At 36.0% G+C, this 67407-nt stretch overlaps 1 protein-coding gene across 1 annotated transcript; it reads left to right on the top strand.

Moving 5' to 3' along the window:
* The first annotated feature begins 24483 nt into the window (after positions 1–24483).
* On the top strand, positions 24484–26552 carry LOC131074802 (uncharacterized). Its single transcript, XM_058011486.2, has 2 exons — positions 24484–26263; positions 26441–26552. Exon 1 carries the CDS (start codon positions 24676–24678, stop codon positions 26092–26094), a length of 1419 nt encoding a protein of 472 aa, XP_057867469.2. The 5' UTR covers positions 24484–24675; the 3' UTR covers positions 26095–26263; positions 26441–26552.
* The last annotated feature ends 40855 nt before the right edge of the window (positions 26553–67407 follow it).

Below are 67407 nucleotides of genomic sequence, written 5' to 3'. Positions count from 1 at the left end.
TCCCCTCCCACCCTCCCCATCTCAATAATCACCATCACATACCCTACATCGTGTCCCAATCAACCTAATCAAGCCACGTTCATCACCATCCATCTCTAAATAGGAGGGATTGTGTTTCCTATCCTAAGTCATCCAATAAGTCAAGAAAGTTACTCTATCTGCATAGGTACATCAACTCACGCACACCTAGACTATCAACAGATACTCTGATCAAGTATCTTCGGGTCTCAACAGGTAATCGATTATGGCAAACCTAGACTACAACAGGCATTTATCATAATGACCTAGTCTCAATGGGGCTGCTATGATTCACCACAATCATCCATCCCACGCACACACTATCAATTGATCAACCAATCAAACACAATCCAATGGACAATTACATCAATTGTCTAAGTCTCAACGAGTATTTTGCTTCATATACCTTGACTTCATCGGGCAATTACATCAATTGTCTAAGTCACATCAGGTCACTTTGATTCACTTACTCAGACTTTATCATGTCCAAGTGACCAACTGACATCAACTGTCACGCTTTGACTTGACCGGGGCAATTAAACCGATTGCACCAGATTGTCTAACCAATTTTGATCAATTGTATAGCATCAATCTAAACCCCACACTACATCTGCTATGTATCTCTTGCATGACCTCAGGGTACTCGCTGGCTTATTGTTTCTTTGTATTCACTCCATTTTCTCCCATTCGTTCATCATTAGTTCTAATTTCTTCTATTCTACCTCCCCTCCACTTTTCATTCTTTTTCGAGAGATCACTCGATTTTTCAAAAAAAATTGGCCCATCTCTCGAGGGGGCATACCACCCATTAAATTTACATTTTATGGGGCATTTCTTCACACCTATTTTTCTTTCTTTGAAACGACGCGATAAACTGCACCGTCTCAAAGAGGGGCAAATGTAGTCACATAAATCTGTCCACTTAATTAAATGAATACTTAGTATTTATTTGCTTATTTAACCATCAATTATGAATTAATTAAATTAATATTTAATTAATTCATCTTAACCCTCTTCTCCTATTAATTAAATAAATTATTCAATTTATTTGATTTAATTCACTTAACCAAATTCAGACCATTAATTAAATAAATAAATCATATTTATTTAATTAAATATTCTTTCACATTTAAATAAATTAATATTTATTTAAATCCCCCAAAATCCCATCTCTCACATTTAAATAAATTAACATTTATTTAAATCACCTTTATCCTCCACCCACTTGTATTTTCCTACAAAAGCAAGTCGCACAATTATTTTAAATAAATAATTTATTTAAATCACCTTTATCCTCCACCCACTTGTATTTTCCTACAAAAGCAAGTTGCACAACTATTTTAAATAAATTATTTATTTAAAATCCTATTTATCCTCACCCACTTGAAACCTTTAATGGTTTCCCTTAAAGTATTCAAACTTGATGGCTTTAAAGTCTTCAAACTTGATGGCTTCCTTCTATAGTCTTCTTAAGACTTTAATGGTTTTCCTTAAAGTCTTCAAGCCTTTAATGGTTTCCTTCAAAGTCTTCAAGCATTTTAATGCTTTATCTTCATTTTTCTCATTTAAATAAATTAATATTTATTTGAATATTTATCCAAATGCAAATTACACCATTTAATTGAAATAAATGATTTTATTTTAATTGAAAATACCAAAATTTCTCCCACTTGCATTTTCCTACAAAATCCACTTGCATGCCTAAACCCCTTCTAGAATTTTCTAATCACTTCTAAATAACCTAACCCCTTCTCTAAACTTTGTCACATTCCTAAGCAAAAGGGAAGTCACTTCTCAAACCCTCAAAGTCTTTGATAACCATTAAAGGCTTTCAACCTTCAACCACTAAATGGCTCAAAGTCTTTGATAACCATTGAAGGCTTTCAACCTTCAACCACTTAATCTCCAAAGTCTCCAATAACCATTAATGGTTACCTCAAACCCTCCCACATGGTTAAAACATTTGTTTTGACTCAACCTCTACCCAACCCAAAGGTCTCATCAGGCCATTAATGCTTTGACCATGATTATCTCTTAAACATTTGCACAAAGGTTTATCCTTGGATTAACTCTTAATCCAGTGGGTAATCTTAATTTGGACTTGACCCTTAGCCTCTAGATAACCATGAGGTCTTCTCAGGCCTTTAATGTCTCCAACCTCTTCTCTCAACCCAATCCTATGTTGACACTTGTCACCATTTTATTGGTGCAAATTGTGCACATGGATCCCCAACTTTCAAACTTGGCCCTTGATTAAACCATTCAATCTTAACCCTTCATTTCCCCATTTCTTCTATAAATAGAACCCTTCTCCTCAAGCAAAAAAGGAAGCATTTTAGAGTATTGTTGTTATACTGGCATTAGCATAGAGCTTTCTCATAGCATCACTATCTACATTTGCATATCATTTGTTTATCATATTCAACTATCTTGAATCTCCATATTGCATCCATGGCTAGTGCTAAAAGCTGAGAGCTACACTCATTTGGGACTTGGAGAGGAGAGGAACAAGGGAGGAGCAACTATGAGGATCTTGATTAGCTATTTTATTCTATGTTTATATGCTTTCTATTTCATGCTTAATATCTCTCTTGATATGCCTGTTTAGGATAATCTTTTGTTGCTAACACTAACGTTTGTTTCTTGTGCTCTTGTGTGTGTTGCCATCAAACAGATTTTCTAATCCTTTTTGCAGAGCATCAGTACCTTTTTAGTAATTACACCAAATTTTTGTTGACTAATTCATTTGTCCATCTATTTAGGGATGAAATGTCATAAATCGCTTGTTTATGTTTATCCTACTCTACAATGTGCATAAAATATTTTTCAAGAGCATTTTGTCAATGATCAATAATAATTCTCTTTAGAAAACCAAAGTGACTCCAATATTATTGAAAAATAAATCAACTTCATCTCTTTCAATTAGTATCTTCTTACAAGCAAGTGGTGTGCACATCTTTGAAAATGATCTAATTTAAAAAAAACATAGTCATTATCATGCCTCGCCTTTAGAAATTCACCTATAAAGTCCATGACTTTTCTTTCTAAAGGACTTTAAGGCACCATAAATGGTTATTACAACCCCATTTTTCTAACGTTAGTTTTACAAACATAACATAAGTGGAGAATGTATTATCCTCGAGACATCCACTTGCAAGTAGTTATAATAATAATAACACTGAATTTTTTCCACTATCTTTTTCATCCAAAAATGACCAACCACCCATGAGGTATAAACACCTCTCTCTCTCTCTCTCTCTCTCTCTCTCTCTCAGTATACCAATTTACTAGTTATGTACAAAAGACCATCTAAGAGGTAAAATTAAAATCTATTGGAAACTTGAGTTGTTCTTTGTTGTCATTGATTTCAACCTATCTTGTGTTGTCATTGGTGTCAACATGTCTTGTGTTGTCATTGATGTCACTATGTGAGTGTTTTTGTATTGATGAATTATCTGGTGAAGGTGTTTTTGGAAGGATGGTATAGTGGAAGTCTCAATATGCAGGAAATAATTTTTAATGTCTTAGTGGAAGAATGCATTGCATTACGTTGGTATGTAAATATTATGTGTCATGGTTCTGAAAATAATGTCTATGCTTTGTGTAATTGCACTATCAGATTTTTAGGTCCTTTGCTACTCATATGGTAGAGTTGGTTGTTGTTTTTTACGGTAACATTTTTTGTCAAAACATGTATGGAGAATGCTTGGTGGATTCTAGATATGTGGATTCAAGTGTTGTGGTTTGGAGGACATATTCATGTGGATTGTGCAGTATTCTAGTTCAGTTTTCAGATGATGATCTGATTGGTAAGTGAAGTCATGTTGTTCTAACTTTTGCGTTGCCAACTAATCTAGTTTTTGATTGATTGTGGTTTTGTATCCTACTTGGATCATATCCTTTTGGTCAAGGTTTTCTTTAGAGGATGATTTTGGTTAGTGTTTTGGGTCTCACCATGGTGTGTGTAGATCTGCATTATGAAATTTGCATTGGAGATTTGTTTTTGAGTCGACTAGTTAATCTGCTTTAATGCTTATCTATACATTTCATTTGATGTTGACCTTGGAAGATGTATTAGCATGTGTGGATTATTGGAATCACTTGAAAGGGATATGCTATGATGTTTTTGGGTCCTCTTTATCTCATGGGGTGGACAACAATGGTTGTTATTGGTTCAAGTGACCAAATTTATGTAATATTGTTCATTCTATCTATGATCAACCTAGTTAAGGGTTTTAATGATTAATCTTGTAGATAAAGGAGTGTGTATGTAATGAGTAAAGGTGTGGAAGGAGTGTGAATTGGAAAGCAACAAATAGTGGTGGTTTGCAAGCATATTTGATATTAAGGTTGTGTGAAAGTCAGTTATGAAGAGCTTTGATGTTAATATCTTTTGTTTGACAGTGTTTTTAGATGAAGTTTGAAGTCAAATATGTTTGTTATGATCTTGGTTGCTTGACATAGTGATTCAAGGATAATTTCATGATCATGAGATCTTGTTTCTTTCAATTTAGCTATTCCTTTCTCCACCGAAAGATAGTGATTCTCTTGGCATCTTTTTGTATCTTGCCCTTAGATGGTGTGTTTTAGTTCTGTAAGTCATTTGTATCTTGCCCTAAGGTTGTGCGGCTTAGTTATGCAAGTCCTCTCAGGAGTAGTGTGTTGCAAAGGCAACATTGTAATTATTCATATTGTGCATTTGATTGCCACCATGGTTTTTCCTTTCTTGAGGTTTCCATGTACATCTGATGTTCATGTGTTTGTTGTGTTTCATGCTTTCATGATTTATTAATGTTGTGACTATAAGAATATGGTTTAAAGTTTGAAGATCAGAAATTCAGGACTTTTAAGGTCTAAATTGATTCACCTCCCTCATAGTCTTGTGGTGTGTTCAACAATTGGTATATTAGAGCAAGGTTCCTCTTAAGAAACTTTATTGTTTGAGGAAGATCTAGGATGGCATAAGACTACACCTTAAAGGCTCCAAACTTTGATGGCACAAATTATGATTATTGAAGAGAAAGGATGGAATATCATTTGACAACTAGGTCGACTAAAATATAGGAAAGCGTTAAGAAGGGTTATGCTACTCCACATAATGGTCCTACTACTCCAGATGAAATCAAATCATATGAGATTAATGCAAGTGCTACAATTGTAATTGTCACCTGCTTGAATGATGTACTATTTAGCAAAGTTGCATGGGAGAAGCTAGATAAAGAAATCCTAGAGAAATTGAAGAGTGTATTTGAAGGTGGTGAAAGGACAAAGCAATCCGAGATCTTAAATCTAAAGAACAAGTTTGAGAATGTGAGAATGTCTGATAATGAAAATATTGAAGGCTATATTTATCAAGTGAATGAAATTGTAAATGCTCTTAGAGGTTTTGGTGGTACAATAGAAGAAAGTGAAGTTGTAAGGAAATTGATTACAACATTGCCCAAAACCTATAAACTAAGGAAGTATGCCATTGAGGAAAGCCATGTCATGAATAAGTACACTATGGATCAAATCCTTCGTTCGCTTGTTGCCTTTGAAATTGTTGAATTGGATGACATCAAAAAGGAAAGATAGGAATCTATATTCAAAGCAAAAAAAGAATTAAGAAGAACCAAAAGAAAATGTAGACTTGATGAAATTGAAGCAAACTTTGTGAGAAAATTTCAGAGAGGAAATGGGAAGCACAAAGGTAAGTTACCCCTAAAATGTTTCAATTGGGGAAGAATTGGTCATTATGCTTCTAGATGTATGTATAAATAAGATTATGGTGGAAGACCTAATGACGATAACAAAGGAAAGGAGAACTATAGAGGTAAAAACAAAGATATCAGAAGAGATAATAGAGATAAGCAGAAGAAAATTGTTTGTTCAACAAAGGCCTATTCATTAGAATAAGAAGATGAAAATGACTCTCAAAAGATGAGAAACTTGTAAGTATGAAGACTACACTACATGAGAAAGTGGAACCAAAGACACGGATCATTGACTCCGGATGTTTAAACCATATGATCTATCATAGAGACAAGTTTATTAACCTTGAGAAATATGATTGTGGATCAATCAAGTTTAGAGGAGAAGAAGTTGCACCTATTTGTAGAAAATGAAACATCTCTATTAACGATGAGCATAAAACTTGTGATGCTTGTTATGTTAAAGGTCAAAGACATAATATTTTAAGTGTGATTCATATGTGTAACACAAGTTATAAAGTCATATTTCAGGGGTTTGGATGTAAAATTAAAAAAATAAAGCTTTGAAAGATTGGTTGCAGATGGTACAAGGGCTAATGGCAATGTTTAGTATGTAAGAGATAATAATGTCGATAGTTGTTTGCTAACATAAAGTACTGAATGTTGGTTGTGGCACAAAAGAATGGGTAATATGATGAAGATTAGCTCTAATCATGTTGTGAGAGATTTACCAAGGATTGTCAAACCTACTGATACTATGTGTAGGGAATATCAGTTGAGAAATCAAGCAAAGAAAAAATTCATAAACAAGGAGTATCCCACCTCATAGTCTTTAGAGTTGATTCATACAAATCTATGTGGACCGACAAGGACAAGAGGTCTAAGAGTAAAAATTTATTTTATGTTACTTACTAATGATTACTCTAGAATCACTTGGGTTACTTTCTTAAGAGAAAAGTCTTAAGCATTAACTAGGTTCAAAGTATTCAAGTCAATGGTTAAGAATCAAATAAATGGTAGAATCAAATGTTTAAGGTTTGATGGAGGAGGAGAGTTTAAATCAAATAAATTTATTAATTTTTTAAAAGAAAATGGTATTAGGAGACATTTTTCTGCTTTGAGGACTCCTTAGCAGAATGGTGTAGTTGAAAGGAAAAATAGGACTATTGTTGAGATGGCTAGAACTATGTTGAAGGATGCTAACCTGTCTAATTTATACTGGAAAGAAGTTGAGCATATTATTGTTTATCCTCTTAATTGGGTATATATTAGAGTAAATCACACAAAGACACCTAATGAACTTTGGAATAGAAGACCTCCTACAATTAAATACTACATAATATATGTAAGCAAGTGCCACATAAAATAGAGATGAAGATGATCTAGGCAAATTTGATGCAAGAGCAGATGAAGGAATCTTTCGGGGTTAATCTACAAATAGAAAGGCTTGTTGGTTGTTGGGTGAATATTTTTTAACCAGCGTACCGATGACAAAATATTTATTTCACACACAGCTATGTTGAGACAAAGTCTCTCCTCTCATCAAGGGGAGGTTCCTGGTAGAATTTGGAGCAAATAGTTGTAGAGCAGCAGTCAGTGGCCCTACCTTCTATAACTATCATGGCTGAATCTCCACCTATTATAAGTACCATTGTCACTCCTGAAACACAACCACAGTTGTTTTAGGGAAGGAACCAATAATGACTACTGTTGCTCCATCAATAGAGCCACCATTTGTTACCACAACCATAGTGCAAGCAATTTCGTCTTCTGTTGTTGCATCATCAAGTCAAAATGTGTCTCGGATTTAGGTGACTACTCAAAAGGAGACCACAACTCCAACCACCAAAGTAGATCTTCCACCATGGATGGATATTATGACACCTAAAAGGAAGAAACAAGTGATTCCACCAGATAACTTTGATTTCGAGCAGTTAGTTCCATCCAAGGCAAAAGGGACTAAAAAGCCAAAAAATGTTTCTCGAGTGTTGGTGGAATCCGCTACAAAGAGAAAGTATGCTGAAGTTTTGGTACCTACAACAGACAAAAACAAAGATAATGTCCAACCTACCGATTACACAAAGCAAACAGTGGAACTCGGGGTCAAAACACATGAGAGTGTCAAACAAGACTCTCAAGCTGCATTAAATGCAATTATGCGTAGGTTGGATGAAGAAAGAGCCAAAAATATTGAGTGGAAACAAAAGTGTGATCAACTGATCAGTGTGCTTCTCAAAGTCACACAATCTTCCCAGGAGGTTGAGCCGATTGTTTCTTGAATTGATATTGAGGCTCTTAAAAAGGTGGAATAGGTGGGCGTCAAGGGTCGAGTAGTGGATGAATGGATTAATCGTTTGAAATCAAAGGGCTCTCTTCTTCTGGATTCAACGGTTAAGTTATTGATGGACTTTGAAATTGTTCAGACTCAGATGCAAGGTATCAAAACTGCTTTGACCAAAGAAATGGAAGACATTGAAAAGAGTATATGACTCTTTGGGACAAAATGGAAGATTTCAGAATTGATGTTCTTGTAGAAAACAAGGTAATAACGACACAAGAGAAATACATCCAAACTCTGTTATTATTATCTCATAAAGGTAAAATAATAAGGTCAGTAATCGCAGAAATAGATCAAGAAAAGAAAGAATGCGATAATGAGATTGATCAGATTTCGGCAAGGATAGCTGAGATTCCTTGTTGCTTGTATGATGATGGTCAAAAATTGATATCTAGTGAGAACATCATATAATAATATCTTTCCCTAATTACTCACTGGTCAGAACAAGACTTCTCATTAAATTCATTTGATAAACTACTTGAGATACAACTTAGTTTTGAAGTTCTTGCCTCAATGCTGACGGATGGAAGAAAGAAGTACGTGAAAGCTGGAGATGCAGTAAGAAATATCATCAAGTGAAGGGAGATACATTAATTCTGAAAAAAGAGAATTACATGCCCTAAGCTTACCCCTGAATTTAATTTCAAATTTGTTGAAATACCCAAATTCTACCAGGGATCCTCCCCTTGATGAGAGGAGAGACTTTGTCTCAACATAGCTGTGTGTGAATACATATTTTTTCATTGGTACACTGGTAACAAAATATTCACCCAATAGTTTTTTGGTGACTCTGCTAGGGAGTGACGTGCAACCGGTATCATTTCTTTGGGTTGCAGATTTTGTTTTCTATCATAAGTCTGTATTGCTAATTTTCTCAAGGTGTTAACATGGTTGATCAGAGTTGCACTCGTGGATAACGAGAAATAAACATATTTGATCCTACATTTGAGTTTTTGCAGCAACATAATTTTCCTTTTGTGACTCCTCCACGAACGCGATCTCCTTTGCAATGGACACAAAGTTTTCCTCCTACTGCACAGTGGTCTCCACTTCCAAGTGAGGTATCAAGTTTGTAAGTTGCAGTTGTTTCAATTGCAAACCATTTTGTAATACCACCATATAATCCATGAAGGATGGTTGCAGTAGGTCCTTGGGGCACGTCGTTTGGCCCATTGAGCCTAACACCACCTTTGCATGAACTTCCACGAGGTTCCACGAAGAATTTGCCCAAGTTTTTTAGTCATGGTTCTCAACACCCAGATGAACACATTGTTGCTTTCTACATAGCATGTGGTGTTCTTGGTGTTGAACATGAAGATGTATCCATGAGGTTATTAATTGAAACCTTGCAAGGCACGACTTCGGATTGGTTTTATCATTTGCCTAATAATTGCATAACAAATTGGGCTACTCTTAAGATGGTGTTTGAAGCTAGATTCAAGCCCGCTAAAGATGAGCATGCACTCTTAGCACAATTGACTCAAATGAAAAAAAGGACCGCAAGAGCCTATGTAGGAATTTATTGCTAAGTTTAATAAGTTGGCCAATCGTATTCCAGTCGCTTCTCAACCTACATTTGCTAATTCAAAATATTTCTTTCTCAACACGCAGTTGCCAAAAGTCGGTTTTCTTTTGCGTAGGAACAATCCTGCAAATTTGGCTGCTATACAACATATGGCTTACATCAGTTGAAGATGATCTTATCCTTGCAGGTAAGATAAAGAAAGATCTTAACAAGATTAGGATAAATTCACTTACTTATGTTCCTACATCTTCAATGGATTCAGCTGTCGACCCTATGATTCAAAAACTTGCTAACGAGTTGTTAGCACTTAAGAGGCAAATTTCCTCTCAAGGGAATAATTCTTACCGTGATGTTCCAAGAAGGACTTACCCAAACAATGCTTCCAACTATGTTGCACGCAATCAAAACAAGCTACCTCCTGCTCCAGAGAGACTTGCATTGGAAGCATCGCCTCAGTATTCAACTACAAGCTACTATGAGGCCGAACAAAATGATCTTCCTCCATTTGGTGATGAAAATGCCAATTTCTTCAAGGAGATGATGTAGAATTGGCTAGCGACTCTAACATCAGATATAAGCAATTTGAAGAAGATAATGTGCAAGATGTGCATGATGAAGATGTCTTTGCAGTTTTCACCCGTTCGGAAGAGCAAGAAGCACAACCGCCTGCCAATGAAAAGAGTGATGACTCCACGCAAGTTAAGGATTCTCAACACTTGCCAGTTGTTATTGCTAAGTGTGGAAATCCTTTACCAAATCCTCCAAAGGATAATTTCATTCTTAAAGACAATGCGATGGATAAAAATGCAAGTGCTCCTTTGACTGCTGCAAATATTTTTGCACCTGTTAGTTCTTTTGCACCTGCATCAAAGATCAGTGTACCTAGTGTTTCAAGTTATCAAAATGAGAACCTTAACCAATCTTTGATCAATTGTTTTCAATAATTTGACATGATCATGCTAGAAAAACTAAAGTACAAATGTCGGAAGTAGAATATTTGAGATCGAATCTGGATCAATTTGATCGTTTGGACAAATTTGTAAAAGAGAAAGATACTTTCTCAAGCAATCCTCCCAAATCTAACATATCTCAAAACAACTCAGTGAGATCTCCTTCTCCTATGGAGAAGATAGAACCATTTTATATCTCCTCGTTGATTAATGGTCATAAGTTGAGTAATTGTGTAATTGATTCTAGAGCATCCGACAATGTTATGCGATAAAAAGTTGCCAATGCACTTGGTTTAACCTTGACTAAGACGTTTGGTAGATTCTTTTCCATGGATATCAAGCAAGTACCACTAATAGGTCAGATTAAGGATGCATAATTTTTTTTTGTCGCATTCCCAGATAAGAAGATCAAAATGATAGTATTGGTGGTTGATGTGTCGTCTTCCTATGGCATACTATTGGGAAGGAATTTTTGTAGAAATATTGGAGGGGAATTGAACATGGATATGACTGAAGCACATATTCCTGTCAAGGGAGATTTAAAAAAAGTTGTATCCAGAAAAAGAATCACAATACACAGTTGTGAAGTCAGATAATCAATGGGCTCAAATTCTTTTTGAGTCATCCGATATAGGAAATTATTACTTGTATGTAGATGATGAGTTTGTGATTGATGATGAGTTTGTAGTTGTATCTAAGTCAGATGATGTGGTTTTTCTTGAGGAGAATTTAAGTGATAAAGAAAGTGTTGTTGCTGAGTCCATAGATTCTTCAACTCCGCAAGAAGAATCTCTCAGTTTTGACACTATCAATGTAGGTGGTCCAAATGATGTTTGGATGTTGGAATTTGACGGTAGTTGCTCTTCTACCAGATCAAGGGCAGGTATTGTTTTGGTGTCTCCTGATGGTAAAATGTTCTCATTTTATTTCAAGTTATAGTTTGGCAATACTAATAATACTGTTGAGTATGTGTCACTTCTTCTAGGAATGAATGTTGCTAAAAAAAAAGGAATTAAGAATCTGCATGCTGAAGGAGACACTAAATTGCTTGTTTGTCAAGTTAGAAATATCTATCATACAAGAAGCAATAGTTTAAGGCATTGTCGTAATCTTATGTGGGGCTCAATTGAGGCATTTGATGCCTTTGATCTATCTGTTGTTTCTTGAGAATTCAATGACATAGCAGATTCCTTAGCAGTATCCGCAACCTTGTTGATTCTGCACAAGGATTTTTTAGGACCAACATATACTATTGAAATGATTTTTTGACCAAGTGTTCTTGATAATTCTGACAATTTCTTGCAAACTGCTACTAACTTTGATGATTTGTATTTTGATGGTAGTCAGTATCCTTCAAGAGACGCCATTAAAAGTGTCAATGCAGAAACTGGTGAAAAATTCCTACAATAGAAAGGTAATAAGATTCCTAAGGGTCTTGTTTCTCTTGAAAAATTATTTGACAAGCATGATCGCTATGTCAAAAAGCAACATAAATCAACTGCTAGTACAATGGAGTATGAGCAAGTGAATATTGGAATAGATGAGAATCCAAAGATGATCAATATTGGAAAATGTTGTTCACATGAAGAAATGTGTAAATTTGTTGCATTATTGCAACAATATATTGATAGCTTGGCCTACTCTTATGATGACTTGAAGTATTTTCGTCCTAAAGAGATTCGTCGTGACATTCCATTGAAGCTGAGTTTTGCTCCTTTTTGTCAAAAGCAAAGGTAGTACATTCCAAAGATTTCTGATACCATCTTGGTCGTAATTCAGAAAATGTTAAAGGCAAGGATAATCTTCCCTATTCATCACTCCACGTGGATAGCTAACATTATGCTAGTGCACAAGAAAAATGGAGAGATCTAGATTTGTGTTGATTTATAGAATTTAAATCAAGCTTCTTTGAATGCCAATTATCCATTGCCTATCATGGATCAAGTCTTGCAAACTATTACAGGGTCTAAGATGTTGTCTATGTTGGATGGCTTCTCTGGATATAACCAAGTGGAGGTTGCTGAAATAGATTAGCACAAAACTGCTTTTACAACCCCATGGGGCACTTTTGCATACCACAGAATGCCTTTCGGGTTTATAAATGCATGAGCAAATTTTTAGCGTGCAAAGGATTTGGCTTTCCGAGACTTTCTTGGTAAGTTCATTGTGGTTTATCTTGATGATTTGACTATTTTATCTAAATAGTGTCAGGATCATTTTTATCATCTGCAACAAGTGCTAGAGAAGTGTCGGTGTAATGGGATATCTCTTAATCCCAAGAAATCAGTTTTTGGGGTTACATAGGGAAAATTGCTTGGACACATTGTGTCTAAGGAAGGTATCAAGATTGATGCTAAAAGAGTTAAAGCTATTCGTGGTCTTTCTTTGCCTGCAAGTAAAACTGTTGTGCATTCCTTCTTCGGTTAAGTAAACTTCTTGTGAAGGTTCATTCCAGATTTTGTTGAACAGACTCGTCACATAGTCGACATGATGAAAGGGAAATCTCTTTTCAAATGGAGTTTTGAAGGTAAGAATTCTTTTAATGAAATTAAGGAAGCTATTGCTCATGATCCGGTCTTGGTATGTATAAATTATACAAAGGAGTTCATAATGTACAGTTATACATAGGATCATACTTGTTCAGCTATATTGATGCAGAAGAATGATGAAGGTGTTGAGTCACCTATCGCTTTTATGAGTTATCCTTTGAAAACTCATGAGTTGAATTTTTATGTAATGGAGAAACATGCCTTTGTCATGGATAAAGCAATGAAACATTTTAGGTTTTATATTCTCAATTCTCGTGTCATTGCTCTTGTTCCTGATACTGTTGTCAAATCTATTTTAACACAACAGGAATTTGGAACTAAAAGCAGCAATTGGGTTGCCAAAATTCAATATTATGACATGGAGATAAAACCTACTAAGTTGGTTCGTGGTAAAGGTTTATATTAGTTGATTGCTGATAATAAATCTGATGAAGAAGTAGTGCTTGAAAATGAAGGCATGACGAATGATCTCCCCAAGGTTCTGTTTGTCAGTACTACTAATGAGTGGTATTATGACTCGGCATATCTTTTAGCATATGGTGAGTGTCCCGCACACCTGTCACGCAATGAAAGGCAAAATTTGAAACTCAAAGCGGTAAACTTTGTCTTGTGGGACAATGGTTTATATAAGAAGGGTTTGGATGGGAATTTATTGCGTTGCATTGATAAGAAACAACAAGTAAGGTTACTTCAAGCTTTTCATGATCTTGCTTGTGGAGGACACTTTTTCGCTCCTGTCATTGCACAGAAAATTTTGCATGCAAGGTACTATTGGCATACCTTGTTTAAGGATGCATACAGTTGGGTTCACAAATGTGAACAATGTCAGCAGTTTTGTGGTAAGCCTAAGCTGGCCGCACTTCCTCTCAAGCCAGTGGTAATTGAAGAGGCATTTCAATAGTGGGGATTGGATTTTGTAGGACCTGTCAATCCATCATCTAGTGCGGGTCACATGCACATTCTCACTGTGACAAATTACTTCACTAAGTGGGTGGAGGCAATTCCGGCAAGGCAAGCTACTTCTGCAGTGGTTTGCCAATTTTTGAAAGACAACATCGTTTCAAGGTTTGGTGTTCCTCATAAGATAGTAACTAATAATGTTGCTTGTTTTTCATCTTATGATATTATTGAATTCTGTTATGATTATGGTATTAACCTTTCACACTCGTCTGACTATTATTTGCAAGGAAATGGTCAGGTTGAATCAATCAACAAGAACCTGGTTACAATTATTAGGAAGCTTGTTGAGGAGAGACAACAGAATTGGCACAAGGCTCTCTATGATGCACTATGGGCGGATCGTATAACTCCCAAGAGAGCAATCGATGTGTCACCATTCCAAATTATGTATGGAATAAATGCCGATATTCCCATCACTTTGGAACTTCCAACATTAAAGCTTGCCAAGGCCATTGAAGATGAGTCCTACCCAAATTCACTTGATAAGTGGATAATGTTTCTTTTACGGTTGGAGGAAACAAGGGCAAAGGTGGTAGATAGAATTGCTGCACACCAAAGCCAAGTGAAGGTGTTGTTTGACAAGAAGGAAACTTCTCGTGAGTTCTCAGTTGGTGATCAAGCCTTGTTATGGGACAAAAGGAGGGAACCAAAGGGAATGCATGAGAAATTTAATTCCCTATGGAGAGGCCCCTTCACTATTCATGAAGTATGTGGCAAGCATAGTCACTTGCTCGTGTATGCTGATGGTACCCCATTTTCATTGCGTCATAGTGGAGAACATTTGAAGCTCTTTACCCAATAAGGAGCAATGCAAAAACAATGTTGGACATATTGTTAATATTTGTTTATGTTTCTTTTATGTCATTTTGTCGCCTGACTCTATTGCCCAATGGATACAGGCACTCATAGTTTTGGATTCTACAATCTTCAAGTGGTGAAGCGTGTTACCCAGTCAGAGCCAGCTGTTGTCATCGATTTCAGCATGGCTGAAATTGTGAGGCAGCCCTATGAAACTGGTCTGGTTTGTACCTCACGTCCTCCGGGAGAGGCTAACCTACTCCGTTGGCTAGTCAAAATTCTGCTTTTGTCATTTATTTTTGTCGTTTTTAAGTTAGTAGTTTTTTGCAGTTTTACCTGCAAGTTGGACTTGGTGGAGTTTGAAGTCAAATTAACTAAGTGAAGAGCATTACCTTATAAAAGAGCATAAAGGGTGTCTATAGTTTAAACTTGGCGGAGTTTGAAGTGTTTTGGAAAAAGTTAGAGCATTTTAACAAAATTAGAGGTTCAGGGACTCCTTAATCCACCAAAATCCAATTGCTTCAAAAGTCAAGTTTGTTGAAAGGAAAATTCATAAAATACACTTAGTTTCAACAAAATTCTCAGTTCATGAACTCTTTGGTTTGATAATAGATGATATGGTCAAAAAGGAAATTGATAACGTGAAATAACGGTTTATTAAGTGTTTTTGGTGAAATACTTGGTTAATGAACCATATGAATTTCCAAAAGGCTTTGTTTCAACAATTTTTTTAGTTTGCAAACTTCCCTTTATGTTGAAAGTGCTCATAAAATGTTTTTGGTAATTTCTTAAGTTTTCAATCTTCGTGTGTCATTGAAGACAAACCGATTCGGTGAACTTTTAAGTTTGCAAACCAAATGTTTGGAAAAACCTTCAAATCATAAAAAAAGTCTATGTAAAAAGAAAACTTTGTAAATTCAAATATGTTCTAGATATTTTATAGATGTTATCTTGACCACTCTTGTGTTCTTGGTACCAATAATGTTTTAGTGTCCTCAACCCCCAACAATGACTAAACTTCCACCAATGCCAAAAATGATTCAACTTCCATTATGGGAGATATATAAGGAATTTGATCTATGGGAGAGATTTTGAGGAGAGTTTTTGGAGATTTGGTGATTGGGGGCTTGATTGTGAGGAGAAGAGTGACATCTTGGAAATTGTTTTGAGAATTTAAACTGATTGTTCTCTTGAAATAATGGGTTTTGCATACCAGAATAAAGCATTTTGAAATGTTGTTGGTGTTGTGAATAGAACGTTGAATTGTTGATTGAATTCTTGTGTTAATTTAATCTCTTGTTGTGATTGTGGATATTGTTATCCCATAAATTTGTGTTGTGGCTATCGAGCTTAGGCAATTTGATATAATTTCTCGACTTAGTCTACATTAGTATCTCATTATTTTTTTGTCGAAATTGTTTAAAAACTAATGTGACGTGTTAGTATCCTGCAATAGTTTCTTGTTCGGTGGTTGTTTATGAGTGTTTTCCCACTTTTCACATTCCTAAATCAATAGAATATGATCACTATGAATTCAAACAACTTGGTAGCCTCTTCCTGCACTGACTCTCATTTTTGAATTAATCTTTCAGTTGGGAACACTCTCTTGACTCTCTTGGACTTTGTTCTTGCAATTTTGGTACACTGAAGCATACTCATAGCTTTGGTTGCTCTTTGTGAGCATAATAAAATTCTTCCTTCTTCTCCTTAGCTTCTCCAAGCTTTTTCAAGTGATATTATTCTTGTTTTATTCTTATTATCCTCTTTCTATTTGTTATTGCAGCTCTCAAGTGTTATTGTGCCCTTGAGCATCTTGAGATTTTTAAATCCTCTTTTCTTCATTGTAGTTTACATTAAATCTATATTATCATTATTTTTATTTCTAGATGAACTTAGATTAAGAAAACAAATTATTGCTCAATTTCTTTATTTATTGGCTATTGTGGAGGTAAACATACTAAAGTAGGGGTTTGACTTGAAAGTAAACTACCAAAACCCAACAATTTTTTTGGTTCCTTGCAACTACAAGTTTCTCTTGGTTGATGATATATAATTTCTTAGGAGTTTAGTGATATCTTCATTTTCTTCTTCTTGATCATTTCTTTATTCCACTTGAGTAACTGAATTAAATCTTTATTATTTTAAAAATTGTCATTATTTGTAGGTATGTTCATAATCTGTATACTTCCACACAATACATTAATGCCATAAACAATGAGGTTTAATATTTGACACCAAATTATTTCCTTCCTCCTTTTTCAAATTCTATAATAGAACTATATATTTTATTTATTTTCTAGTAAACATGTGGCACCAACCCGAGTGTAATGTAGTAGACCTTTGTACCGGTCAACATAAGGATAGTGTGGTTTGCGATCCTGCACCCCCAATGGCCATGTCATGGCGATGTGCTCTCATGCCCAGATATGAAGCAATGTAACGCCGATCTCGAGGTTCTTATAACCTTAGTATACACACATATGCATGTTGTGATATAACTGTTTGAGCATCGCTTCTCCCCACACATACTCAACCCCATCCTCAAGCATATAGTAAAGACACCTTCTCCAACCGATAGAGAATCCATGAGCACTCAAATTTGGCATCAACCATCCACTGATCAACTTGCAAATGAATAATATCAAATGGGGAATCCTAGGTCGCTGCATCACCTCCCGTAACCTCATCCTGGTTCGGTCCATGGGTAGATCATCACACTCACATATTTGCCTCAAGTAGTGATCCCTATGATCCAACCGATACTCAGGTATTGCACCTCTGATAGGGACCTTTAGGATCTGCCAAACATCTAGAAGGGTAATGCTGGCCTCACCTATAGGTAGGTGGAAGGAATATGCCTCCCTATTCCACCTCTCGACCAATGTTGTCATCATCGTTGTATGCACTCGAATTCGCGGCCATCATCCGATGAATCCAAGACCTAGCGAGTTCAATACAACTCGCTCATCTCCGCTCAGCTGCCTATATAGTGCCATGGTTGACGACCAATGCTTCTGAGAGGTGATAATGTCAGGATCCTCCTGCATCTAGCAGAATCACCTCATTAACTCTCTTTTTCTAGCCAATTTATAGCCCATTCTATCCCTGGGGCATCTAGGTGATCCCCCAAACCCATTCTTCTTTTTCTTCTATCCCCTTTTTTCCTCATTTGCCTTCTAGACGGAGACGACGTTTCTCCTCAAGCGGAGACTCCAAAACCACACCTTGTGCGTCGAACTATAGATCAGAGACGTTGTTCTGCAGTCTGTCTCTCTTTCCCCTTGCAGACTGTTCAACATCTGCACATATGATGTTTCGTCTATGCAGATGGGGAATGCCTACACAGGCCTTGATCCCCCGTGCAGGCGTCAAAATGATGATCATCATCTGCGCCCTGATGGGTCTACCCCCCTAATAAATGTTAAAATTCATGCTAATCTATGAAATGACAAAGGTGGGTTGGGCTACATACCGGTGGGTCGTACTTGGCCGGTCACTAGTACTGTTTGACCCTCTCTACACAATGTTCATGATGAGGAATGTGATCCATGGCTCCTAAGTGCTCCGATCTCTCTCAAATCTTTGAAAGGTGTGTGTGACAATGCCCTCTCCTAGGGCCCCGTATGGCTTATATAGGATCTCCCTCCACACCTTTTTCTCTCCTTTCTCTCGTCTCCTTCCTTTTCCCGTTTCTTCCACATTTCTTTTTCTTCCTTCTCCTGCCATTTTCTTCATTTGCAAGAACTTTCCCGATTATTTTTTCAAAATTTCTCGATCAAATTCTCAAGGGGGCATATGCTACCCGTGTCTTCACGCTGGGGCATCATTCTTCTGTCTTTTACCCACCGCCAATTTTGCCATTGCGTAATGAAGGGGCAAAATGTAGATGCTTAAATTAATTAAATTAAATATTTAGTTAATTATCCTTTCTACATAATTAATTAATTAAATTATGTTATTCCTATTCCTCTCAGAATTAATTAAATCTAATTGATCCTGTCACTATAGTCCAATAATGGATTTATCAAATCAATTAATTATTCCTCTATTCTTCTAAAGTCATCCAAATAATTAATTCTTTTAAGTCCCGTTTAGTTAATTAATTTTAATTAATTAACCTAACTAGAGTGATTCCTACAAATCACTTATTCTAGTCCTCATTTAAACTAATTAATTCTTCTAGAAGTTTGATTATCATTATTCTTCAATTTTTAATTCTCACACTCATTCTCTCTCCTCTTGTCAAATTCTCCTAACTCATCCACTTGCATCCTAACCCTCAATTATTCCACCTAATCTCCCCACTTAATCATTTGCACAATCCTAATCACCATGATTAGGAGCAAGTAAACTCTTTGCCATAAATGACTTGTCTCCTCTCACCTTCCAAACCTTAAATGCACCAACTTTGGTCATTTCAAGGATTTCAAATTCTTCCATTTCCCCATGCTCCTTCACTTCCCAAGGAATTTTTAATTCTCTTGTCCTCTTCCAAGGAATTTTAAATTTCTTTTTATTCTCCCAATGTATTTGGGGATCTTTTCCCCATGTACTTTGAGGTGTGCGGAGATAAGAAATGCCTTTATGACAAATCTCTTGAATCTCACACCTTGTCCTCTCAATCCCCTCCATCATTTTCCTTCAATCTCCACCCTCCATTCTAAATCAATTTTGACCCTCCATTTCTCCCTTCTCAAATCTATAAATTGTGGTTTCCTCCCCTTCATTTCATATCTATCATTTGTGCAATCTCATGCTACTAGTATAAGCTTAGAATCATCTCCAAAGCACTACTACTATAGTCAAATTAGTTTCCCATACTTAACCATTTCAATCATCCATCCACTCAATCTATCAAGCTATTGTTGTTGTGTTGTGGAGAGCATCACACATATCCACGTAGGACCAATCCAATTAAGTTGAGGAGGGGCGCATCCTTGACTTCACCAAAGGTCCAATCGAAGGAACAAGTGGCTACATTGTGAAGGTATAAAGGTTATTTGGTATTTATTTGAGTTTTTATGCATATTTTGGTTTAAAATAACCTTTTTATAATTGCATTGTTTCCCCTTGGTTCACAAGGGTCAAAAAGTACACATTCAAAGTGTCACCCAATACCTACTTAAAAATGTTTCAATAACCGTCCACTCAAAATTGCTTATACTTGTGGACAAATGTCCTAGTAGTTGTGCACAAATGTACGAGTAATGGTGCACAAATGGGCCAATTATGGACCAAAAAAGCTAAAAAGTGATAAGCTATTAGTAAATGTGAAACTTATTAATGAACTTTTCATTATCATTTTTCTGGCTCTTTTAAAATTAGTATTTGGAGAATTCGGTGCATAAGGAGTGCACCGCTATTGGAAATCAAATAAATGAAGTGTATGAGATAGAGTAGTCTCATATGTTATAAGTCATTTGTAGACATGAGAGACTGTTGTTATGTTCAGGTCAGATTTCTTTGTGACTTCTTTCTTGTTTAAGACAATCTTTATTATGTATTCTTTGACAACCTTTTAAATGTTTTATTAGTTCCTGCAGGAATACTTATGCATCCACCATGTTCTTAAATAGCTATTAGTCATTGTACTTGATAGCCAATCAGTGTTTAAAATTTTTCAAACTAAAATAATTTTTTGTTTTTTCAAAAATTAACATACACAATTTTTAATCAAAATTATTTAAAAACATGATTTATTTCTCATCTGATTGGTGTAAAAACTCTAAAAATACAAGAATTTATTTCTTAATGATAATAAATAGTATGCAGTAACAACTGTCTTGAAAAGACAAAAGTAAATAAACTAAACTAATTGAATCACTGACTATCGTGTACTCCACGCTACGCTGTTGAATGCTATTAATATTGGGGCTGGCTAATAAATGTAAGGTGTCAGTGAATTTCAGTACCAACGATAATGGCGCAGCGGACAGTCCGCCACAGCCATCACATCCGCGAGTTACATCCGTCCTGCCCACATCCGTGAGTTACATCCATCCTGCCCACTGCTACTTTACCTTTTTTTTTTTTTTCATTTATTAAGTTTTTATTTTTTAAAAGTTATAATGAGTAAAATAATTAATATTATAAATAATAAATTATATATTTAATTTTTTATAATAATTTATATGTTTAAATTTTTAATTTATTTTAATAGAAAGTATATTACAATATATAATTAATTGTAAGATATATATTATATGTAAATTTTAATAATATTATTTTAAATTTTTTTAAATAGTGATATAAGTAAATAATAGTTTATTTTTTCTAAATATATTTACTTTTTAAATTAAAATAATTAATAGATTTTAATATAAAAAATAAATAAATAAATTTAAAATAAAAAATAATTAAATTAAGTTAACATAAAAAATAACTATATGATTTTAACCTAACAAATAACTAAGTGATTTTAACCTAACAAATAATTAAGTGAATTTAACATAAAAATAAAAATTACTTATATATAAATTTTAATAATATTATTTTGATTTTTTTTAAATACTTATATAAGTAAATAATAGTTTACTTTTTCTAAATATATTTACATTTTAAATTAAAATAATTAATTGATTTTAATATAAGAAATAAATAAGCAATTTTAAAATAAAAAATATTTAAATGATTTTAACATAAGAAATAACTATATGATTTTAACCTAACAAATAACTAAGTGATTTTAACATAGAAAATTAAAATTACTTATATATAAATTTTAATAATATTATTAGAAAAAAGGCTAGTACTTGCCTTAGTTTTAATAATAATTAAGGTAAAATAAAGTTAAATTAAATTTAAAAATTAAGGTAAAAGAGATTTTAATTCATGGTGAAAAGACATTTTGCATTCAATTATTATTTTATTAGTATTGATATTTGTATATTCAGTATTGTAAAGAACATAAAAGTTTTAGAATCTATAATATTATTTTAAATGTTTTAGAATTTGATTATATTTTTTAAATTTTTTTAGAGTTTGTGATATATTTTTATATTTAATTTTTTCTAAAATAGTAATATAATAATAATAATTTTATAATAATAATAAAAATATGTGATATATTAAAAATAATTTAATATTAATAGAAAAATAATATAAGATGGTATAATAATTTTGTAATTTTAATTATTATAATATTTTTTTTATTATTATATTATCTTACATAATGTATTTTTGTTATTATTTTGAAATAATTTATAATTTAAATTTAAAAAAAAGTATTATAATTCTATTTAATATTTTTTTAAGGAATGCTTCAATTTTAATTTTTGGGACGGGAAGCATAATAAATAAATTAAAATAAAAGATTATATATGATAAAATATTTTAGATCCATGTGATAAAATTAAAAAATATTTTATTCCTATATAAACAACCTTTTTATTTATTGAATATTTATCTTATTTTAGTTTTGAATTTTTAAAATTATTTAACACTTTTATTATAGATGTTTCATTTGCTAAAAGTTAGTTTAAGTAAATGATTTTTTTTTAAGAAAATAAAATAAAATAATTTTTAAGTGAGTAAAATAACTATAAATAATAGTAATTTTTGAGTAAACAATGTAAATAAATTAAAATTATTTTTCAAAAATTGTAAAGTAAAAAAATTAAATCGAAGTAAAGTAAAATTTGGATTACATTTACAATTAGGGCTAGGTTTACAATTAGAGTTATCATAAACTTTAAGTTAGGGTTAGAATTAGGATTAGTGTTAGATTTAGCATTATAATTTTAATTAGGGTTAAAGTTTTAATTGGGTACAATTAGAACTAGGGCTAAGATGAAAAGAGAGTTGAAACCAATCAATTAGTTCTATTTATATTTTTAATAATCAATATTTACTTTTTAAATTTTCATATGTCAAATTAATATTATTTTGATTAAGTTATTGTAAAATATTAAATAGAATCATTTATAAGGTCATATTAGAATTATTTTATTTAGGTATTATAAAATATTAAATAGAATTATATAGAGTGTCAAATTAGTATTTTTTTGTTTAAGGTATTATAAAATACTAAATAGAGTTATATATGATGTCAAATTAGTATTCTTTTGTTTTTTAGAATAAAATATTAAATAGAAGTTGGTTGAATAGTTATCTATTAAGTTAAATGTCCATCATTTCACTATTTTAACCGTTTATTAATAAAGGGTTTTAAAAAATATTCCTTAAACCATGTAAGGAAATCATAATCTTTTTAATTAATTTAATTCTGCTTTTTATTTACTATTGAATATCTGAAGAAAACCTAGGAACTAGACTCATATTATAATTAAGGTTTAATTTTTACATTTTTATTTTATATTTTATTTTTTATATAATTACAATTAATTAATTAATTATTAATAAAAAATAAAATGAAATAAATTAGAATTACATTATTTATTATAATTATTTTTAATTGAATTATGTCATTGAGTTTGTATGCTTATATATTTAATATTTTTTAAAAATTTAAAATGATTTTATTTTATTTTAAGTGTTTTTCCTATTGATGAAATTATAATTTATAATTTGTAATTTTAACTCTTATATTGAAAGATACAAATAAAATCAAATTAAAAAAAAAAGAAAAAATGAAATCTATTGAAAAGTAATTTGTAATTCATTGACTTAGTAATAATTAGATTTATAAAAAAACATTATTATTTATAATTCAAATGATTTTTTATAGCATTTATTGTAATGGTGATAATTTTGTTTGTAAAGTGATTGGTTCATTTAAAACACATCAGCTTAAGAAAAAATGGTAAATTTTTTATTTTCATTGAATTGTGTATTATATAAATTTTGTAATGAATTTTTAATTTTAATTGAATTATGGATAAAAATTTAAGACATTCAAAATTAATTGTAATAAATTTATTGTAATTGCTAATCTTAAACTAATATTCATTAACAACAATATTAATTAAAATTTTCTAATATTCATTTTTTAATATTAAAAAAGAATTTTAATATATTAAATTAAAATTTGATAACACTAACTTCTCTTCTCTCCCTTTCTCTGTGTGCTTCTATCCCTTTCTCTCTATCCTTTTATCATATTGCCACATATACCTCTATTTCCCCCTCTCCCTCTCCCTCTATACCTATCTATCTCTTCCACTCCCTATATACTCATCTATCTCTCTACTTTATCTCTCCCTCTACCTCTTCCTCTCTATCTATCTATCTCCTCACCTATCTCTCTTTTTATTTTTATCTTTTCCTCCACCTTTCTCTATCTCTCTATGCATTTCTCTCCCTCTCTCTCTCCCTCTCCCTCTATCTTTATTTCTATTTTTATTTACTCTAAACTTGTGTGCTTCTATCCCTTTCTCTCTATCCTTTTATCATATTGCCACATATACCTCTATTTCCCCCTCTCCCTCTCCCACTCCCACTCCCACTCCCTATATACTCATCTCTCTCTTCCACTCCCTATATACTCATCTCTCTCTCTACTTTATCTCTCCCTCTCTATCTATCTCTCTTTATTTTTATCTTTTCCTCCACCTTTCTCTATCTCTCTATGTATTTCTCTCCCTCTCCCTCTATCTTTATTTCTATTTTTATTTACTCTAAACTAATTAGTAAAAAGAAGAGAAAATAAAAAAATATTAGACTACCATTCCAATTTATATTTTCCCCTCATAAAACCTCTCCACTGCCTACTCCAGGTTTAAAGTAAATCGGGAAGCCCAATGCATGGGACCGGTTCCTTGGCCATGAGTAAACCTAAGGTTGCAGTACGGGATTGTTTGGCCCGGCAAGCACCGGAAGAGAGTGAAGCACCGTTGGCAATTTGATTTCATTTAGATGCTTTAGATCGTGTCAATTTAGCTCCATCTCCATGGCTATTGAGCAGGGGATGTTTGAAACCCTGCAAGGGCGTAGATATGTTTGCTTTGATTATCCAAATCCTTGTAATGAAGATGTGGATGTGAGGGTTGCAGTACTTGATTCTCCTTCTACCATTAGCGCTGAAAGTGAGAGTGTTGTAACGGCGGCAATGCTCGTTCCCAGAGGACGGGAAAATGATTGGATCTTTTCTACGGAGTCTGGACATAACCAACTTTTATCTAGTGTCCGCGCATCTCGTTTAATTGTCATAGCCAGGACCCCTTCTGCTTCTTCTTCTCCATTGGTGAGGAAAGGGAAAGATGAAGACGAAGAATTGAAAAAAGGTATGATTCCTTTGCTTTTAGCATTATCACCCAGGGCTGCTTTTCGAGGCGGTCTTCCTGCAGTGCCTTTTCTTTGTTATACGGACAATATAGTTGAGCATAAGATACTGGAGACATTATCTAGTCCTATAACAGGGATGATGGTTGTTGAGGATGTGCGACTCCAAGTGGGGGAGACAGCAAGGGAGTGGAGGCGCAGGCTACGCTTTCAGCGGATGCCGAATTTGGTTCAAACAGAGGTTGCTCTGATCCATTGCCACGGGAAGAATTTAAATGTGGATGCGGGGCGCTTGGTTCATCCCTACCTGCCTCCCATTGTCGCAGGTCTGGCCTTGCTCCCAGAGTGTTGCACTGTAAGAATGAGAGTGCTGTGTATTGGGGTGGGAGGAGGCGCTCTGCTTATGTTTCTACGTTCACATTTCAGTTTCCATATGGATATTGTGGGTGTGGAGATGGATCAAGTTGTTTTGATAGCTGCTAAAAAATACTTTGGCCTTGCGGAGACCGAGGCTGAGGGCCTACGTTTACGCCTTGGTGATGGCCTGCAAGTTGTCCAGACCATTGCCCGCCAAGTTGTTTCCAATCATCCTCATTTCGTGCCGCCTGAGATAGCTCAAGCCTGGCACCACTTCTTCCCTAGCCCTAACCCCAACCCTGAAACTAAAGTCTATGGCGTTTTTCATGATTCAATTGGCGATGATTTAACCGACCCACGCCAGCATGTAATTATAGTTGATGTGGATGCAGGTGATGCTGCTGCTGGAGGGCTGAGTGCTCCCCCATTGGAATTTATTGAAAAGCGTTTCCTGTTGGCAGCACGAATTGCGTTGCATCCAAATGGAATTTTAGCCATGAATATCATTGACCAACACCAAAGTTTCTACAATCATTTGCTGACTGCCTTACGAGAAGTCTTCCACGACATATATTGCATTCAAGTGAGCAATAGCAATGCTCACAATTACGTGTTATTTGCCAGTCCATCATGTTTACAAGGCAAAAACAAAGACAATGCCTTTGCTAATAAACTAAAAAAAGTTATCCCTGTAGAGTACATGGAAGGGATTAAACATGTGCGGCAGTGAAACATGAAAAATGTAGATAGAATATCCTCAAGTTCAAGTTGTAATATATTTGATGGATTTCCAACAAGGGCTGTTGAGGCCTCATTTTGTGTTCATTAATTTTGTATGTAGGGCGCATCATAGATTTCAAGTTGATCTAAACGGCTTGCTGGCTCTTCTACACAGTCAAGTAAGCTACACGCATCATTTCTGATTAGTGTGTTACTAGTTACAAGATGTAAAAACGGCATGTAGCCAAAACCTATATAATAGAAGACGTGTGCAATTGCAATACGGATTGTCAAAATTTCCTAACCATTCTTAGTATGTTTACTAAAGGTGGTCTCTCATCTCAATGTCTGCTTAGGGATGCTCAAGGTATATTGATAAACGCCGCAGAAGATTGTACCAGCTAATAATGGAAATATTATTGTATTGTACAATATCAATCGTGAATAATGGAATAACTTTTTAATGTCTATGAGGCCTAAAATAGTCTATGGGACAATCAGTGTTATCATTCTCGTCTTCTGCATATCAATCTGTTTTCTATTCAAGGAGATGATGAGCACCCCCAACTTTTCAATAGTCTCCTTGCTGAATAAACTGTACGAAGAAACAGCTGAAATGATATTGGCATGTTTGTTTTGCAGGTTCTTGAAAGCATCACACTCTTATAATAAAGTATTTTTCTGATTTCACTGCCCTGTTATTTCAAAAAATGCACTCTTTCTTCTCATATTTCTTTAGTTCTCTTCCACCTTGTGTTTCACATCAGAGTTGATGAGAGCTAGTTGTTAGATGAGCAATCAGAATCTTGGCTCTCTATTGAGTGCTTGCCCCACTATGTATGCACTTTGCTGATAATCATACATGAGGTTGAACTTGTCAAAATAATATTTTTTCTTTCTTCCTAGTTCTTTACTCTATATTTGTTTGTGGAACTTATCCATAACATAAGCTTTTATCTCTTTGTTATTTATGAGACATGTAGTTAAGTAAATATTTCATTTGCTGTTTTGCTTCATCTGAGTCTTCTTTCTTTTGTTCATAATGTCGTTGAAAACAACCTTCAACTAAATACTCCATTAAATACTTATGCAGACGTTGCTTTTAATTTTTTTGAATTTCACTTGGTTTTAAAAATATCAATTCCTTTTCAAAGGTTACCGATAAGGCAGACAAAATTTTGGTCTATGAGATCCCCCTTATCTAAGCATTCTTGATGCAGGAGCATCCTACCTATCGTGCCAAAATGAGAGCATCCAAAATAGGGTATAGATATCCATTGAATATTAATGTGAAGAGTCATTCTCTGGCAGCTGAAAATGCAGAGCTAGTAACCGATACAAAGAAAGAGTAACAGCAGAATTCAAAGAATGATAAATGAAGTTTAATATGCTGATTTGAGAAGGTATTAATTTACAAAGTCAGAAAGTGGGAAAGTGGGGAATAAAGCAAAGGCAGCAAAATGCCAGTCAAAGAACATGCAAGGGTTAAAAATACATTGTCAAGACTGTTAGTATTCTTTATGCCACCGTCCAGTTTTCCCATTAAGCAATGAATAGGTGGTGGAATGTAACGGCTAAGTAGTGGAGGCGGCATCAATCCAAGTATGGAAAACAAAACATCAGCCCATTAAATATAGAAGAGCTGTGTAATAAATGGGAGGAATATGAATGGGGCTGAAAATATTAGAGGAAAGATACAGCTGCAACGGGGGAGGAGAGAGTAGGCAGCAACCCTAAGTAAAAGGGGAAATTTATGTGGCTGCAGAGAGAGGGAGTGGATGGAATGTGTGAAGGAAGTGAATGAGAAGGGCTGCGTGGAAAATAAGGAGAGGGGGTAGTGACCCAGGTGAAGATTGGCAGAGAGGAAAAATATTAGGGTGTTTTGCAGAGTAGGGAAGAAAGAGGGCTTACACATTGAGTGGAAAAGCCAACGCTCAATGAAGGAAGAGAGCATGAATGGTCATGAATTTTGTTTGTAAAACATTTTGTATGAATTGAATGAAATAAAGAAAATTGATTTGACTCTTGTTTGTGGCTATTTTGTTTAAACTGTGAACTTTTGCTATGAGTCTGTGTGTGTTGAGAGAATAGAGTGTTTGTTACCCTGCATCAGTGGTATTAGAGCGGGAGTTCTTGAGTGTGCAGGCAGAAGCGTCGATTGGAGGCAGTTTGCATCAGAACTTGAGGGTTGGATTGTGTGAGAGATTTGTTGCATGTGTACATGCAACTTGCAAGAAGAACTTTTTAGAGGGTTTAATGAGTTGAGGCTCCTGTTGGTGTAAATAGATGGTCAAATGTGAGACAGTTTACATGTGCAAGACTGAGGGTTTGAAGATTTGAGTTAAAAAAAGAGAGGATTGAGGTAAAGTAAGTATTTCCTGTTACACAATGAAGGGAATAGATGTGAGACCAAGAGTCCGGATTTTAGACTTCAAAGAAAGAATCAATTTCTGTAGACTTCAGAAACAGATAATAGAGATAAGAAAAATAGCATGTATGATTGATGAGATAGAAGAAATAATGGAAGGGAATTTTGGAAGTTTGATTAAAAGACATAGTGATGTTGGAAAAGAGGAGGAGGAGATCAATGAAAAGAATAAGATTGCATATATGAAAGAGATGGTGCAAAATGGGATGAAGGATCTCATGAACAGAGTGTCCATATTGACTGAGCTAATAAAAAATAAGAATAGAATTTCAGAGTTCAGTTTAGAAGAAACTAGAGAGGGAAGTGAGTTATCTTGAAGAGGTGACAACATCTAGTGTTGAGGATTTGAGTAGTGCAGTGGGGAGCGATAATGACATCATACTTAGTCATAGGTTTGAAGATGAAGGTGTGATTGAAGAAGTGCCTAAAGAAGGTAAAGGTATAGAAGACGCAATAGTTTTTGTGACAAGCCAAGAAGATACTCAAGATGTGGAAGCTAAGATGATGCACTTCGAGGTTCCCTTGTTTGATGAGCAGCTTAATGAAGATGAGAATGTCACCTTGAAAGAGGAGATTAAAAGAATCAATAGCTTCTTGGAATGTGAACTTGAGAAAAATGAAGATATTGTAGTAAAAGAGGAACATGTTGGTTTTGTTAAAGCTAACCAAAAAGAAGTTGAAAAAGATGACTTATTGATGTATATTGAAGCAATCGACAAAGAAAGCGATGAATTGACTCTAGGTGGGACAAAGGTTGCCACAAAATGTGAAGCTGAATAAAATCTTACTGATTTCTTTTTTACGAATGAGAGTAAAAAGGTAGATGATATAATTGCAGTAGTTGATGACTTTGTTGAAGTCAAATTTGAGCAGCTTGATGAGGAGGTAAATTTTTATAAATTTTGTAATATAAGGGATTTGAGATGGATTTTTGTGTTGAAATGAGTAAAAAGGAGGATAGTGAAATGACATGGTGGAAAACAAACATTGCATATTTGTATTTGGAAGTTGTGAAAGGTTGTGTAGGTGAAACCTGGTGGAGGTGGTCGGTTCGTGGATCGAAATCCACAAAAGAGGGGAAGAGTAGAAGGGATATTTGGTGGAGAAGGCTAGTTGATGGTGGGTTGGATCCCATGAAGGAAATGAAGAGAGAAAAGAACCATCGACAGAGGAGGAAGGTACATGGTGGATGCCAATCCACGAGAGGAGCAAAAAATTGTAAGCAGAATAGTGGGATGAGGATGACAGTTGTTCCAATGAAATGTTGGAAGAAGAGGAAAAAGAAATAGTTTCATGTGCATTTTTCACAGTGACGGAGTTCGCTGTAGATTGATAACAATCGCAAAGGGTGATACTATCACTCAACTCCACTTTTGTGAGCCTATGCTCACATACTTTCTACCAGGTGCGTCTGATGCAGGAGCATCCTACCTATCGTGCCAAAATGAGAGCATCCAAAATAGGGTATAAATATCTATTGAATATTAATGTGAAGAGTCATTCTTGGCAGCTGTAAATGCAGAGCTAGTAATCAATACAAAGAAAGAGTAACGGCAGAATTCAAAGAATGATAAATGAAATTTAATATGCTGATCTGAGAAGGTATTAATTAACAAAGTCAGAAAGTGGGAAAGTGGGGAATCAAGTGAAGGCAGCAAAATGCCAGTCAAAGAACATGCAAGGGTTAAAAATACATTGTGAAGATCGTTAGTATTCTTTATGCCACCGTCCAGTTTTCCCATTAAGCAATGAATAGGTGATGCAATGTAACGGCTAAGTAGTGGAGGTGGCATCATGAGCGAATCAATCCAAGTATGGAAAACAAAACATTAGCCCATTAAATATAGAAGAGCTGTGTAATAAATGGGGAGGAATATGAATGGGGCTGAAAATAGTAAAGGAGGAAAGATAGAGCTGCAACGGGGGAGGATAGAGTAGGCAGCAACCCTAAGTAAAAGGGGAAATTTGTGTGGCTGCAGAGAGAGGGAGTGGATGGAATGTTTGAAGAAGTGAAGGAAACGGCTACGTGGAAAATAAGGAGAGGGGGGCAGTGACCGAAGTGAAGAGTGGCAGAGAGGAAAAATATTAGGTTGTGTTGCAGAGCAGGGAAGAAACAGGGCTGCCACATTGAGTGGAAAAGCCAGCGCTCAATGAAGGAAGAGAGCATGAGTGGTCATGAATTTTGTTTGTAAAACATTTTGTATGAATTGAATGAAATAAAGAAAATTGATTTGAGTCTTGTTTGTGGCTATTTTATTTCAACTGTGTGATATTTGAACTTTTGCTATGAGTTTGTGTGTGTTGAGAGAATAGAGTGTTTGTTACCCTGCATCAATTCTATAAAGGGATTGCTTTTTCACACACCTTATCTTGTTTTGAGTTGTACAATCGTACCTCATCTTGATTCAAACTATTGAACTCTATTATGGAGTACACATGCCTTCACTGTTAGGCCAACCCAGGTATATGTGCTATGAAGCTTGCTTCTAGCATTAGCAGCCAAACGATACTCTACGTCAACTTATTCTAGTGTTGAACATGAAGTGTTTTTTTACTTACAAAGTAAAGACCAGGGCTATACTGTCTTGAGGCTATGCCAGATTTAAAATGCCAAGCAGTGTTGTTCTGTTATAACCCAGGTTCCTAGTAGAACTCTTCTCGTCAGTTTTCTCTGGGTAATATAGAGCATTTGTTGCATGTTTAAACATTTCTTGAGTTGAGGAGATATTTTTTTGAAAGACTCCTCTCAAATTATGATGATTCAATATTTATATTATGGATTTGCTCATTTGCAGAGGAAAAGAGAGTAAAGCTGATTGGGTTCTCAGTGTATGTAAGGTAGCTTATTCAGATTAGCAGAGTGTAGAACTCATGCTTGCTATCTTTTGCATAGGAAAAGAGAGTAAGTTAATTGCATTCTGAAATTAATTATCAGCGTATGTGAGATAGCTCATTCGGAATAAACATTGAGTATAAGAGCAATGCTTGTCTTTTCAGTTTCAGCTTCCGATAGAAGTGCTTTGTCTAACTAATATTCCTTTCGCTTAACCATGAGAATGCTGTGCTTAACACGGCAAAAACCAAAACATAATGGTTAATTTCCGTATGGTGTTATGTTTATCAGTACAGATATCATGATGCATGTGATAATATGTGATTTGCAAAGGCAATAGTTTTCTAGAATTTCTTCTTGCTTCACCATATACCGTGTTTTTAATAATTAGATTGTACTGAGCGTATTTTGTCAGCGTAAAAGGACTTGATCTAGTGAAAAACATTAGATAAATTCATAATTTCTATGAGTATAATTATAATTAATCATGAAAATTATGCATAGATTTGATACTATTATAATGTGCTTGATGGCATGCGTAAAGGACAAGGTTCCTTCCATTGATGTCCACTTTTTTGCAGTTGTCCATCATTATGTGGATGATTAACTGTTTAATGAACTTGAAGTTTGCGACTGGTGGAGCAGGTTAGATAATTGCCAATGCCACGGTGAGACTTGATTAGTTTCATTGGACCTAGTGAGGTAAACTTTGGTTTATCAGAAACTAGTTAGCTGCTTGAAACAGGATGAAAGATCTAATTAATTTGGGAAATATGGTTCGAGAATATCATCTCTTAATCGTCAACTATTTGTTTCTCTATTACATTCACAATGGGACTAGTGTGGTTGTGTCGAGAAATTACTAGTACGTCTAGACAGCTAAGTTATTGACTGAATTTTCAAGGAATATAGCAATTTGAATTTGTGGCTTAAAGACATACCACAATGTCTTCAGTTTGCCTTGACGATGTTTTTGAAGTACATATTAGCACAGGGCGTTTCTTTTTCTACGTTGTTTGATTATTTATGTATGTACACATGAAATGACTCCTGTAGAAGGAATAGTCATGACTTAAATATTAATTATGATCGATTATTGATTCTCTGGCTTGCCGAATTGTAATTTTATCAAATGAATAAGGAAATCTCTTATTCGGATGGAAAGTATCGTGTTTTTAACTGTTTTAGAAATGTTTGCTGTTCACAAACTCTGAGCGATACGAATTCAAAGCCTTGGTGGCTAAGACATTATATTTGAGTTTCTAAGAGAGTCATTGATACTCTATTTTAACAGCGTCAAGCATATGATGGTTTTGAAGTTAGGAACATTATCAAAGATCAGTTTAGACAATTTCTCAATCTGCCAAATGAAAACAGAAAAACAATCAAACATACATAATTTTTTAAGAACAATTCCATATATTGTAATTAAAAAAATACTTACTTTTCTGGAGTATGGGTTAAAATTTGACCTGCCGAGTGTGCACCGAGGCTGTCTTTTTACTATGCTCGAATCATTGAGTGACATCGGCAGAGACTAGTAGCTCGTGCCACTCTTGACAACTACAATTCAATTTTCTTTTTACTGAGATTAACTTTGCTGAGGTTTATTTCTGTACTAATCCAGGAAATATAGAAATGCTCCACTTTCAAGTTTATGTGCTATTTAGAGACTTTCTAAGTAGTTACCTGTTGAATGGTTTTTTCACTGTTGAAGTGCAAGATTTTGCCTTGACTTAAAGAGTCTTAAACAGAGCAGAGTGCAGAATGTAGGTTAAATGATTAGCGCCAGGGAACCATGGGCTCATTGGAAGACTGTAGCTCCCCTTCTATCAGCTGCAGTTTGTTGTCATCCGTTTTGAACTCAACTATTCTAAGAAGTTTAAAGATATCTAGGTTTTAACTTTTAAGAGTTCTGTACAAAAATGTTGTGAGAACAGGTGGTCTCTATATATTTTTCTCATCAAACTTTTGTAATTTTTGGCTCAAAATTTAAACATAACCCACCTAGATATCTTACTTTTGATGCAGCTGTTAGATCAGCTAGGTTGGTGTAATAACCACTCTAGATTTTTTTAAAATTTACATCAACTGAAAGTGACATTACAATGCAACTTCCTTTCTACTTTTTTGATCATCTAGTTCCCACTTCCAATCATGTAGCTATCTAATGGATGCAATTACAAAAGATTGGCAACAAGCTGACCAAAGCATGTAGGTGATGCAGAGCATCCTCCACGTGGAGAGGAATCTCTGCCACATCTGAATTTCCCCTCTGCTGGGCTGGGTAGTGGTGTCCTCCCGTGAGGACCTAATTTTGGCCTAGAGTAATGGGTCTGCAGGTAACACATGAGACTTGATTATTATTTTTTGCTTAATTTGGAAGTTTTATGGGGGGATGCTTCTGCAGGGGACGGTTTGTAGCTTTTGGGAGAGCTGGTTTTGAGTGGGAAGGTTTTTATTTTTGGGTGGTGAAAAAGGTTTAGTTTTGGTTGGCAGCAAGGTAGTTTTGAGTTTGGGAGTTTGAAAGAAGGCTTTTGAGAAGCCACTTCATGTTAGTACAAGACACTTTTGTTGCAGGTCTGTGAGAGACCAAAAACAGATGGAAATATTGTAAAGTGAAGCCAATAGGCTCACTGTTTCGTATTGCAAATTTGTTTTTCAATAAGAGTTCCGGAAATTTGTAAAACAGTTAGCTGTTCATTTCACCCATTTTGCTGTTATACATTTCAGATTTATTTGTATGTTTGAGTGCTGATTGTGGCAGGTCTGTGGGAGGTTTCGATCCTATGGCATTAGTGGTATCAGAGCCAGAAGATCTTGAGTGTGGAGGCAGATTCGCCGGAGGGAGGCAGCTTGCACCAGGGTCGACTTTGTGGGTGTTGGGAAAATGAATGCAAGAGGATTCCCATGTGGTTGGGGTAGATTTGGAGTTAGAGGCAGGGGAAGAGGTGATAATTTTGTTCGTGATGATGATTTCAGAGCCTTGAGAAGGTAGGTTGAAACCTTACAAGATGAGATAAGAAGAGGGTTTGCAAGGATAAGAGACACGGGTAGCGATGAAGATGAAAGCACTGAAAATGCAAGTCAAGCTAGGAGTCAAGGAAGTGTTGGAGCAGCAGCAATAGCTTGTGATCCTTTGGTAATTGCATTATCAAAGATTGGGAAAAGGCCAAAAATGGATGTACCTACCTTCAATGGAAGCTTAAACCCAGAAGAATTGATTGATTGGTTGAATGAAATGGATGAGTATTTTGAATTTGAGGAGATAGAAGACCCAGACAAAGTGAAGTTTGCTAAGACAAGATTGAAAGGTCATGCTTCAATATGGTGGAGAGAAGTGCAATTGGAAAGAGGAAGAAGAGGAAAAGATAAAATCACTAATTAAAAAGACAATTTATTCTTGTAGATTATGAACTAGACTTGCTCAAAAAGATGCAAGGATTGAAACAAGGGAGTAGGAGTGTGAAAGAGTACACTGAAGAATTCCACAAAATTCTTATAAGGACTGGACATTCAAAGGTGACAAAAGAGAAGATTGCAAAGTACATTAATGGATTAAGGTCAAGTATTCAAGAGGAAATGGTAATGGTTAGAGTTGTGACAATGGAGGATGCCTATGAAACAACATTTAAGGTTGAAGAAAGATTAAACAAGAGGTTTGAAAATAAGCAAAAAGGAAGAGGACATGGAGGTAAGGTAGGAGGAAGAACCTACAAGAATGAAGAGAATCAGCAAAAAGGATTAAAAAGTGAAGAGGGCAGCAATAGGACAAGAAGGAATGATGAGGGACAAAGTTCAAGAGACCAAAATTTCAAAGGTAGAGGTAGAGGTCGTGGTTATGGAGGAGGTCCATTCAAAGGCACATGTTTCAAATGTGGAGAAGAAGGGCACCGATCCTACGAGTGTCCATAAGTAGAGGAGAAGCCAAGGAGGAAACAAGAGTATCAAGGAAGGGCATTGAATGCCAGTGAAGAGGAGAAGGCACCTTCCTCACAATCGAAAGATGCAGAAGAAGGGGAAACCTTGATGACAAGAAGAACATTTCTTAATAATAACAATGAGCCTATGCAAAGGAAAAAGTTGTTCAAAACAAGGTGCAAGTGTGAAGGGAAGGTATGTAACATCATTGTGGACAGCAAAAGCATGGACAATCTTGTGTTTGAGGAGATGGTAAAGTTAAAACTTGAAAGGATAAAACATCCTAACCCATATCGGATAGCTTGGGTTTAAGACACTCAGAAGTTGCTTGTGAATGAGCAGTGTAATGTGAAGTTCAAGATTGGAAACTATAGTGATGAAATCCTATGTGATATCATCCCCATGGATGCTTGTCACATTTTGCTTGGAAGACCATGGCAATATGATAGAAAAACCATACATGATGGGTGTGCCAACACCTATACAATTGTGAAAGATGGAGTGAAGCATAAGCTGAAACCTTTGAAGGAGGAAAATGTTCAAGTTTGTGGTAATGCTAGAGTTTGTTTAGTTGATGCTAGAAAATTTCTTGATGGTATGAAGCATGAGAAGTGTTGTTTTGCTATTATTCCTAAAACTAACAAAGATGTGGGTGAAAAAATTCCTATAGAAGTTGCAAATTTGTTGCAGGAGTTCTAGGACATAGTGTTTGATAATGCACCAGAGGGACTCCCACCGTTGAGAAAAATTAGCCATCAAATAGATTTGGTTCCAAGAGCTAGTTTGTCAAACAAGGCAACTCATAGAATGACTCCTATTGAGACAAAAGAGGTCAATAGGCAAGTGGCAGAGTTATTGGAGCAGGGCTTGATTCGAGAGAGCTTGAGTCTGTGTGCAGTACCTGCAGTGTTATCACCGAAGAAGAATGGAGAATGAAGGATGTGCATTGATTCCAGAGCCATCAATAAGATTACAATCAAGTACAGATTTCCAATCCCAAGGATGGATGATATCATGGATTGTTTGAGTGGAGCTCAGTACTTGACTTGAAAAGTGGGTACCATCAGATTCGGATCAAAGAAGGAGATGAGTGGAAGACTGCATTCAAGACGAAAGAAAGGTTTGTTTGAATGGTTGGTCATGCCTTTTGGACTAACTAATGCACCCAGTACTTTTATGAGGTTAATGAATGAGGTATTGAAATAATTCTTAGGCAAGTTTGTTATAGTTTACCTTGATGATATTTTGATGTATTCGATTAGTATTTGAAAGGCTTAGAGAAGAAAGATTGTTGATTAATTTCAATAAATGTAGCTTTGCAAAGAGAGAGTTGGTGTACTTGGGTTTTGTTGTATTAGGTGATGGTATCATAATGGGTCCTGAGAAGGTGAAGGCTATCCTAAAATGGCCAACACCGAAAAGTGCAACAGAGGTGAGAGATCATTTCATGGTCTAGCTAGTTTTTATAGAAAGTTTATTAGAGGTTTCAGTAGTATATGTTTACCACTAATTGAAACAAAGAGGGGAGATAAGGAGTTCAGGTGGACAACAGGGGCAGCAAAGAGTTTTGAGTTGTTGAAGGCAAAGGTGACAGAGCAACCAGTGTTAGCACTCCCAGATTTCAACATGGTGTTTTAGGTAGATTGTGATGTAAGCAAAAATGCTATTGGGGTTGTTTTAAGCCAAGAAGGTAAACCCATTGCCTATTTCAGTGATAAATTGAATGATGCAAAGAAAAAGTATTCTGTTTATGATCAGGTATTTTATGCCTTAGTTCAAGCACTTAAGAAATGGAGGCATTATCTTTTACCCAAGGAGTTTGTTTCGTACACTGATCATCAAGCACTACAATATTTAATTAGTCAAGTTAAATTGAATCAGAGGCACATGAAATGGGTAGAGTTTTTACAGAGCTATACATTTGTTTTAAAGCATAGAAGTGGGAAATCTAACACAGTTGTAGATGCTTTAAGTAGGAGGCAGAATTTGTTGATTGAAATGCAAGTTGAAGTTGTTGGTTTTGATGAGCTCAAGGAGTTGTATGAAGAAGATCCTGATTTTGGAGAGGCATGGAAGACTTGTAAGGAGCCTATTGCAACAAATAGAACAAGGTGGTTGGATTGTTTGATCCAAGATGGTATGTTGTTCCGAGGTAATCAGTTATACATTCCTAGGAGTTCTATGAGATTGAATTTGATTAAGGAAAAACATCGTGGAGGTCTTGCAAGACATTTTGGTTTTGATAAGATCATAAAACTTGTTGGAGAAAAGTATTATTGGCCTCAAATTTAGCAAGATGTAAAGAAATATGTTCAAAGTTGCAGGTTTTGTCATTTACCAAAGAGTGTTAGTCAAAACACTGGATTGTATCACCCACTACCTGTACTTGAGTGGCCATGGGAGGAGCTTAGCATGGATTTTGTTCTTGGATTACTAAGAACACAAAGAGGTTATCATTCCATCTTTGTGGTTGTTGATAGGTTTTCCAAAATGGCACTGTTGTCACGGAGGATTGCACCTGTGATGCTAAGTGCTAAACCGAGCAATCCTGTGAAACATGGAAACATCTTCAACTTGAGGATTGCATCCGTGATGCTAAGTGCTAAACCAAGCAATCCTGTGAAACATGCCCATTTTATACCATGTAAAAAGACTAATGATGCTGTCCATATTGCAGAATTGTTCTTCAAAGAAATTGTGAGGCTTCATGGTCTACCATGGGTGTTTGATGCAGAGCATCCTCCACGTGAAGAGAAATCTCTGCCACATCTGAATTTCCCCTCTGTTGGGTTGGGTAGTGGTGTCCTCCCATGAGGACCTAATTTTAGCCTAGAGTAATGGGTCTGCAGGTAACGCATGAGACTTGATTATTATTTTTTGCTTTATTTGGAAGTTTTATAGGGGTGGATGCTTCTGCAAGGGACGGTTCGTAGCTTTTGGGAGAGCTGGTTTTGAGTGGGAAGGTTTTTATTTTTGGGTGGTGAAGAAGGTTTAGTTTTGGTTGGTAGCAGGGTAGTTTTGAGTTTGGGAGTTTGAAAGAAGGCTTTTGAGAAGCCATTTCCTGTTAGTACAAGACACTTTTGTTGCAGGTCTGTGAGAGACTAAAAACAGATGGAAATGTTGTAAAGTGAAGCCAATAGGCTCATTGTTTCGTATTGCAAATTTGTTTTTCAATAAGAGTTCCGGGAATTTGTAAAACAGTTAGCTGTTCATTTCACCCATTTTGCTGTTATACATTTCAGATTTATTTGTATGTTTGAGTGCTGATTGTGGCAGGTCTGTGGGAGGTTTCGATCCTGTGGCATCAGTAGGTGACATAGCGACCTTATCTATACCTCTTCATTAGATTGCGTGAATACAGTTAAAGCCATTGGCAGAATGTCTAAGATTGAGTCATTAACATCGAAATAATGGATCATGAAATGCAATTAGAACTAGTTATAAACCATCCGGTATTACAATATGATAAGCATGAAATTACAACCTTTTGGTGGTATAACTATCCAACGTATTACAAATTAGCTCATATGCATTACAAACACCAAAGGAGAGGATTGATTGATGTTACAAAGTGCTGATAACAGAAATGAATGCTGCAACAATCCAAGATTGAGCCAAATGATAAACATATAGCAGTTATTCAGAAACCCATCATCATATATACCTTGATAGATGAAATAAGGTAGGTTGCAGGTCTGAAATCATATGCGTTACAAATACTAAATAAGAGGATTGATTAATGTTACAAAGTGCTGATAACAGAAATGAATGCTGCAACAATCCAAGATGGAACCAAATGACAAACATATAGCAGTCATTCAGAAACTCATATCATATATACCTTGATAGATGAAATAAGGCAAGTTGCAGGTCTGAAATTAACTGTAGCTTACTGGTAACAGGTCCGATCAGCAATGAAAACACCCAGGAACACCATCAACTCACATCCAACATACTCAGAGTGAATATAGGTTGTAATACCACTTCCAAAACTCACCCAAACTACACCCCTAGAAGAGGACTTATATTCAGAGTGATATCTGAAAACTTATTTACAGGTCTAAAAATGAATATATTTGCAGCTGGAGCATTCATGGCAGCAGACATCTACAACTCCAAACCTAATGCCAAACCCATTGTCCACTCCCAAATGGGCTAAAATGCACACACAAAGCCAAGATGTCACCAACCAATGAGGAAAGACCCCCAAAGTAGCAATAATTTTTTCTCAAATCGTCACACCCAACAGACAATATACGACCTCAAGAAAAAATCATAAATTTGCCCATAAACTCTACGGCCAGCATGAAATCATGTCTTTGAGACTGAACAACAGTTATAAACACTTCCCAAACCCTCTGAGATCACATTACAAGAGATACGGCTAACAAGGAGGTCTATAACAAGTACGGCTTGCTAATGTGGAAAGGTATGACCAACAAGTAGTAAGAATTTTCTCCATTGCCCTTTAAAACACTCATCAAATATTAATGATAACTAGCTTCATCAAATTAACAAAATCACATCTCAAAGCACATAAAAAACACTCATATCTGCAAGCCAATCTTAAAACTCTGATTTGAAGCATAACAAAATCACATCTCAAAGCACATAAAAAATTCTAATATCTACAAGCCAATCTAAAAACTCTGATTTGAAGCATAACAAAATCACACCTCAAAGCACATAAAAAACTGTCATATCTGCAAGACAATTTCAAAACTCTGTTTTGAAGCACAATTCTCATCCTTGGATGGAATCACCAAAACCAGTTAGAGGGGTTTTGTCCTCTAAACCAGTTACTTTAAAAGAGATTTCATCTTCAAATTAAAAGAGCTTTCATCTTCAAATTTTTGTTTTTAGAACTTGGATTCATTCCAACAAAATAATCAGATTTTCTAGTCTATCTACAAAATGAGCCCCGACAACACCACCTTATATAGCTTCTTTTTGGAGGATTTATACAATTCAAAAATATTTTAACTCACTTCATTTCCCTCACAAAAACCTTTTCAAAAATATAAAAACATTTCATTTGCAAAGGCTCCCTTATCTAAGCGTCAAATTTTAAAAACAGAGTCACCTTTCTAATGAGTTATTACACCAAACTATCTTTTTATTATTTCTAAAAATTAGACAACATACGTGAAACATTAATAATTCAATAACTCACTCAAATTGCAGAAAGCGCCAAAACTGCATTAGAAACAACTGATCATATCAATGTGATTCTAAAGACTTGGGATGATGATTGGAGTCCACTGAGTGATTTATCAAAAATAATCTGTTTCATTTAGAAGTTTGGGGAGTATACAAAAAGTTGGAAATTGATTTTGCAAGCATCACTATCATTAGGTTTACCAAGACCGAGTTCATTGTCATAAACCAAAGTCACTAAAGACCAACTTTGAATACTCCAAATAGTTTGGAGTTCTTTGCAACACGTCAAAAAAACCTTTGAAAAAACTCAAAAACTGACTAAAAATTCACAATTCAATATTACCAAAATTTGGGACATTATAGTTGGCTGGTCTAAATTGTTAGATAAATATTTGGCTATTCATTCCAACGAGTTGCAGCCTTGTAGCGTCCGTTGTAGAGTCTGCAGACATTGTTTTGGAGCTTGTATCTTCAATATTTTAAAGTAGGCTATTATGGTCAAAGCCATTAAGTTGTATACCTTTACTATTGTATCTATATGGGATAATAAATGTCCCAAAACCACTTTATTATATAATGCGATTAATATCCTAAAACCACTATTGTATCATAACATTCCAACTGATATTAATCGCATTATATAATAAAGTGGTTTTAAAATTTGATGGATATTTGTCTTTAGCAGTCTGCATCTTAGCTAGCTTAACTCTTCATTCATAGATGTTTTTCAATCTTAGACTGCTCAAATTGTTGGAATAGGTTCTATTACTTTTGATGAAAAACATAACATCGATGATGTATACTATCTTAAAGGATTACATTATAATCTCGTAAGTGTTGGACAGATGTGCGAAAATGGTTACAATGTTGTTTTTCAGGATGGAGGCTATGAGATACATAAGAGATCCAAAATTGTTATTGCTGTTGGAAAAATGACAAATAGAAACATTTATCAATTAGAGTCTGCTATAGGACATTGCTTGTTATCTCAAATCAATGAAAGTTGGCTATGACATCGAAGGATGTGTCACATCAATTTTTGACAATTTGGTGAAGACGAGTTTGACAAGAGTTGTGAGAGACTTAACGAGACTGACTAAACCAGATAACAGTGTTTGCAAAGAATGTCAAGTGATAAAACAGACAAAGGGAACGTTCAAAGGAAATGAACAATCTTCTATTGGACTGTTAGATTTGGTGCACACAAACTTATGTGGTCCAACCAGAACAAGAAGTTTACAAGGTGGGAGGTATTTTATGCTCTTAATTGATGATCATTCTAGAATGACTTGGGTTGCATTTTTAAGAGAAAAGTTTAAGATATTCAAAGCTACAGTTGAAAATGAATTTGATAGAAGAATCAAATGCTTAAGATCTAATAGCGGAGGGGGGTTTGTTTCTGATGATTTTGACACGTTTTGTGAGAAATTTGGGATTAGGAGACATTTGTCTACCCTAGGACACCCCAACAAAATGGTGTAGTGGAAAGAATGAATAGGATTATACAAGAAGCAGTAAGAACAATGATCAAAGAAGTAAACCTACTTGAATTTTACTGGAGAGAAGCAATACATACTACAATATACACCCTCAATAGAGTTCTATTTCAAAAGCAATATGTGAAGACATCATATGAGTTATGACATGGAAGGATTCCATCTGTGAGGTATTTTAAAGTATTTGGAAGTAAATGCTACTTTCAAAGAGATGAAGGAAATCTTGGAAAGTTTGACACTAGATCAGATGAAGGTATATTCCTAGGATATTCTACAAAGATCAAGGCTTACTGTTGTTACAACAAGAGATTGAATAAAAATGTTGAAAGTGCAAATGTGAAAGTTGATGAAAACATTTGTAAAGACTTAGGTATACAAGCAGGATATGAATCTGATGAGTCTGCAGGCAAAAAATAAGAGGATAAGAGCAAAGAAGAAGATAAGCAAAAAGAAACTCAGGTTGCTCTGGCAACTATATCTAAAACCCCGAGGTATGTTCAGAAGAATCACTCTGAGAATCAAATTATAGGAGATAAGAACAGAGGCGTTATTACAAGAAGCAAAACTACGGAAGAACAAGTTCTATTGTGTTTACTTTATGAAGTTGAACTGTTGACCATTTTTGTGTCAACCTTAGCCAAGCAGATAACCGATTTGAGAAAATCATCTACTGGCTAAAAACCCTGTATTTTTCTCCAAGGCCTAAAACCCTAAACCCTAAGGCTTTTGCCTTAAAACCTTTCTTGGCCTTTTTCTTTTCAGTCGTTGACCGGATATGGTGGTCATTCCACTTAAAATCCACTAGCAGAAGGGTCTCCTTTTCATCTTGGGTTTGACCCCTTATTACCTGCTACCGTCTAGTGGGGTTTGTATTGTCATCTCCATTTTGTGGCTATTGTGACTACCTTTTGGTCCCTGTTGCAATATGGCGATAATCGCTTATGGTTATCACTAATTCGCGGCGGTTTGAGATCGTGGTGAGACCCTCTTCGTGAAATGGTGATATGGCCGTTGAGTTAAAGAAAATGTTTCCTTGTTTTGCAGAGAGGGAAAGCCGTTGGTGGGGTCCCCTCCACGAAAATAAATAGCGATGGTCGTTGGCGGTGATGTTAAGTAATTGTCATCGTTGTCTCACAACGGTTAAAGCTGTTGGTGGGGTTCACCTCACGAAACAACGATGTGGACAAAGATGCAAAGTGTTTTTCACAGTTTCGCCGGTCAAGGTTGAACATTCGATCAAGGTGGTGAAACTACGATGGCCAGCGGTATAAAGAGCAAATAAGGATATTGTGGGGTCATAGAGGTTATTGCTAATTGTCGCTTGACCCTTGCAATATAGTGATAAATGTTGGCCGAATAGAAGATTTTTGCTGTTTCACGATAGTTAATGTAAAAGGTTACCTTTTGGTTGCAAAACAACAATGCAACAAAGTTAAGAGGAAGGTTTTCATTGTTATGCAATAGTTAGAAGCAAAGAGCTATCTTTGGCTATGAAATAGTGATAGGGCTCATAAGACTAGTTGATTTAATTGCCAATCTTGATTGTCTGACTTTACTTAATGGGGGAGATTGGCGACCCTGTTTTAAACTCTTTTTTGTTCCCTCTTGAAGGCTTCGTGGTGCGATCTTAGCCACCCATATACGCACGATGATGAGGATCCAGTAGCTCAAATTAAAACCTGGAGTGAGCATTAGCATTCAACAACTGTGCATGGTGGTTGCCGACTTAATGGGTCAAAAATCAGTTTCTGACTAGTCGGTTGCCCAAATCAGATCAGATTCTACTCCAACCACTTTCAGGGGGCCGAGGCACGAGTGCCATTACTTCGTTCGACTCTGCAGACGTTTCCTTCGGCCGCCCACACTCATTTATTGTAGAATGAAGACTTATGGGTTTGACAAAAGCTGTTCAGACGCCATCCCAATGCAAAAGCTCCCTTATTTTCAGGGATTGCTACTCTTTCTTAGTTTAGCGAGGATCTTCAAGTACGCAAACATCAAATCATCTGTCTGATCTAATTCTCTTCTCTTTTTTTAACCTAACCCTAGTTGGTTAGGGTTTCTAAATTAATGTTATATCTGTGTTATGCATGACCTATAAAGGCAATTTTGTAACCTTTTTTGAAGGATCTTCTCCTCTTTTCTCTTACAGAATCTTACTTTCTTTGTGACTGTAAATCACCTTACCTTTATATCAATAAAATTGTCTGTTTAGTCTCTCTTTCAGTTCAAATATTCTGTGTAATGCATATTACCTCTTATTTGAATGCATCCTTTTTCTAATTCTTAGCTTATGTACTCGTGTTAACACCCTTGTAGACGTTGTCTGTGAATTACTTTAATTCTTCTCTTCATCTTGCAGGATTCTAACCTTTGCATATTCTTAGGAAGTTGATTAGGAAAGAAATTGTGCATATCCCTGGGTAGTTTTCATTGATATCTTGTGTAGTTATGGCTAGGGAAGATCAATTTTCAATTTAGGTGCATCACCTCATTTCCCCTTTCAACATTCTTTCTCCCCTTTTATCTTTTGGATCATAAAAGTAAGTTTTACAAGTGTTGGGTTAGCCCAACACTGCACTTTGATTGGAAAGGAAGCCGACCTTCTTTGGAGATTCAACTTCAAATCGCACAAGGTCCCACACTTGGAGGTTGTTTCCACATTTCACAAGTTGTTGAGCACAAGTGTTCAACCAAGGTGCAAACTTTTGTGACAACATGAACCTAAGATAGTTGAAGAAGCATGTAATGATGAAAAATGGATGAAGGCTATGAAGGAAGAGTTAGATCAGATTGAGAAGAATCAGACTTGGGAATTAGTCCCCAGATCGACAGATAAGAATGTCATTGAAACAAAGTGGGTGTTCCAGAATAAGTTGGATGAAGATGGACGTGTTGTAAGAAACAAGACAAGATTGGTATGCAAAGGTTACACTTAGGTTGAAGACATATTTTGAAGAGACTTATGCTTTTGTTGCCCGAGTGGAAGCTATTAGGATGTTTTTAGCTTTCGTAGCATGTAAAGATTTCAAAGTTTATCAGATGGATGTGAAGTCAACATTTTTGAATGGGGAACTAAAAGAAGAAGTCTACACTAAGTAACTAGAAGGTTTTAAGTTGTCAGATGATTTGGATATTGTTTGCAGATTGAAGAAGACATTGTATGGGTTGAAGCAAGCACTTAGAGTTTGGTATGGAAGGCTAGACAAGTATTTGTTGAATCAAAGATTTCAAAAAGGGTCCGCTGACAACAATATTTATTTTAAAGTTGAATCAAATAAGATACTAATTGTTGTTGTATATGTGGATGACATAATTTTTGGAGGAAATGATGACATGCGCAAGAAGTTTGTTGGTGAAATGCAAAAAAAAATTGAAATGTCTATGATTGGTGAGTTGAATTTCTTTCTTGGATTGCAAGTGAATCAAAACAATAAAGGTATATTTATTTCTCAGTCAAAATATGTTAAGAGAGTTGTTGAAAAAGTTTGGATTGGAGAATTTTAAGCCGGTATGTACTCTTATGACAACTGGATGCAAGTTGACTAATGATGATTAATCTCTTAAGACTGATGCAAGCAAGTACAAATCAATGATTGAAGGACTGTTATACCGACTTCTACCAGACCAGACATCATGTATGTTGTTTGTCTTGCAACTAGATTTCAACAAGATCCAAAAGAGTCACGTGTTGTTACAGAAAAGAGAATTTTCAAATATTTGAAAGGTACATAAGATTTTGATTTTTGGTATTCCAAAAGATCAAATTTTACTCTAAAATCTTATACTGATGCAGATTGGGCAGGAAGTGTTGACGACGGGAAGAGTACTAGTGGTGTATCATTTTTCTTTGGCTCCTAGTTAGTTGCTTGGTTAAGTAAAAAGCAAGAATATGTCTTTATCAACCACAAAAGATGAGTGCTTTGCAGCCGCATCATGTTGCACTCAGATATTTTGGATGAAACAAACATTGAAGGATATTGGTGTGATTTTTGATGTACCGATCACAATCATGTGTGATAATACAAGTGCGATAAATATATGTAAGAATTCGGTACTGCATTCCAAAACAAAACATATCTCTATTCGGTATCACTTCTTAAGGGAAAAGGTGTTGGACAATGAAGTAAAAATTGAGTACGTTCCTACAAAAGAGCAGGTTGTAGATATATTTATGAAGGCTTTGTGCAAAGATACTTTTGAGTATCTCCGACAAAAGTTGGGGGTATTACTCCTTCCTAATTTGAACCAGTGCATTTAGCAGTCCATTAGTCTAGGGAACGTCATGCATATTTTAGTATGGACTAATGATTGGGGCTTCCTCTTAGGGGGAGCTGTGTGGAATCTGAAGATGGTTACATATGTTGAGTTGTTGCTCACCTTTGTCTTCGATGTCAAAGGGGGAGAGATTGGAGAGTTTGACTAGAGAGTTTGGAGATGTTTGTGGGAAATATGAGTTATGAATCTGAATTTGTGTTTGTCATTGATGAATGTTGCCATCAATGACAAAGGGGGGGATTGTTTCAAATGTGAAGTTGATAATGTGTCAGTATGGTTGTCATTGATGTTAAGGTACCGATTCTGTGTTTCAGTGATTGATTTATGCTTCACAGTTTTGATATGGTGCAGTTGTAATCATAAGGTTTTGGTATGTTGTTGGAAGTTGCTTTGGGATGTCATGCTTATGATTTGGTGCTCCGAAAGTGTGTTCAATGATGGCTATATTTGACAAAATTTGTAGTGCTCCACATTTCTTTGCATTTCTATTTCTGATAATAATATTTTGGATTTATGTTGTTCATATCTTTATCTTTAATATTTTGATTTGGGATGTGATGATGTGCTCCGAAGTCGTGGTTGTGGATATGTTCATTCTGGGTCTGGTCGACCTTGAATGTTTTTGTTTTTGCTCTGGTGATTGTAGCGTATAGATAACGTGTTATTTTGATCGATGCAGTGTATTGTGGTGTGGTCCACTTCTCATTCCTTTCCACCGTGGGAATGTTTAGTGTAGACCTATTCCAAATTGTGTTCCAGTGAGTTGTTTTTGGCCAACTTGGGAAGTTTCTTATTTTAGAGATTAGTATAAATAAAGGATTATTGTAATGAAGAAGATATAGAAGCAAGTGGATTTAAAAAGATCTAATTTGCTGTTGGTGCAAATTTGTGCGAGGTTATGTGAAGTTGTGATTGAGCAGTGTGGTTGTGTGCTATTGCTGTTTGGTATTGGAGGCAGTGAGCCAAAGGTTTCTTTCAACATTGCAACGTTGTGACTGTTGTGCTTCAGTGGTGGATTCTTTCTTTTTCTTTTTCCTTCTTCTAGGCAGTGAGCCCTTCTTTCAGACAATTTTAGCTAAGCAATGAGCCCACTTGCAGTGATTATTCTGGTAGTGAGCCACCCTTTGTAAAAATCACCTTAACCGATGTTACCCTAACAAGTGTTTCATAATTGAAAATTAGCATTCTTCGTGGTTTTTCCCTTCTTGGGTTTTTTCACATAAATTCTAGTGTTTCTTGTGTATGTTTCATGTGTGTGCTTTTTCATGCTTATATCTTCTTATGATTAAGTAATTAAAAGTTTGTTTACCGAATTTATTTTTGTGGAATAAGTAAAAGATTTTAGTTGAAAACTGATTAACCCCCCCCTCTCAGTTGTATGAGATATTCTGTTAAAGTTGTGAAATACAATCTCACAGAACCTAGTGAACACCTGTATGCAAATAACTTGTCACAACAATGGACGATTCACAAAATACAAAGATTTCTTTGAAAACCTAGAGCAAAAGAACACAATAATGATAATTAGATAATGAATTACAAAACGGATCAATCCTAATAAAAGGAGATCAAACCTAAAAAGGGAAAACCCTAAAAGCAATTAATAATTAATAATAAATTATTATTAATAGTCCTAAGTTTAGCTTCCTAAATTTAGCTTAAGTGAAATAGAGAAAAGGTGACTTAATTATTAAATCAATATGATTTAATTAATTAAGTTACTCCAACACCCCCGCTTAAAATGAAGTTAGGGAGAAGCTAAAAAAAAACTAAGAACTAGATGCTAGAAAGCTAAAAATGGGTCCCAACAATAAGGCTTGATGAGGTACCCAAGTACAATGAAATCTCTGTAAAATGGAGAAAAAGGAGAAGACCCAGTGGGAAAAAAACTCCTCTCCAAGAAGAGATGAAAGCTCAAGTGAAGGACTAAGAAGTCTCCAAACAAGAATGTTCCAAAAGATAGGAATAAAAGACGAGCATGGAGAATCATTGAAGCACAAAGAAGCTGCAAACACTGTCGTAGAAAGACTGCTAAGATGCTGAAATAAAAACCTCCTCTGAAACAAGAGATGATCAGGATCAAGAAGACATGAATTTGCATGAGTGCCTCAATGACGCTACTCGAATTCGAATTAGATGGCAAACACAGACAAAACATTTGGAACCCGAAGATATAGATGGCACAAGTACCAATAGTCTGAAGAGCTGATCAAATAAAAAATGGAAGGTCACCTCCAGAAATAGGAATGCAAGAGTGTCCATATGGTAAGTATTCCATCTCATCGAAATGCATGGGTAACTAGCCGCTGCATCCGCCTAGTACATAGGAACAAATAGTGAATACATAGCTCACTCCAACGCGAAACCAAGGAAGCATTAGCACCAAGAGTAGAAACCCCCCATAATGCTAACAAGGGAGATGTATGACATGTACATTGAATCTGAAAGCCATAATGTAGTGCATGAAGAAGAACCAAGAACATCTAACCGTGTAGACATGAAAGTACAAGCAAATACAAAGGGTGTGCAAACCAAGGCACACACGCATGAGAAAGGTATGAAGGCAAACAAAGAAAAACATCAAACACCCATGACACTTTATATCATAGTGCGAGTACAATAAGGCACAAAACTGATGTGCAAGATCCCATAATACATGTGCTATACAGAGGCACTTTATCTCAGTGCGTTTACAAAATCATAAGTGCTTACAATGAAAGTTCAGAATGTCAAAAAAAGACACAAGACCGGAAATACATGAAGAGCAACCATAAACGAGTCATCCCACGCAAACTAGAAGTTTCCATGAGCTCATATGTCCAAGTAATTCACCAGTGTGAAAACACAAAAAAACTGAATAAAATGTATCTGGAGTACAATCTAGAAAAAGTGCATGGATGGCTATGAAGAAATTTGAAACACTATCCTAATGCCGTTGGAATCGCGAAAAACAGAGAAACTGGTGAAAAGTTATGAGCTCGGGACTGAAAACAACACCTCTGACTTCAAATTGCTGTAGAATCTAACAACAACAAAACTAGGTGATGAAACCCACAAATCTAGAAAGTAGATTAAACCAACTTTCCGACGATATCTCGTTTTCCAAAAAACAATATCGTATGCCCAAGTTATGGCTAAAAGAAAAAAACCCCTCTTTTAGGGCACAAAGAGGGCCATTCCCTGATGTTCGTACTTGCTGACGTCATCAAAATATTCTGAGAACATTCCCTTGTGGCCTGAAAAAATCCTTTGCCTGAAAAAAAGTTCCCAGAAAAAGAATTCTGTCGGACAAAAAATCGCCTGAAAAATATGTCTCCCTACCGGAAACCCGTCATAAAACATTGGCTACTGCTGGAAATTGGCGACGTCGCCAAAAAACGGTGGTCGGGGCTGGAAAAACCGCTAGTGCTGGAAAAGTTGTCGGCGCTAGAAAAAGTCGCCGGCATGGAGGGGGCTGCTGGTGCCGTGAAATGGCCGCTAGAAAGGGAGGTGGCGAGGGCCTGCAGTCCGTATGGGTATTTTTAAAAACTTTTTTTTTACATTGTTTTTGTTTATCAATTTTAATTTTTTTTTTTTTTGAAAAACAAAAAACCCCAACTAAAAAAAATGATAAATACCTAATTTTTTTTCGAAATGCGGGCACAATCGGTGGTACGACCGTACAGGTAATTGTTTTTTGCCTCAGAAGTCAACGATGTTCAAATATATCGAATTATATATCAAAATTCATGGAATCAGCCACCTGAAGCCAACTGTGAGGTCATTTTGGGACCAAACTACTCCAAAAAATAGGTGCCCCCTAGATCACAAAAAAAGTTGAATTTTCAAACCCTCACAGATCTGGCCTTGTGAATAAGAAATTGACAAATAGAAGGCCAATCTTGACTATTTGACACGTGCCATATTCAATGGTGAGGTCCAAATCAATCCAAATTACACAGAAGACCTGTTACAGGTAGAATCTCCCAATTTGAAGAACAAGAAAGCCTCAGGTCTAAAGCTCTGATACTATGTTAAAGTTGTAGAATACAACCTCATAGAACCCAATGAACACCTGTATGCAAATAACTTGTCACAACAATGAAAGATCCACAAAATACAAAGGTTTCTTTGAAAACCTAGAGCAAAAGAATGCAATAATGATAATCAGATAATGAATTACAAAAGGGATCAATCCTTATAAAAGGAGATCAAACCTAAAAAGGGAAAACCTTAAAAGCAATTAATAATTAATAATAAATTAATTATTAATATTCTTAAGTTTAGCTTCCTAAATTTAGCTTAAGTGAAATAGAGAAAAGGTGACTTAATTATTAAATCAATATGATTTAATTAATTAAGTAAACTAATACCTTTTACTCTAACATATTCAACAAGAGATAGAAATGAGAATTAAGTTTTAGTGCTTCCGACTATTGTTGCTGGATCAAGTATTTATTAGATGTTGCAAATTATCTGTTGCATATTTTTCAGTTTTGTTTCATGGTTGCTTAATTTGTGAAAATTGATCTCTAGGACTAAATTAGTAGGAAAGAAAAATTGCAGACAAATATTTGTTTCAGCAATGGTGTGAAAAGAAATTATCAAGAACTTCCTTTCTCATATGTATTATGAAATACTAAATAAAGGCTTGGATGTATATGTTTTGTATGCCATCTTGTTAGTTATTGTAGTCACACAAATCTGTCCAGCCTAATTAAATAAATAAACGCTATTTATTTGATTAAAAATCCACTAGCCACCATTTAATTAAATTAATATTTAATTAATTCATTCCCAAACATTCTTCTATTAATTAAATAAATTATTCAATTTATTTTAATTAATTCATTATTCAATGCCAATCAATTAAATAAATAAAACCTATTTATTTAATTAAATCCCCTTTTTCCTCTTTTAAATAAATTAAATAAAACATTTATTTAAATCATTATCCCCCCCCACTTGCATTTTCCTACAAATGCAACTTGCACACATTTATTGAAATAAATGAATTTTTATTTTAATAAAATTCTATTTTCCCTCACCCACCAAATCCACTTGCAAAATCTAATCCCCTTCTAGATTCTTCTAACCCCTTCCTAATTAGCCTAATCCATCCCCTAATTATTGTCACACTCCTAAGCAAAATGGAGTCACTTCTCAAAGACTCCAAAGTCTTTGAAAAACATTTAATGCTTTGTGTGTTCAACAAATTAACCCCCAAAGTCTTCCAAGACCACTAATGGCTCTTACATGACCATTTATGGCTCTTACATAACCATTTATAGTTATTTCAAACTTGTTTCCCCAAACATTTATTGTTTTGACCATATTCATCCATTTCACATTTGCACAAGAGTTTATCCATTGGATAAAAGCTTTATTCTTTGAATAAAGAGTTTATTCATTCAACCAACCTTGACTTTAACTCCCAAAGTCATGTCAAGCATTTAATGCTTATTCCCTCCCCTCTCAACCTATCTCACATTGACACTTGTCATCCTGAGATTGGGTTGAAAGCCCTCACATGGATTTGAAATCATTCAATCCTGACCCTTGTTGAGATTGCTCAATCTCAACCATCCATTGCTCCATTTTTCCTATAAATAGAGCCCATTTCTTCATAATCCAGATCCTGAAAACTTGTATGCATTTAACCTATAGGCATTTTTAGAGAGCATTTAGCATAGCAAACTCATGTATTGTCATTTTGGTGAAAATAAATCATTTTTAGTATCAATAGCATAGTATTAGCTTTTCATTTCACATTTGGAGCACAATACTACAATCTCAATCCTCCATAAGCATCCATAGTGCAAAAAGCTGCTGAGAGCTACACTATTTTGGAACTTGGAGAGGAGAGGAACAAGGGAGAAAGAGCTAAGAGCATGTTAAGAGGTATTTGGAGATGCCTCATCATATTTGCTTCTTTGGTTAAATATGCTTTAATGTTTTTAGTGTCTCTCTTGATATGCCTGTTTAGATTAGTTTTTGATTGACTAACACTAATGATTTTCTTGTGTCTTTTGTGTTATTTATCTTAGACTAACCTTGTCAATTTTTGGACATCATTTGGTGAACCCGACATGAAGAAAACACAAAAAAATTCAAAAAAGTCAAGAAAAATCATGCATCCAAACGGTGAACAACCACTCTGGTGGCACCTTGGGTAAGTACGATGGTGAAAACCTGGCAAACAGGCGCCACTCGTAAAGGCTATGGCTCCATTGTCTTTCAGACTTGTTGCGATGACATCTACTTCATATATACATCCATCCATCCAAAACCATGGCTTGTTATTCATCTGCAATTATGATAGTACTCCATACATCTTGCATCCCGCTTTTTTATAGTCATGTCTAAAAATGGGGGCAATGCCTTTAACCTATTGATGGAAGTGGATTCTACATTGTCTTATGATTCATTAAGTTCTTCATTCAAGCAATCATCAAAATACCAAAAACATTCAAAACTGTCTCACAAAATCCAAAAACATTCAAAACTGTCTCACAAAATCCAAAAACATTCAAAAACTGTCTTTCAAAATCCAAAAACATCAGAAAACATCGAAAATCACACAAAAACATGACAACACCTTGTACATACTCATCCATGCAGATACTAAAACAAACATTGACATAATACTCACACGATGACCATTTACCAATCAAACCACACAATCAACATCAACACTCAAAACTGTCTTCAACAAGGATGCATCCTTCCTTACCAAAACAAAGACAAAAAGTGACGTTTTCTTTGACAAGAAAATTATGTTAAGCTATCAAATACTTGGTTGCTTTGTGAGTACAATCATTCATTTATCTGTATCGGGATCTTTCAGTATTGTTTTGTATCGTTTGTGCATTATTTCCGATGAAGTTCTGGGGCATGTACTAATGGTGTCTACGTGGGAAGTTCACCAAGCTACGTGATCTTATGCCAAATACAGTCATAGATCACTACGGCTTGCTGACTACAGCGTATACCTCGACCATATGGGCATGAACCATTACCAAGGATCCATATTCTTTATTCTTTATGTATATACTGTTTGTTTGCAGGTACAATGCTCTTCCTTTGGTTCCTCCTACCTCATCCAAATTGGATAAAGGTTTTTATCTCTTAGTACGGTATGCACTTGTCTCAGGATATGATCAACCTAAGATCAAGGAGGACGATCCAAGTCATGCATGAACGGAGATAATCCTTGTCTGTTCCGCAAGCAATACTCAAGTCGACTTGACCCTTATATCAAGTTGTTTGTATTAACTTGCTATATTAAAATCCATGTAAGAAATACTCCGGTCATCTTGAATCATTATGTCAAGATGCTTGTATTCTCTTCCAACATTTTAAAGCTCAATGATGAAAATAGAGCACTATGGATCGTCATTTCATCTCATCTGTTTATATATTGCATTCCGTTGCATATCACCCATCCATTCACTCATTCATATATAGGATTTATATGCAAAAGTGAAAACAATCACGACCGAGTACTCTGATACATCATCAATGCATCATGCAAAGTCTTACAAACCTTGCATTCCTCATGGTCATATCATCATCGCATTTAGTTGCATCTTGCATTAAGTACATTCATGTCATTTTTAACTTAACATTGCATATAGTTCATTTTTGACATTAATTTTTTCATTAAATCATTTTGCATCATTGCATCAATCATAAATAATTAGATTCATTCATGGGATCAAATTGTCTTTGATTATATTAAGCCATTTACTATGCATTCCTTTAAGTGTCAGTTATCCACTATCATTTTATTATCCGTTATCATTTATTATTGTATACATTCATTTATCCATTTAGTGAAAAAAAGCATTCATTCATTCATTACTAAGTATCTTATTATGCTCATTTTAGGATTCATTCACATTGCATTCATTATCCTCTTTTTAATTGCATTAAGGTGGAGTTATTAAAACATAAGTTATAGTATCATCACATTATCATTTGTACTTACATCATATTTAAGCATTTAGAATCATAAATCCATTTGTTTCCAAAACACATTGGTTCATACCATTTTCTATATATCCATTATACATATGCATTCATTTAAAACATTATCATATAAACATTTGTACTTTACATTTTGTTTATCCATCTTACATTCATCTAAAAACATCTAGATGCATATCCATACATAACATCATTCATTCAACCATTGCATTAACATCATCACATAAATCATCTCATCATTATATCAAAATAGGAAACACCAAAATCCTATTCATAAATCATCATAAGCATACATCATCATCATGGCATTACATACATAAAAGCATTACATCAAAAATCAAAACAAATCATACATATACAAACCTGCATTCATATGTCTGTATTCAACATCATAAATCATCATAAAACCATGCATATAAGAAACATCTCATCAAATGCATACATATACACATATCCATCTAAGCCATAACTCATCATCCTGCATAAACATCCATACATAATCAACTGCATATCATCAAAATATGGGATCTCCTCATATATATCTCATCTCATATATCAGAGTACAATGAAGTCTACAAAATTGGCTACCAAGAGCCATCCAAGATACAGTCCAAAGAATAAAAACAATGATACAATACATATATGCATGCAAAAATGCTCTCTCAAATGCCACTCTGGCTAGATGCTGTCCCAACACCTCCACCTGCTCCACCACTGGTACCCCAACCACCTGATCCATCTCTCCGTGGAGGCCTCATCGAACCACCACTCCCTCCTGCATCCCCTGATCTCTCCCTCCGCAGCGGACCCATCACACCCCCACTGCTCTGCACCCTCTGCGATCACTCTGATCTGGCCTGCCGCATCTGCGAATAGCTAAGAGCTCGCTGACTAACTGGCACCACCTGCTCATATAAACCCCACCAGTACTCTATCTCCGCCTGCGCTCGTTGCACCTCCCTCATCACCTCCCCCGTAGGCCCCTGTGCTTCTACTCCAATCCGCACTCTCTCCTGCAGCTCCGCCAATCTCTCCACTGCACTATCTCTCTCCCGCAGCACCACCGTCAGTTCTGACTCCCGTGCAAATAGCTGCACATCCCTAGCTGCCACCTCCGCCTCCAAATCCTCTATCCGCGTCTGCAAGCGTACTATCATGTGATCCCGCAGATCTCCAGTGGCTCCCTCCTCGGTATCCATAGCTGCCTCCCCTGCACCACCCTCTCCAGTAGTCCCCTCCCCTCTGTCCATCGGGATCTCTCTCTCCATCCCCCTCCCACTCAGCTGAACTCCTCCCGGTATCAATGGTCCCTGTGATATCTGTAGAGGCAGTCCACCTCTCCCTCTCCGCTGACTCTGCATCTCCCCCTGTGCCAAATGAAAGGTGCACGTCTCGCTGTGCCACCGCTCTGCTAGTGCTGTGATCAATCCGTGATTCATATGAATCACGGGCATGTGTATCACCTCATATAAACTAGTCGCGACAATGCAGTCTATCTCCGCCTGTGTCAATCGATCTCGCAACCCCTGTGTCGCAAGATGTCGCTCACGTAACTTCAACACGCGCAGTTCCTCCTGCACATGGACGTTCATCAATCACCATCAGTTATTTTGTTTTCAAACTTTCTTAAGTTTAAACCCAGACTATCAACAGATACTTTGATCAAGTATCTTCAGGTCTCAACAGGTAAGCAATCATGGCCACCTAGACTTCAACGAACATTTATCCTAACAAATGACCTAAGTCTCATCAGGCTGCTATGGTTCAAAACAACTCCCACTTCACCTCGCCATCCATCCATCATTGACATCGGGAGATTAATCTTCATCCACATTGGGGCATCTCTTTATCCTAAGGCAAAAGCGTTATTTTACCAACAAAAGCGCTAGTTTCTCAACAATAGCGCTACAACCTTGACAAAAGCGCTCAATCAGCTATTCAAAAGCGCTCAAACTGCAACAACGCTAAAACAACTACACAGTAGCGCTACTTGAACTCAATAGTGCTCAATTAAGCCATCAATAGCACTTATTTAGCAAAAGCGCTAAAACTTGCATACAATAGCACTATATCAAACCAAAAGCGCTCAAACAATGGGTCAATAGCGCCATTGCGACGCAATAGCGCTAGTTTATGGAGCAAAAGCGCCAAAACCGTAGTTCCAACGCCCTTGCTCCGACTTGACTTGGACTCAGCTAAAAACCTATCCAAAATGCCTAAAAATTAAAATTTTGAATTTGCGTACCGCTGGTCCATAGTCGTCTGGGTGCTGGAACCGTCGAACTCGTTCAAATATGTGCTCGGTGATTGAAATCGGCATCCTGACTGCTGCTCGCTTCTCCAAAATGTCCCTATCAAAGCTCTGATTTCCAAATGGTCGTGGTCACAAATGATCTTGTTTTCACCCCTTTCACCCCATTTATACCCTTCGCTGTCACCGTAACTTCCCCCCGCTCATCGCCGTGGTCCCCGTGAACTTCTCGAGCCCCCCATTTCTGCATTTTTCCTCCGTGAACTTCCCGAGCCCCCCATTTCTGCATTTTTCCTTCGTGAACTTCTATTTTTTACCTGTATGCCTAACTTCTTCTCTTCTACCACCGTGCCAATTTTCATTCTTTTTCGAGAGATTGCCCGATTTTTCAAAATTTTTTCGGCCCATCTCTCGAGGGGGCATACCACCCATTAAAATTACATTTTATGGGGCATTTTCTTCACACCAGTTTTTCTTTCTTTGAAACGACGCGATAAACCACACCGTCTCAAAGAGGGGCAAATGTAGTCACACAAATCTGTCCAGCCTAATTAAATAAATAAACGCTATTTATTTGATTAAAAATCGACTAGCCACCAGTTAATTAAATTAATATTTAATTAATTCATCCCCAAACATTCTTCTATTAATTAAATAAATTATTCAATTTATTTTAATTAATTCATTATTCAATGCCACTCAATTAAATAAATAAAATCTATTTATTTAATTAAATCCCCTTTTTCCTCTTTTAAATAAATTAAATAAAACATTTATTTAAATCATTATCCCCCCCCACTTGCATTTTCCTACAAATGCAACTTGCACACATTTATTGAAATAAATGAATTTTTATTTTAATAAAATCTTATTTTCCCTCACCCAACAAATCCACTTGCAAAATCTAATCCCCTTCTAGATTCTTCTAACCCCTTCCTAATTAGCCTAATCCATCCCCTAATTATTGTTACACTCCTAAGCAAAATGGAGTCACTTCTCAAAGACTCCAAAGTCTTTGAAAAACATTTAATGCTTTGTGTGTTCAACAAATTAACCCCCAAAGTCTTCCAAGACCACTAATGGCTCTTACATGACCATTTATGGCTCTTACATAACCATTTATAGTTATTTCAAACTTGTCTCCCCAAACATTTATTGTTTTGACCATATTCATCCATTTCACATTTGCACAAGAGTTTATCCATTGGATAAAAGCTTTATTCTTTGAATAAAGAGTTTATTCATTCAACCAACCTTGACTTTAACTCCCAAAGTCATGTCAAGCATTTAATGCTTATTCCCTCCCCTCTCAACCTATCTCACATTGACACTTGTCATCCTGAGATTGGGTTGAAAGCCCTCACATGGATTTGAAATCATTCAATCCTGACCCTTGTTGAGATTGCTCAATCTCAACCATCCATTGCTCCATTTTTCCTATAAATAGAGCTCATTTCTTCATAATCCAGATCCTGAAAACTTGTATGCATTTAACCTATAGGCATTTTTAGAGAGCATTTAGCATAGCAAACTCATGTATTGTCATTTTGGTTAAAATAAATCATTTTTAGTATCAATAGCATAGTATTAGCTTTTCATTTCACATTTGGAGCACAATACTACAATCTCAATCCTCCATAAGCATCCATAGTGCAAAAAGCTGCTGAGAGCTACACTATTTTGGAACTTGGAGAGGAGAGGAACAAGGGAGAAAGAGCTAAGAGCATGTTAGGAGGTATTTGGAGATGCCTCATCATATTTGCTTCTTTAGTTAAATATGCTTTCATGTTTTTAGTGTCTCTCTTGATATGCCTGTTTATATTAGTTTTTGATTGACTAACACTAAAGATTTTCTTGTGTCTTTTGTGTTATTTATCTTAGACTAACCTTGTCAATTTTTGGGCATCAGTTATAATAAGGTATTAATTCCATGTCTCAAATAGTGGTAGTTGTTTCTAATTGTATTTCGGCAACAAAGAGACATCATAAATATTGTATTGTAATCAGAGTTTATGCTTTATTGAGAGGATTGTCCTATTGAAATGACACCGCAAGCATAATATACATGCTTTCTCTTCCTCTATTTTGCATATATCTATGTATTGATTCTTTTTATTTTTAAGTTCTTACAAGTTGTATGAAAGCTCTCTGCAAAGTTGAGTTTGATACAACAATACCAAAGCTGAGTTTTTTATTGCAATATTAGGTTACTGGATTATTGCAAGTACTTGATGTATGCTTTCAACTTGCTCTTAAATAATCTTGGTGATCAAAAAATGGTGAAAGTACGGTATTACAAAATGTGATCTTTAAAGTAAGTGTTTAGGTGATAAACCCTACATTGGAGTTTTACCATATGGTACATAGTTGTCATTTTTGGCTAAAATAGATTTTTCATAAAAGGCATACGAAGTGAGGTGCTTTGGTTCCAATACATAAAGCTTTGTCATTATCTATAGAAAGAATTGAGCTTCCACATACTTTTATTATCTTGAAAGATCCTTTAATTTATAGAGTTAGGAAAAGCCTTGCCATGGAAAGCCAATGTGTGTTTGAAATATGTAATGCAATACTTAGTGGTTAGGGTTAAGAAGTTATTTTTTGAACTTTATTGAAAAGATAGTGTGGCTACAAGATGGTGGAATCATCTATTGGCATAACTATAAAATAGTAGGTCAAATTTTTTGTAAGTGCCCAAAATTGCAGGACAATACATGATTGATGATGATTTGGTGACTTAGCTCACAATTCACGTGACATTGGTGGGAACATTTTATCAACTCTTAGGACCCTCCCTTTCATTTGTCTTGGTCACCCTAACTTTTCACCTAACTTATGTACTTTCTACTTAGTTAAATTTATTATTTACACTTCACTTAATGAGGTCAGTTAAGCACTCTTGAGGTAACCAAGGCTACTTTAGGATCACTCAAGCATCTCATGGGTCATTTAGGTGACCTACCTTGGCATTTGCATTGACATGTGAGAACTCTTAATTTAAATTGTTTTTCCCTCAATTTTGCTTCTAATTGTAAGATTAGTTGAGTCATGACTCCACTACCCCTTGTTACTCAAGAGTTCTCCCCCTAAATCATGATTTTTATTGATAATTTCTTTCCTTCATTCATGGTTTCGGTTGGACTTCGCAACTTATTTAGGAAACTTCATTTATGTTTCCAAAGCATCATTGGCCTTTGTATCTTTGGTTCAAGTTGTTTGTGTGAGTTTAATTATGCGATATTTTTTTGTCTATAATTGCTTGAGTAGGATTTTTAATTTTAAGGTATCCATGCCAACTAATTTCTAAGAGTATCCATACTCCCTACAAGCTTCAATGGCTTCTTTTGAGCGAAGCTTGAAAGCTTCCATCGTTGTCGACACTCTACTACTTTTTCTTAAGTTTATTTAATGTCTCTTATCCTTTTTATTATCAACCACAAAATTGTAGGCTTGAAAGGAGAGTAAAGAATAAAAAAGTTGAGACCTTGGGGATTGATATACTACATCTCCAACAAACATCATGTCTATTAAATTTTTGGTGTGAGTTGCCAATTTGCTTATTGTTTTTAATCCATAGATTAGTAATCTTTGAAAAGTGTTAGATTATATTTTCACACATATTAATTAGCTTTAATCTTTCTTCTATTGATGACATTTTGTCATTAATTACATGTTAGGAATAGATAGATTTTGATTTGATTACATTAGATAACTTAGAATAGTTTCAATTCAACAAAAATCTTGAAAATTCTTTGCCAATAGGCCTAAGACAATCAACATATTAAATTAACTAAACAAAAATGAAATCCAAAACACATACATTTAGAATCATTTACAATTGTTTAATTACATTAGTTAATTAAGTCACACTTCAATTTGGAGAAAATTAAAAAAAAACATAAATAATGGTTTTATTTTTTGCATTTACGAAAATATCAAGATCAAGTCTTTACTAGCATGTCCAAGACATTAAACAAATGGAACAAAACAAGCATAAACACAACAAACAAGACATACCTCTTCCTTCTCTCTCCCACTACCACACTCATGTATGTCGGGGTTAGAAAGGATTGGGTAAAGTTGTCCTAAATGAGCTTGAAAATGCTTAACTAAACTAAGAAGCTTTGAACACAACAAATTGAGAACAAGATATCTAAAATTGATCGAGATGTGATCTCAATAGTTTTCTCACTAATGCTCAACAAGAATGAGACTTAATCCATGCCAACGATGTACTTTAAGAAGAATTATCATTATTATGATGGAAATTATATACCCTTTCAATTTCTTATTATGTTATAGACTCACTTTGATGTTTGTCTACCTTTCTGTATTTTAAGGGACATTCAACCCTTGCCTTAAGACTTTTTTTGCCTATGGTGGAAGGGCCTTCCCTTTCGTGATCCTTTTTGTTAAAACTAATGTTAAAATTCACTTTGTCATATGATGGCCCTTCTCAAAGTTGGAATTGTTTGGGCACTAGCTCAATATATAGATATCTATATGAAATGCTAATATCCTATGACCATTCATGACTCAGTGGCCATTTTAGAGTGTTTTTCCACCTACTACTTACCTAGGTTGGTGGTAATTGCTATGGAGAAATCCGAACAACTAACCTATTGGCATTGTGTTGCCATTGATGTCAACCAATATAGCAGGATAACCAGTATGGGAGAATAGTTGATATCCTGTTAGTGTTATCAACTGGTAGTGTGGAGAGTGAAGCCAACATGTAAGCATGTTAGAGTCACCGGTTTACATGTCAGTGTTGGGAAGAAAGAATCGGTTAGTGAGTATGCATGTTTATGTTGAACAAACATGGTAGAGCTTGTGACCGGTAGGTTGGTTGCAGTATGGAACAATGAAGATCTTGCAGGTCACCAGTATGCTAGTATGTGTCAACTAGCAGGACTCCCACTGGATGAAGAGAAGGTTGACAAAGAGTGTGATGCTTCAGTGAGCAAAGATGACATATGGAAAATCTATCGGGACATATGTCAAGTTGAATATGTATCTTCTCCTCAGTGAAGTCACATTATTACCGATAGGTGACATAGATCCTCCTCCACCAGTGTTTGGTAGTTGAAGTGCAATTGTCTATTTTTCCCACCGGTAAGTGGTAATTCCTTTCTTATCCCATAGTATACATGAAATACATCATGACTCTCTGGGATTAGACAGTCAGAGTAAGAAAAGGTAGGTGATTGGGTGCATAGACCAGATGATTAATGTGGATGATGAGAAAGCCTCCTGAGTTTGAGATCAAAGATGTGTATTGGATCAACATGTGAAGACATGATGTGCCATCGCGATAGAGAAGGAAGAGTTAAGATGATGAGTTTGCCACCTTGGCAAACCGGTTGAGAGGAGAACCAGTCAAATCAAGATAAGGCTCTGTAGTTTCACACATGGAGTTACTGAGATGCAGATGGAAAGTGGTGTTGCCACAGATGCATAGCAGTTGGAGATGGATGGCATGAAGATATCATACACATTACCAGTATGAAGGCATAAACATGTCAACTGGTAAACAAGGTGGATACCGACATACAACTAAGTGAACAAAGAGACAAAATTGAAGTGCTCTCAATCTGATGAAGATGCACATGGTGAGTCATCCTAGATAGCTGTTGAGGACCGATATGGTTGATGATCGGGTAAATGTGATACATCGACAAGACAAAGAAGGAGATGGCAAGAAGGTCAACCGGTAAGGTGAGGCGTACCGGTAGGGTAAGATGACTGGTAGGTGTGCATCGGTTAAATGTTTGGTCGGTGATCATGTCTGAACTGTCAAAGAGGTCTAAGCAGATGAATACTGATAGAGATGCCACCCAGAGTTTAAGTGGCAGGCATGCAGAGGTCGGTGAAGTTTTGTGTCGGTCAGGTTGTTGGCATTGGTCGACATTAAATGTTGACTGCGACAATCATGGGGGAATTGCAGAAGTGTGCGGCTCAAGGCAAATCAAAGGACGCCCCTTGGTAAGTTGATCGAAGTAGGAGATCTGATTAGCTTATCAACCTGGAAAAGATAACAACAAGATCATTTAATGAGATGGATAGAAGCGGGTCGGTGATCAGTCGACCGTATTTGCTAAACATAGCAAATATGTATTGGAAGCTGCAAGATTGGTGGCGATGGATGATTTGTTGCAGGTCCATAATATCAAAGAAGAGATTTGATTGGATCTGGTATGCCATATTGGTCGGTGAGCAAACCCTAGCGCGCAAAATTTCAAACTCACATTTTGGTGGGAAAGCTCTGTTATATTTATGTTGATCAAAGATTGAATATGGGGATGCTATTTGGCAGAGTAGAGTGATCCTAAGAAAAGTAGAGAGTAGATAAGACTTAGAAGAGTCAAGGAACTCAACATATGAAGTAGAGAGCTTGCAAGGGAGATAAAACCGGTATCAAGGGTTAACTAGGGTTCAACCGGTAAAGCTTAAGTAACCGGTAAACAACAAAAGAGAATAAGTGTAAAATTGAACCGATGGTGTTCAAGCCAGCAAGAGGATAGCACAGAGTGTGGCAGTTGTGAGTGTGTAGCAGAGAAGATACGACAGGTACAAAACTGGGCAAGGCTGAACTGGTAAAGCAGAGCAACCGGTATTCAAGTACAGAATCTGTTAGATGAACAACCAGTGGGGCTTGAGTCGGCAAGTGAGCAGAAGAGACAAGAGGATACATCAATGAATGAATCAAAGTGTGAACTGACAGAGAGGAGGCTGAGTGGAAGACAAAAGATTCTATTGGCAAAGCCAAGGAGAAGGGAAACCCGTAGAGAGAATATTCATAAGTGGTTGCAGAACTCTTTTGTAACTAGGCTATTACTTTTGCATATGATGATATTCATTGTAAATCATTGAGTTGGTGCTCGGTGCAGGGGTTGTAGCTCCTTTGGGTTGGTGCCCATAAACCAGTAGTGGTTGGTACTCCTTGGGTTGGTGCCCTAAATCAGTAGGGGTTGGTGCTCCTTGGGTTGGTGCCCTAAATCATTGTAACCAGTGTGTTTATTGTGAGGCTGGATTGGAGCAGTAGACTCCAACAACATTTCTCACTGAGGTTTTTCCCATGTTGGGTTTTCCTTGTACATCCGTTGTTATGTGATGTTTTTTTTGTGTTGTTGCATTTGTGTCATCCTCTCATCTCACTAGTATGTTTACTTAGTATTAGATTTGCTAACCAGTACCCACACACTTAGGACTAAAAGGTTAAAGTTTGGAAACCATTGATTCACCCATCCTCTCAGTGGCATCTTGTGTTCAACAATTGGTATCAGAGCCTAGGTTCCCGGTTGATAAGCTTTCTCCAGCTTGGGTAGATTTTGGTATTTGAACACAATGGTTTGTTTAGTGTCACCCCCTACTCCGATATTTGATGGTTCAAATGATTCTATTTGGAGTTGCAGGATGGAAGTCTACCTATCCTCGTTAGGGTTTGATGTGTGGATGTCAGTTGTAAATGGTCCCTCTAGACCGGTCGGTCCTCTCACTAGTCCTGAAGCAGAAAGAAGACTTGAATGTAATGATGAAACTATGAAGGCCATACTCAGTGGGCTATCAAGTGATGTCTCATCACAGGTGGACAGATGCAAATCGACAAAAAGCTTATGGGACAGATTAGAGAAGCTTTATGGAAATGTACCTACCACTGTAGAACCAATTTGTGGAAGCAAGAAGGAAAATGTAACACATGAGTCTGCAGATGAAGGTACATCTGTTAGTAGCAGCAACAATGATGAAGAAGGAACCTACCTCTTCATGGCTCAAGAGTCAGAGAATGAGAGGCACAAATCGGAAAGTGATCATGTAGATCATTCTTATCAGCATGATGTTTTTGGTAGTGATGAAGAAGATGAAGAAGAATATGAAGCCGAGGTAGATCTAGAAGGAGAACTTGTAAGTGCACTCAAGGAGCTTAGTAGAGTGAGAAATAAATGCAAGTTATTCAAGAATACTGCTATTGTGGAACAAAACCGGTTGATCAAATGCCTTGAAGAATCTAAGAAATATATCTCAGAGTTGAAGACTCAAGAAGAAGACACCGAGGAATGTAGGTGTAAAGATATAACATCTGAGCTAGAGGCAAAGGATAAAGAGTATCAACAACTAGAAGGAGAAACAGAGAGTCTCTGAAGAGACCTTGAGAAATGTCAGGATGAGATCAATGTAAGAATCTGGTTCGATGGAAGCATTGAGGCCTTGGATAAGATGCTAAGAGAACATAAACACTCTAAGGATACTGGTAGATTAGGATATGGTACCGGTGAAGGCTCTACAAGTAAGGAGACCTCCCACACATATATTCAATTTGTCTTCTCAAATGGAAATAGCAAGGGACAAACCTTCACTGTTTGAAATACTCCTCAGAAGAAGGTTGATATAACCACAACTGGTGAAGACATGATGAGGATGAAGACTAGTGTTGCAAGGAGGAACAATGCAAACTCAAAAGGAAAAGGGAAGCTGGAAGAAGACAACTTCACCGGTAGTAATAACAAGAGAAGACAGTTTAGGAGATCTTTGATCGGTAGAAGACAAAGGAATGGTGCTGCTCCCAAGTCAAGACATGTGTGGAAGAGAAAGGGATCAGATGGAAGAACTGCAGAAAGTGGAGAACCCAGGATCCATCCCCAAAGAAGTAGAAATGGAGATGCCAAACTGGTAAGATCACCTCATGTTTGGCAAAACAAATTTGTAAGTCATATGTCCTCTTTCTCTGGTTACTGCTTTGCATGTTATGGATATGGCCATAGAGCAAAAGAATGTAGAAAGGGATCTAGGAGAAACAATTTAGGCTGCCATAGATATCTTGCATATGGGTACAAAGTTTCAAAGAGTAGAAACTGTTGGCATTATGTGAACCGACATGAAGATATAATGACATTGTATGTTGTCATTGATGTCAATATGTGTTATGAAGAGAATCGACATATGTGATAGGTGAAAAGAGAAAGGAACCGGCATATGTATGAACTGGTTTATATGCCAAAGTGAAGCGGCATATTTGTTCAAGATGAACCGGCATGTAGTTATGGGAACCGACACATGGAAGCATTGTATGACTACCGGTTGGTAGGTAGCTTCCACTTCAGGATTTCCGGTTGGAGTATCTCAAGTCTGTGTGACTCAATCGGTGATCTTCGTGTGATGAGTTAACAAGTATAATGGAGGACAGATCGTGTTGCCACGTAAGCTCTATGCGCATGAAGGATCTTGCATGAAGAAGACTATTCCTATCTCCCTCGGGAATGAGTGAAGTCTGTGAAATGGTGATAACGCATGATGGGTTATCAGCTGCCAAAAAATAGGTGGATTATGGATGATGGAGAATGTCTTGAGATCGATTCAAGATTGTTGCATTTAATGCAGTATGATTCAACGGTCAGGATCGAACCGCTTGAATCGCTTAACCTAATAGGTTTAGGGTTTAGGGTTTTTGCTACCGACCTGTATGTTTCCTATAAGGTCGATGTTGTGTTTCTTTCTAAGGTTGTTGGAAAAAGTTGTGAGTGTGTATCCAAGGGAAGTGATACGTGATTCTTGCCAGACCAAAGGAGAGAAGAGATACCTACAAAGTGAATGTGTAGAAGGTAAAGAGGAGCCTAACCGGATCTGCATTAGCATTGAGTGCTGTAAACAGATCATTGTTATTCCTGTTGATCTCTAACCACTTCAACAGTTGTAAAATCCCCTAACAGGGTAGCCTTAACTGGATTGATTCAAAATCCCTTAACAGGGTGGTCTTAACAGGCTTGATTAAAATCCCTTAACCGGGTAACTCGAAGTTAATGAGTTCTGAGAAGCTATAGAGCTTAGGAGATCCTTTCAGCTATTGAGTTCTTAAAATCCTCTAACAAGGTGACCCTACTGGGTTTAACCCTTAACCAGGTATCCCTTAACCGGGTGATCCCTAACAGGATCGGTTCCTAGCAGAACCTATTGTAATGTCTTTAACCGGACAAGGCTCCTAACAGAGCGGACTTCTAAAGAGTTCAAAAAGCAACTTGTGGGTATCCATCCCCACCGTGGTTTTTCCCAGTTGGGTTTGCACGTGAAAAATATGTGTGTCATGTGAAATGCTTTTGTCTTGTGATGCTTTGTTTTGTCTGTTAAGCATATGAAGGTTCTATGTTTTATGCTTGTCTATAAAACATATTGAACTCACTGTTGTGAAGATCAGATGATTAAGTTTACTTGTTTATGCATGAGAATATAATGATACTATAGTATTGAGCTAAGAGGGAAGCTTATTGAGTGACTAGTTCATGATTGATTGGGCTGTACTGGATGTTACCGGTTGCACTCTGTTTTACCAGTATCCCTGTTTGTCAGTCATTAAGAATATTTGCTGTCAAACCAGTTTTGGACTGCATTTGTGTTTGTACTGATTCACTCCCCCTCTTAGTACCGGTTTGGTACTAGTGGTTCATCATTGAGTTATCAGAAAAATGCATATCCCCTCTCTCGGTTAATCAATTGTTATATGTTATCAATGTGATGGATTTGGCCATAGAAGTCATGAATTCAGGAAGAATAATTCTTAGTCCTATGGCAGTCAGTGGAACAATCATGCTCACTATGGAAGCAGTTATAGGGCATATGAGAAACAAATATCTGCAAGGTACAAGAGGAGAAGTGCTCTTGTGCAATCAAGGAATCCATGGAGACCGGTAGCTGGCTACAATGGCTTAATCAGAAAAGGAGGAGAAAACTGGTATGTTAGAAGGTCCCCCAATCATTTGATTGGCATGAATGTTATGTGTTACTACAAAAGTTCTTTCGGTCATGCTGTAGAGTCTGGTAGAGCAAGGTCCAATGACCAGAAGAAGGTCAAAATTGCTCCAAAGGTTGCAAATGAGGAAAGGAAAGAGATCAAGAGGGTATGGAGGAAGAAGCAAGAAGATAAGAGCATGGACATACATTGTACATTTAATGCGCAAGTGATATCTCCTAAAGCTTAAAGGAGATGTAGGACTAAG

The sequence above is a fragment of the Cryptomeria japonica genome, chromosome 11, assembly GCF_030272615.1.
Source record: "Cryptomeria japonica chromosome 11, Sugi_1.0, whole genome shotgun sequence".
Classification (NCBI taxonomy): domain Eukaryota; kingdom Viridiplantae; phylum Streptophyta; class Pinopsida; order Cupressales; family Cupressaceae; genus Cryptomeria; species Cryptomeria japonica.
Note: the sequence above shows the minus strand (reverse complement) of the source record. Positions and strands in the feature narration are given on the sequence as shown.

Coding starts and splice junctions, on each gene's coding strand:
- LOC131074802 (XM_058011486.2), top strand. CDS start 24,676: ATGGCTATTGAGCAGGGGATGTTTGAAACCCTGCAAGGGCGTAGATAT.